At 44.9% G+C, this 54,192-nt stretch overlaps 3 protein-coding genes and 1 pseudogene across 3 annotated transcripts in view; 2 read left to right on the top strand and 2 right to left on the bottom strand.

Annotated features, from left to right (window-relative positions):
* The window catches only part of Lrit2 (leucine rich repeat, Ig-like and transmembrane domains 2), a 4,201-nt gene extending 1,438 nt beyond the window's left edge, over window positions 1-2,763 (bottom strand). The window contains 2 exon segments of the mRNA XM_008835599.1: window positions 1,576-2,357; window positions 2,654-2,763. Coding sequence (XP_008833821.1) covers window positions 1,576-2,357; window positions 2,654-2,763 — 892 coding nt within the window.
* A 6,711-nt stretch (window positions 2,764-9,474) lies between these two features.
* On the bottom strand, window positions 9,475-20,438 carry Lrit1 (leucine rich repeat, Ig-like and transmembrane domains 1). Its single transcript, XM_008835593.1, has 4 exons — window positions 20,317-20,438; window positions 16,552-17,018; window positions 11,940-12,245; window positions 9,475-10,451 (listed from the first exon to the last, which is right to left on the bottom strand). Exons 1-4 carry the CDS (start codon window positions 20,436-20,438, stop codon window positions 9,475-9,477), a joined length of 1,872 nt encoding a protein of 623 aa, XP_008833815.1.
* On the top strand, window positions 13,221-13,609 carry LOC103736138 (annotated as a pseudogene).
* A 2,072-nt stretch (window positions 20,439-22,510) lies between the features above and the next one.
* Rgr (retinal G protein coupled receptor) lies at window positions 22,511-35,650 on the top strand. The gene is given in 8 exon segments (XM_017798831.1): window positions 22,511-22,589; window positions 24,757-24,913; window positions 25,806-25,927; window positions 30,093-30,247; window positions 32,079-32,107; window positions 32,109-32,193; window positions 34,996-35,109; window positions 35,528-35,650. Coding segments are annotated over 8 exon segments (864 nt in total).
* The last annotated feature ends 18,542 nt before the right edge of the window (window positions 35,651-54,192 follow it).

Raw genomic sequence — 54,192 nt, 5'->3', positions numbered from 1 at the left:
AAGCAAGAAATACTTCCTATAAGTTCCTTCTAAAATTCTCACTTTTAGCCGGGTGTGGTGGCACACAACTTTAATTCCAGCACTTAGGGGCAGAGGCAGGTGGATCCCTGTGAGTTCAAGGCCAGCCTGGTTTCCATAGTGAGTTCTAGGACAGCTGGGGCTACAGGGAAACCTTGTCTCAAAAAAGACCAAAAAAAAATAATAATAATAAAAGATTTTAGGGTTACCTCTTCAGAGGGGGGAATGTTGAAGGGGAGGGAGTGGGCATGGATTTGATCAAAACACCTTATATACGTGTATGAAATTCTCAATAAAGTTTTTGTAAAAGTTAAAAAAAAAAAGGTAATCTTGCCGGGCGTGGTGGTTCATGCCTTTAATCCCAGCACTTGGGGGCGAAGGCAGGTGGATCTCTGTGAGTTCAAGGCCAGCCTGGTCTACATAGTGAGTCCCAGGACATCTGGGGCTACAGGAAGACCCTGTCTTAAAAACACCAAAAAACAAACAAGAATAAATAAATAATAAATAAATAAAAATAAAAAGTCAATCTCTGATTGCATTTCTTGGTTTCAAAAGAGGCTACAATGATAAATCCTGTCTTTCTCCTCCATTAGCATTTAACCTCCAGTCATCAAAGTAAGATCAAAATGAGGTAGGGAGGGAGTGAAAAATTCAGTTAGTTTTCTTTTAAACCATCTAAAGGTTTTTCATCATGTCTGACAACTGGTTACATTCTTAAATTTTCCTTTATTTCAAGTTGTCTTCTAGACAAAGGAAGATTTGGGGGAACAATGACTGTCCTTCTAGTTTCAACATATTCCTGGGGAGCCTACATCTGGCTTTGTAAAATGTTTGAAACCTATGGGGGTTTCCAGCTGAGGTGTGAAGACAGAACACAGAGTTCCAAGAAAGAAGAGGCAGGTTCAAATCCCAGTTCTGGGTCCCTGGAAGCCATTTTCTCCCTCGGGGCTCTAGTATAATTTTGATCTAATATTGTCTGATTAACACAATAGTAAGAAGTGAAAATTTAATCAACGTAAGAGACTTCTCAGCCTTATATGATAGTAAAAATTAGCTGGGGTCAGGAGGAACACTTGTGAACATAACATATCCCTGGCCCTTGACTCACTGAATTCAAATCTCCAGAGCAGGACCTTGGCAATCTTATTTCAAAGATGCACCCCAAGTGATACTGCTCAGGCAATTTTAGTAAGTAAATACTAGATACTCAGTAGAATAAGTTATAGCTGGAAATTCTAGAATTCTAAATTTCTTAATATAGCAGTTTTCATCTAGAAGGCTTCCAAATAAAGTATTTCCTCATATGTAATTCTATAACATTTACACACTATATTATATCATCATCTCCAACATATCTATTTACATATGAGGTCAGCATACAACCACTTTAAACAATGCTGATAAGGGGATACTGTCTTGAAATCCTTTCTGTTCTGGAAAGCTCATTAAGACATATGCCAGTCTCTTCTGCACCCACGCTTCGTGATAGGCATGATTTAGAACTTTCCTAATGAAAAAGTCATTACAGATCCCTACGCTGCTCCTGGATATGCTTACCATCAAATTTTCTCCACATGATCAGGGGATACATCCATGCAATGGTTTGTTAGGGACTGGCTTGTGCCAAGCATTTCAAGGTCACATTCTGTCCTGCCTGGATGGTGACATTGGCACTGGGGGTTGAGATATTTGGCTTCATGCAAGCACTGAGCTCAGTCTCGTGGAAAAGCTGTCCTGCCTTAGAGACATGGCTCTGGAATATCAGGTAGGAATTCACCAGGATGAATGGGGAGTTAATGGTCTTGATAAACTTAACAAACCCCCTTAGACGGCAGTCACATACCCAGGGACTGTCGTGCAGTGCCAACACCATGCTGATGAGAATCTCAGCTCCACAGCTATGCTGCTGGAGTTTCTGATAAACCGGCCAGTTCAAGAAGACACTCTTGGATACAACTGTCAGCCTATTGGAAGATAGGTCAAGGTAAGTCAGGTTGGCTAGGAACTGAAGAGCCAACTCAGGGAGTGCATCAATCTGGTTGTGTTTGAGATCCAAGACCCTTAGGAGAGGGGTGGCCTGGAACGCTGTCCACGGTACTGAATGGAGTTTGTTCCCCTCTAGTCTCAGCTCTCTCAGCTCTGGCACTTGCTCCAGGGCTCCTAGGTGGATCACAGTGACATTGTTAAAGTTGAGCCAAAGGTATTCCAAGGTGCTCATGTTGATGAAAGAACCCTGGGGAAGTTCAAAAAAAGGTGAGTTTTCAATTCTTACTTGCTTGAACTCTTCAGGAAGGTTCCCTGGAATCTTTCCCAAAGACACAGACATGCACTGCAGAGTCCTGTAGAAGAAAGCATAAACATTTTGAAACAAACATCAGAAAATCTGGAAGTTGTATTGAGTGGATCCTGTCTTTAGACACTGGAATTAGATGAAAAATATTAGCTTGAAATAAAGACTAATATCATTATCAAAATATTTTGTTCACTAAAGTCCAGCACCAACTGAAAATTAATCTCAAGGAGTTTCGGCTGATTTCCTGTCAACTCTAAGCCTGTGTCCCTCCATTTCATTCCTAATGAAAGCCCATCCTCCCTATCCCCTATCACCCTCTGGTATCCTGCCAACACAGAGCACCTGCCAAAACTCTCCTCTGAGCAGGTGCACCCTGGCAGACAGAAAGGCTGAGCTGCATATGTAACCCAAGAGACCAAAACTTGCAGGAAACATTAAAAAGCTAAAGCCATATTTATCTGTAGGAAATGCCTTGTATGTTTTCAATAGGTATAGTTTCAGCATTTTGAGTAGCAAATCCTATTATCAGTAATCTATGCTGATGTAGGTCAGCACAATAGGGGCAAAGTCCCTAGATGCTCTGAGCTCTGCAACAGCTCATGCAGAGCCCATGTAGAAGGAACTGTATCTCATAACAGAGGTGAGAAAGTCCACACTGTCTGGTTCTCGAGTCTAAAAAGAGACTCTGAATTTGTCCTGGTTCTACCTTCTCTCAGCCTCATACAAAAAATCCTGAGAAAGAAATAGGAAGGAGGCAGAGGCAGGAAGATCTCGGTGAGTTCAAGGCCAGCCTGGTCTACATAGTGAGTTCCAGGCCAGCTAGGGCTACTGGGAGATCTTGTCTCAAAAAAGACCAAAAAAAAAAAAAAAGAAAAAAAAAGAAATAGATTATATACCATGATTCTGAGCACCACAACTCATGGGACTCTGTCAGAATCCATCTAATCCCTCATAATTCGCCAGTGATCCCTGGAAACTGTAATTTCCAGCTACTTTCTTGAGGCAAAATCAGATGATGCACAGCAAAGTAATTCTATGGTCATTCCTATCATGTTCTCTCAGAAGGAGTTTAGTCATGCTTTAACTGCATTAGAACAGCTTCATCTGAAACTTTAATGACCAAAACCAAGAAACACCATGGTGCACTTTCAATACAGGATTTAAAAAATATAAAGCCAAGATTGGGGTCTGCTGTCCATTTTCCCAGTTCTGTGCTGTGTTTTTGTCTGCTTGAGTTTGCATGGGTCCTGTGCATGCTGACACCATTGCTGTAGGTTCATATGAGCAGGGTCCCAGTCTTAACTGAAGAAATACTGGTAACTGATTATTGCTGGGTAAGGAAGAGCTGATCTTCCTAAAGTGAGGGATTCTAGATAGGCCAGCTAAACCTCCATAGATGAACTTGCACTAAGGAATGTCTGGGGACACTAACTTGACACAATAGGCCTTAACACAAATTTCAGAATGTGTGAATTCCAGTGGAGGGGGGGCTGTGGAGGGTGCCAGTGGGGAAGGGTTATAAAGATGATTAAGACTGATTGAGATGTTCTGTATGAAATACACAAAAATAAAATTTAAATTATTGCAAATAAAAGATAAAAAATAAAATGTAAGTCACCTTTCACTTCATTGTTTCAGTTTACAAGTTCCAGAGGATAGATAGATAGATAGATAGATAGATAGATAGATAGATAGATAGTCACTGGACATGGTGGCACATACCTTTAATCCCAGAACTCTGGAGGCAGAGGCATGAGGATCCCTGTTGAGGTCCAGACTAGGTCTACGAAGAGAGTTCCAGCCAGTGCTACACCTGACTCAAAAAAGACAGAAAATAAAATCAAATAAAATAAAATAAAATAAAATAAAATAAAACCAAAGTTTTGGACCTGAAAAAAATAACTTAATGGAATATCTTTTCCTTGACTTTTCCAAAATACTACTTCACAACACACACACACACACAAAAAAATGCAAGACTTACGTTTCTAAACTATATGCGTACAAAATTATATATATGCTAAGATATATACCACTCTCTACCACTCTTCATGCATTCAGTATTTATTGTGTATCTGCTTAAAGTGCACACTTGCTAGACACCAGGAAAGGAGTACTGAGCAAAACTGTCATAGGGAAGGCCCTGTGCAGTCTTCTGTCTTTCTTATGCTTCTGAGTTTGAAGGTTTGGGAAATATATTTTAATCTCTGCAAGTCTCCATTTCTCCTCTGCATAGTGAGAATATGATTATTTCACAATGTTTCTATGAAATTTTCATATGTTTTAAAACAAAGCACCTAGCACACTGTAGATGTCTGAATATTCACCTCCCGTAGTGACAGTCTAGAAAAGAAGAAATAGCAACTTCCTTTTTAACTGGGGACACTTTCAGAAAATGCCCAGATTCTGTGGATCCTTGTAAGACTCATGATCTATATTATACGCTACAAAAGGCCTCAGTGGGAAAAAAAATCCTCTTAGTAGCTAACCATTGAGGGAGAAATGGGTCACCAGTTAAGCTGATTACACTTCAGACTTCCCCTCATACCAGATGCATTTGCTGGCATTCTCCAGCAATCCAACTCTGTATCTGGATCCATATTTGCCATTCTGTTCAAAGAACAAAACATGAGTGTGCTATGAGCACAAAGTCTGTGTGAGATGGGGAGACGTGCTGCCCCCATCACCTTTCAGGAGACAAAGAGTTAATACTTAGCTACAAAGAGTGCTTATAGGAGGCAAGGCCCTTCCCAAGCCTGTACCCAGGGACAGGCTGGGGATGTCATCAGTGCCCAGCCAGTGTAACCTCTTGGCCCCTACAATGATGAGAAATTTTCACTTCAGAGTCTTCTGCCAAGTTATCTAAGACTTCATTAAGCTTGTTTCGTAGGAATATGCAATTCAGTCAGTGGGTGTCTGAAAGCACTAGTCAATTCCTTTCTTTCCCTTTGCTCTAGACCATAAAATCCTAAAGGATCTTCTTCCTTCCTTATAATTTATTCTCTGAACATTCCATGCTAACCTTTTTGTAGAAATCCAGCCCTATTCACCTTTCTGGAAGTTGGTTTAGAGCTTATGAGACATGCCCACTGTCATATAATCTTGTGGATTATCCAGTCCACTCCTCTCTGCAACTGCTCCTCTTCTGACCACCATGTCCTCTGACTTCCTTATTTTGTCTAAGAGCATAGGAAGTGACTATGTTGGGAGTGGAGAGGGGACTAGGCTAATTAATGCTGGCTTGATTTGTGTCATTGTTCAGTTTAAATAACCCATGGCTAAGTGTAGTCCTTAAATTCACGAAACCCTGACAGCAAAGGGGACAGGGTCTAAGTATATTTCAGCCCTATCTCCCCTCCTGAAGGATGCTTTTAGGAATCTGGATCCTAGAGTTCTCAGAAGAGACAGTTTTCAAAGAATTACTCCAGATATAAATGGCTGCTGGGCTATAACTCCTGCCTTGTATTAATAGAATCTCAACAAAAGAATATCCTAGCTGGGCATGGTGGTGCACATCTTTAATCTCAGCAGTGAGGAGACAGAAGCAGGTAGATCTCTGTGAGTTATCCTGGTCTACATAGTGAGTTCCAGGAAGACAGCCAAAGATACATAGTGAGACCCTGTCTCAAAAAACAAAACAAAGAAATAAAAACAAAAAGAATATCCTACTTATTCAATTAGAAAATGTCACTCACTCCCCAATATTAGCAACTTTGAGACAGCCTAGAGTGGACAGAGAACTGTGTGAACTATGAGGAATCAGGCGGTCTCTTCCCCCTTTCTCTCAAGACAGAGCTCTTTCCTTTTCTGTTCATCTGCTGCCAACCACATCTGAGATGGTCCCTTGGCCACCATACTCTGCACTGTGTCTATGAGAGATACACAAAAGGCCACCTTTCCAAGCCCCCTCAAAATATGAAAGTCATGTAACCTGTGTTCTGGCTACTGAAATGTTAGCAGCAATGATGTTTGAAAGCCCCTGATGATTCTCCATTTTCTCATTTTCCTTCTTGAAGTAACTGCTGATATTCTAGATGGTGGAACTTCTATTAACCTGAGTCTTTGAGTGAGTGAAGTGGAACTCTTCCTTCATCATTTTCCACTCACTCAAGGAGAGTGCTAGAGTAGGAATAGGTCATTATGGGTTAAGACACTAAAATATGAGAATTGCTACCATAGCACAAGCCTGACCTATCCTACCTGCAATGCCCTCACAACTAAATAAAATATTCTCAAGTGCCTGTAAACTGATGTACATCTTCACTAGATTCAACTGTAGTCCTCTATCAAACTACTCATCGAGTCCCTTGATTAACAACCTAATTTCTAGCACATAATTCTATTTTTGCCCTTTTTTTGTACCCTGCAACTTAAACAGGCAACCAAAAGCAAGTGACTTTGAACATAACTTCTGCCTAGTCAGGAGGAATACAACCATACTGTTGTTGGGGAAAACAGTTTGCAATGCCATGAAACCATATAACCTGATTGACATTGATTTACAGCTTCTAAACTAGGCTTCCAGGAGGGCACACCACAGGCTCACCATAGCCTGAGTGGCAGCTGCCCTTCAGCACAGGAAGACAAGAAATTCTTTTTCTAGGCTACTCTGAGAACATTCCATTTTCAGGGACTGAGTCATACTAAAAGGTTAATATGTAAACCATGTACCATTTATATTTTTTGTGGCAATTTGTTTGTTTTAGTAACATAAATACTCTCAAGCACAATCCAGAACGACTCTTCCCTACAAGAGGAAGTCTGGGAGGATGAAACACATAAAGGACATCGAGAACATGGACATGTTGGAGACAATGATCATTCATACCGTGAAGATAGGCCCTAGTGAATCAGGGGAAAGTTTGATCTGCCTCCTCCTTCTCCTGTCTTCTCTTCCTCTTCCCCCTCCTCCCCTTTCTTCTCATCCTCCTCTTCCTCCTCTTCCCCCTCCTCCTTTCTCCTCTCCTCTTCCTCCTCTTCTTCTCCCTCACCCTCCTCTGTATCTCAATCAATATTGATATACTAACAAATTTTGGCTTTCATATTCCTGTTTTTTTTTTCAAGAAAGTTCAATAAAGCTGTCTGGATGTCTCCAGGTTGTCATCTGTTTTGTAAGCAACATTTTATTGGATCACATCCATGTCTATTAACTCACACATAGTCCATAGTTGCTTTACATTCCATTAGCAGTGACAGAACCTGTGACATCTATTACCTGGTTTTAAGATTTTATATTAATCCGTGATGCAAACAGGGAGGCATCATTGTCTAATTCTTTCCAATGGCAATGACTCATAAATTATAATCAATACAACCTCTGGTGGCGGGGAGATGGCAGAAAAACATCTAAGTTTGGTAACTCCATGATCATGTGCACCATGTGTTCATGTGTTCTTGGCACTCTGGTGCCAAGTTTCAATAGTTGCCAAAAATCCACTTCTCATAGTGAACCTGCTGTGGACTATACTGTGGAGATGAATACTGAATAAAGACACTCAGCCTCCAGAATGTTGTCAAAGATCTGGATTCCAAAAGACAGTCTGTCTCTTCTTTGTATAAGTTACATAACTCTCTGAGTGTCCCTTTTCTTAACTGTAAGACCAAATGGCCCTGCCTCCAGAGTGGACTGTTAGGAACACCAAGTGCAAGAAAATTGGAAGGAACATTTTGTGAGGTCTTTTGTAAATGGGAACAGGGATTTACATCTAGTCAACATTCATATGATGTGGAGTCTCTTGTGTGATACTAGTAAAATAACTTCCTTGGATCACTTCCTGCCTCTGAAGGTCCATAGTTGTTACCAAAGGGCATGATACTCATCAGTTCTGCAGACAAGGAACACACAGTGTCTTCTGCTAGGAACATTTACTTTCTCCTGTGCACAGAGACATCTCAGCAGTCTCCCAGCCTTAGGCAAAACTGAACAAGAATCCTCCTCTGAAGTAGCCTGCTGGGATCACAAGTGTCTGAGATACTCTCCAAAACCCAGACAAATTTCAGTAAGAATCACGAAGGCTGCTACATGGGGATGAGCTGGGTGTCAGACAATGCTGGATGTGATGGTGCCCTCTGTCAGAGAAGGTCTCATGCCCCTCTCCAGCCTGGCATACTGAGAGCAAATGAGCAGTGGTCTCTTAGGTACATCCAAACCTCTAAAATGTATTGAAAATACAATGATTATCTCTAGACAGAAGAGATATCACCCAGAGAATGAATGTTAGAATTCAATGAGGTCACAGCATGATGTAGGTGTGTGTGTGTGTTATGTGTGTGTGTATGTGTGTGTATGTGTGTGTGTATGTGTGTGTATGTGTATGTGTGTGTGTGTGTGTGCGTGTGTGTGTGTGTTTAAAAATATGGGAAATGTACAGAGACTATGTGTCTATTCTTTGGCATTAATGTAACCAAGATGCGGTGTAGAGGAGTATGAGGACTATAGCCTAGTGAAACCCAACCACACAATTTCTCCTTGCAAGCCCAAAGCTGCCCCGTCCTGTGGCAATACTGGAGTAGCCTGTAATGTGGTGAATTTGTTCAGCAAAAATTCCCTGTTCCATCATCACCTCCTGGGAGAAGTGTCCTTGCTTGCCCTGCTAAAGTTGAGTTTGGCAGTGAGATTTTCTTTGGCAGGTCTTATGGACAGAAGTGGCAGTGGGCCAATCTCACACTAAGAACTTTAAAGGCATCACATGACTTTGCTCATTCTCTTAGGTCATCTGAGACAAGTCTGTACCACACAACCACTGTTACTTTTCAGCTCCGGGCCCAAGTGGGACACACAGCAGAGCCTCCCCAGTCAATCTACAGACACATTACAGTGAAAATAAGGTCTATTGTGCAATACCACCAAGTGTTTGCTTTCATTTGTTATGCATCAGAAACTGACACAGGCAAAACACTTAACCCCTGTTTCTTCTCCAGGAAAACAGAGAGAGAAGGTGCCTGCTATCAGTGGTTGTTATGAGAGTTGGGTGAATTAATACCTAGAAAGTTCTTTGGACACTTGCTGATGTACAATAAGTGCTTAAGTGTTAGCTGTTGATGGATGTGTAGAAATAAGCAAATACCCAAGCAATCAGTGGCTAAGCGCACAGTTGGGTGTGAGAGTTCAGTGTGTGAGGTTGGAGGAGAGTGGCCAGGGAGGTCTAAGCAGGGACTCAGTCTCAGCAGAAATATTCATTGATGTGTCTGCCACCCCTGACCCCCAAGACCTGAGAGTCCAGGCTGGAACAGGCTGAGAGGAGCCTGTCAGCCTCACTGGGGCGGCTCGGTGAGAGTTCCTCTGAGCCATCCTCACTGTGGGCCAGCCTCTCCAAATTAACATATGCACTGGAAACCTCTGCAGAGCCCCCAGTGCCGAACTTTTGGCAGCACCTGCGGAGAGCACCACAGCAGACCAGCAGTGTTGGAGGCAGCGCAATGATGGCTGCCACGCTGATCACCACCATGTTGATGAGCCGCTGGGTGCCCTTGGCGTCCACCACCTCGTCGGTGGAGAAGATGATGCATTGTTCCTTCCTCGGCACCTTGCCCCGCAGGCAGACACATGCCACATACTTGGTCTTGGGAACAAGCCCCTCTATGGTGACACTAGTCTTCCCAGGCTGCACGATCATCCTTCGCATGTCATGGTGCCCAAAGACTGTGTAGAGGACACTGAAGGCAGCCATGTTCCCAGTTTGAGGGGTCTTCCACACCAAGGACACGCTGTGGTAACTATCCCCCACCACCTTGAGAGACCTCACTATCTGGGCCTCCTGGGGTTCTGATTGGTTCCTGGAGAGCTCTCCTGGGGCATCCATCTGCATGTGCTGGAAAGCCAGCTCCTCGTTCAGATTGGGCCATGAGGGCTTGGTGGACAAAGCTGCAGGCTCAGGAATATGGGGGACATGCCTAGCCACCAGCTTGTTGTTGTAAGCTGCAGCTTCTGCCCCCTCACTTTTCCTTACCCACAGGGCCCCTGGCATCCCACGGTATTGTGTAGAAGTCTGGGGCTCAGTGACAATTAGGGATATAAGACTCTCAGAGGCTCCCAGGAAGTTCTTGGCTTGGCAGATGTAGTCTCCAGAGTCAAAGAGAGACACTGCAGGAAGATCCAGCAGAATCCAGCTTGAGCCATCACTGGAGACTTCCTGGCGCACTAGGGAGAGAAGGGGCAGAAACAGAAAAATGAAAGCCCTGTCTGTGGAGTCTCCTGTCCAAACTCAAGGCCCACATTTCAGCCCCTGGGCTACACACACACACACACACACACACACACACACACCCTAGTGAATACTTGTCACCCTAAAAAAACACTGGCACTCACTTAACTCTCAAGTCCTTCAAAGCGAAGCTGGCTGGATCTTTCAAGACTCAGTACCTTTACTTGATAGCTATAAAATGCTGGCTTAGAGTAGCCAAGAGGGTCAAGACTATCCACGCTCCAGTGTGGGGAAACTGAACTCCAGACTGAAGCAGAGCCTAAGAATAAACCACCATCAAAATCTGAGATATTCAAAGATTGTCCTTCGATCTTGGAGGGTTACAGAGGTGACCAATCAGGGTGGCCAACAAGTGCATTCAGAGTATGTAGGTTCAGGGATAAGCATGAGGCAGAGGCCCAGCTGAATGTGCCCTACCCACCTCTGTCCACTCCTCCTGACACTTTAAACAGCATCTCCATCTTGTCTTGTTACAGACTGGAGCTTTCTCTACCACTTAGTTCATAAATTCATCCAAACACCCTGTTCTGGAGCCCAGTTAGGGAGACAGAATAAAGCCAGGAGAGATGTGAGGTTTCTCTGGCTAGGTGCTAAGAAATTATTTCTCCTCCACCCACTTTCTGCCTGTGGATGGTTGTGACTCCTGTCCCTGCTGCCATAACAGAGATGATTCATCTCTGCCCACACAACTCAGCAAGAATAATAGATATACACTGTGGTGCCAGCTAGACTTAATGGGATCCTGGCTTCTTCTGTGAGCTGTATGGTCCAGGATAAACACCTCCATTTATTTATATGCAAAATAAAGATAAATCAGGATGCTTTTTACAGTTTTGGTTTGGATTGGTTTGGCAGGTGGAGTAGAGCTTCTGATACAGGGTCCTGTGTAGCCAAGATTGACCTTGAACTCCTGATCCTCCTCCTTCTACCTCTCAAGTGCTCATGTTACAGGCCTGGACCACCTAAAAGGTTCGTGAGCTTTTTAAGGTTCAGTGACATTATGGGTATAATTTACTTCCCATAGTGATGGATCCATGTGAAGAGTCCAACAGATGGTAACCCTGTCATTAATTACTCCCAATGATGCTGGATTAATATTTTAAAATGAAGAAGTTGCTATAAATATTAAGTGCATTAAGAGTGTTTTCTCCCCAAAAAGTGCTTTATATTGCTTCCAGGATAAGTCCTGAGTTTCTAAAATAGTTGCTAGTGAGATATAACCACAGGTTGAAATCAACCATCATCACCAAAACCACTGTCACTATGCTCTTATATGACAGGATCCTCTCCAACACCATTCAGACAGATAGGAGTCTAGACTGGTTTACACCGCTTCCTTCTATTATTGTTCTCTCCTTATTTGGGAGGCTGACCCACCCACCTCAGTCCAGCACTTAATGCAGAATGCCCTGTTGCTCACACACCTGTACCATTGAATGGCCATCCATTGGCTCTCCTCCAGGTCATCTCAGGTCCTGGGACCCCAGTGGCTCCACAACGTAGCAATACTGTGCTGCCCAAAGGGGATATGATGCTGGTCACCCCTGGATGGAGCTCTGGACCCTGACACTTCCTCAGTTCCAGCTGACTGAAAGCCACTCCAGTCAGGCTGCGTGGACTGGCACACCTCAGTCTAGCCTCAATAAACACCAAGTTTGGGGCCCAGCCATCCAGGAGACGGACCAGGTCATAGAGTCGGCAGTCACACAGCCAGGGGTTGTCCTGCAGCCCTGCAGCAGTGAGAGAGAAAGCAAGAGATGAATTCATTAAGATGACCAGGCCCAGCTCCATTTCCCCTCTGGGATGATAAGGCAGGTCCTCAGCTCAGAGTCAGCAGAACTGAGCCTTCAGTCCTAGCTCCCTGCCTTGCTAGCTATAGGACCTTAAACCTGTTTTGGGTGTTCTTCTTGTTGAGGTTTTTTGTTTTTGTTTTTTGAGACATGGTCTTATTATGTAGCCCCAGTTGACCTGGTACTCACTGTATACACCAGGCTGGCCTTGACCTCACACAGATCTGCCCACCTCTGCCTCCCAAGTGCTGGGATTGAAGGCATGCATTGAAGGAATTCCCCAATTAAACTTTTTTTAAAAAATAGGACAAATTACTAATGTTTTACATGTGTGAGTGTTATGTCTCCATGTGCACCAGTGTCGTGCAGTGCTTGAAGAGGCCAGAAGAGGCTGTCAGATCCCTCAGAACTGGAGTTACAGATGATTGTTAGCTACCAGGTAGGTGCTGGGATTCAAACCTGGGTCCTCTGCAAGAGCAGCCTGTGCTCTTAACTGCTGAGCCATCTTTCCAGCCCCCTTAAACCTAGTTCTTAATTTTCAATGATAGCATTGCTTCCCCCTCATGGCTGCTTTCCTTATAAATAAAAATATACCCTTAAGCAACAAGCAGGCCATATAGCATATGAACAAAATACAAATACTGCAGCCATACTTGGACTAATCCTTTCAAGACACTGCCAGGAAGAACTTCTGTAATAATTTTAACATGCCAGAATTACTTCTGAAAATGTTTCTCTGACCCCTGGCCCCATTCTTCCCAGCATAAAAGGCGTTTTTAGCATTCACATCAAATAGCTACTTTGGGCAATGGTTCTCTTTTACATAGATTCAAATGGTGTAAAAAATGGGATAGGAGGCTAGAGACAAATCCTTTGATCCATCCCCAATCCTGTTTAATTTAAACATTTTAAAGAATGGAAGGCAGGTCATTGTGCCCACGCTATCAAAAACAAAGTGAGTTTCACCACATCACCCAAAAAAGATGAAACAATGGTTGAGCCTAAAATGGCCATGTTCAGTCCATTCACTGCCTGAACTGCACCCAGTGCATGCCTAAGGACAAGGCCATTAAGAAGTTCATTATTTTGAACATAGTAGACGTCGCTGCCATCAGGGACACTCTGAAGCAAGTGCCTTCGACATTTGGGTGCTGCATTACTGTGTGAGCTGGGCCATTCATAGCAAGGTGGTCAGGAATTGATCTCATAAAGCCAGGAAAGACCAAACACCCCCACTTCGATTTAGACCTGTTAGTGCTGCCCCACAGTCTCCACAAAGCTCATGTGAAGAGCTGGCTTCATAAGGGCAGAAGAGAAACCATCTTCTGGGAAAGATAAAACAAAATAGAAATTATACTTAAAAAAAAACTCATACAGATAAGGAGAACATGGGTCCTCATCTAAGGCACAATTCCTTTTTATTTATTTGTATTTATGAAAGGCAAATGGAAGCATGGAATGAGATGTTATTTTTATCCTCAAATATTACTACTACGTTTGATAGCAAGTCCAATAGCATACGATGTTTTATTCTTTTGCCTAGATATATTTGATACATTTACAGAGGGGATGTCAAAGGACTGCAGAGGGTGTGTTCAGATCTGATCAGGTTCCTTTGTGTACAACTGAGGGTGCCAGCTTTTTCTCCCACACCCTTACCCCATCCCACCAAAGTCTGGTGCCTTGTGGCACTTATTAAATGTGTTTCATGATACATCTTTCAGTCCAGGATTCATCACTGCCTCAGCTGTGGTGGTGAGCAGCCTAGTTCTCATATGTTACAAAAAGCCCCAAAAGAATTCATGCAAAAGGTATTTGGGCCATTTTAATGGGTTCCATGAGGGAATGAGTGTTTGTCTCTTTTGTTCACTGTTATACCCCCAGCATCGAGAATTAGAAGTTGTTTGTCTTAGTTACTAAGTGACTGTGATAAAACTTAGTTACTGGGCTGGAGAGATGGCTCAGCAGTTAAGAAGACCAGTTGTTCTTGCAGAAGACCTGGGTTCGTATCCCAGCACCCACAAGGCAGCTAATAACTGTCCGTAACTCCAATTCCAGGGGATCTGATGGCTTCTTCTGTCCTCTGCAGGCATTGCAAGACACGGGTGCACTTACCTACATGAAGGCAATACACTCATACCCACAAAATAAAAATAATAAATAAAATATTTTAAAATTAATAAAAAAACTTAAGTTACTAAGTGATAAAATACTGACCAAAACTACCTTGGGGAAGAAGTATTTTTATTCAATGTGTATGGGTGTATTGCTTGCATGTAGGTAGGTGTACCTGTGTCGTGCAGTACCCACGGAGGTCAGAAGAGGGTGTTGGATCCCCTGGAATTAAAGCCAAGGCAGGAACTCAGGGCAGGATCCTGGAGCACAGACCATAGAGGAATGTTGCTTACTGACTTGCTCCCCTGGCCTGTGTTCAGCCTGCTTTCTTTTTTAAAAAAAATATTTTATTTATTTTTATTCAATGTGTATGGGCATATTGCTTGCATGTAGGTAGGTGTACCTGTGTCGTGCAGTACCCTCGGAGGTCAGAAGAGGGTGTTGGATCCCCTGGAATAGGAGTTACAGATGGTTTTTAGCCACCATGTGGGTGCTGGGACTCGAACCCAGGTCCTCTGCAAAAGCAGCCAGTGCTCTTAACCACTAAGCCATCTCTCCAGCCCATCAGCCTGCTTTTTCATACAACACAGGACCATCTGCCCAGGGGTGACACCACCCACAGTGGCATGGGCCCCCCACATCACTCAGTGATCAAGAAAATGTCCCACAGACATGGCCACAGGGCAATCCAATGGAAGCAATTCCCCAATTGTGGTTCCTTCTACCCAGGACTGTCAAGCTGCAAAGCCATCCAGCACATCACTCAAAAATAATACTCGCTGAGGGTCTGAAGGAGATGGCTCAGTAGATAAAGTACTTGTCAGGCAAGCATACGGCCCACAGTTTGGATTCTCAGAACCTGCATAAAATCTAGTCAAGTATGGTTAACACTTGTAATCTTACCACTTGGGGAGAGGGGGTGGCAGAAGCAGGGGATCCCTGTGCTAAGCTGGCTGGTTAAACTAGCTGAATTGGTAAGCTGCAGACTCAGAAGGCAGCAGGAGATCCCGCCTCAGTTAAATAAAATGGAGAGTGATCAAGGAAGACACCTGACATCTACTTTAGGCTTCCATATACATGTACATGTGCACCTGCACAAATATGTGTGCTCACGCACATGCAAACACATGCACATCTTATACATATGCAACAAAACCCTACTGGGTGACCATATAAATGGGTGGCCTCACATCTAGTGGCAGAGAATGAGAATTATACCAGCAATTTAGAAACAATCCTAAAACTTTTTAATATGCATACTGTATGACCCAGAAATTTCACTCCTTGGCACATCTCCTTTAGAGACTTCAGCACACACACTTGAGAAGGCATTGCTGAGCATAGTCTCTGTGGCATCAGAGGTGTTAATGAGACAGTGGAAACAATCCAACAGCCTTTGAGGGGAAATGGCTGCTGTGCTGTGAAGTATTCTGCAGTAGGTCATAAATGGACTTGTCTCATCTAAATCATTTAGAAGATATCTGAGATATACTGTTGAATGAAAAAGCTTGTGTTGATTAATACATATAATATGATTTTTTAGTGAAACACATAACTTTGCTTTCTGTATGTATATATTTGTATGCACATGTAGGGGAACCTGCAAATAAGCATGGTAATGAGTAGTGGCCTTTTTGAGAGGGAGAAGGGATTAGGGTAGGAAAATGGACCATTAACTTCTGTGGTGATTTTAATGGCTATTCCAGTTTTGCTGCACCTGTTGGCCTCAGGACCAGGCAGGTTCCCTGAGCAGCAAAGGCTTACCTGGCTTACTTCATAAGCCTTTGGTTTATTTAGGAGCAGGGAGGGACAGAAGAGGCAGAGGGTCCAGCTGATATACTGTGCCAACTCATTCTACCCCCAGTTGGGAAACAGTCTCAGGGAGCTACTTGTTGGTTGTATAGCCAGGTAGCCAGGGACTTGTGTGTCTTTTTTTTCTTTTTTTCTTTTTTTTCTTTTTTTTTTCAATAAGGCTGGAATGTTTGCCTCGAGCTACTAAACCTGCCATTTCCCTCTTCCCTCAAGCGTAGGAGGTATGCTTTCCATTTTCCAGATACAGAACCAGACTGAAAGAGGCCCAAGATTCCAGGGTGCAGCAGGGTGGTTCCAGGTGAAGGACGCCATCTCTTACCTAGGACCAACCTGGAGCGGTGGCGGGAAAGGAAGGGCACAGACTTCAGGTGAGCCCAGGTGTGCAGCAGCTCTAAGGGGAGCCTCATCAGCTGGTTGCTGGAGAGGTCCAGGAAGGTGAGGTTCCCCAGGAAGTGAGCGGCCTCGGGTGGCAAAGCTGAGAGGCGATTGGCTTGCAGGTCCAGCAGCTGCAGCTGGGGAGCGTCCTTGAGTGCCGCCCAGGGGAAGGTGGCCAGGCGGTTCCCAGGCAGACGCAGCTCCCGCAGGCGACGCAGGCCCCGCAGCACGAGAGCACTCAGATCGCTGAGGGCGTTGTAGGGCAGCCACAGCTGCTCCAGGAGGCCTAGCAGCCTAAAGGCATCACCAGGCACCCTGCGGAGGGCGGTGCGCTCTAGGAGCAGCCTGGAGGTATCTGTAGGAATCGAAGCTGGGGGCAGGGTCATGTCGGGGTCGCTGCACACCACAGCCCTGGTCACAGAAATGGAAGATATTTGAGCAAAGTTCCTGCCAGGTCAGAGATCTCCCCACTTTCCTTATGAAGCCCCCGGATCTGCCTGCGTCACGGACCTCAGCTGCAGGATGTCTGAGCAGTTGGGCTCTGGAGACAGCGCCCCAGAACACAACCTGAGGTTTCTCCTGGTTTTGGAGAAGAACCTTTTGGTCTCCACGGACCTGAAAGACCTCAGGCCTAAACTATGGCCCATTACAGTCCACAACACCTGCAGTTGCACTAAGAAGGAGCAGTAGTAAAAAAAATTCTGTGACCATAGCATAGATGTTAAATTATACCTGCTTTTGTAATCACTTCGACTTTTGACTTTTCATTTAAAATATATACTTAACTAAATCATACACACACACATATACATACATACATACATACATACATACATACATACACACACATGAAATGTCTCCAGTGTGTAGTGACTCAGAGGGGCCATCAGGTGATCAAATGGGTGAGGGGGACTTGGACAGCCTCAAGGTTGGATTCTTATCTGGACTTTTCCTTTCTGGCTTTATGTCCTTAGATACATTATATAACCTGTCTTTCCCCCCATATTAAACTTCACTTCGCAGGGCAGTTATGGGGTTGAAATTAGATAACGCAGAAGTTCAGTACACTGCCTGTCACCCTCTAAGACTCCCGTGCTAGTGATCACTGCTGTCACAAATCCCTGCTTCTCCACACTATGGCTAGAGCAGACAAGTCTTGTCAGCTTCTTCTGCTCAAACAATGGCAGATGCCCAGTGCCTTGTTCTGTCATGTTCAAGTCTAACTCTAAGGCTAGAGAGATGACAGGAAGTCCTGCCCACAAGGAGCCAATTAGAGGCTGTTTCACAGCACGGATGGCAGTGTTGTACCCTCATGAGATAAGACGGAATGACGGAATGGAACAGAACAATTCCCAAAGAGAGAGCGGTGGGGGTGGGGGTGGGGGTGGGGGCCATGACCCAGTTGTGGGGAAGCACCAGTCTTACCTGGGGGGTTTCTCTCCTCACACTGGGTGGCAGAGGTGGGTCATACTTTACTCTCATAAAGAAGTTATTGTTTTCTGTAATGCTGTAATGCATTGCTCAGATCTTGCTTTCCTGGCATAAAACCTGCACTCTACCAGCTTAACTCACATATGTTAGTCTAAGCCAGATGGGTTTGGCTTGTTTTTTTCTTGTAAAATTGTCACAGATGACACAGATATTCCCACCTATTCATATTCCTCAGATAAGAGACAGAACTCCTGCTAAATGAGGGAAAATTCAGAAGAGAAAGTCAAGTCCCTGTCCCCTGTAGTTTATAATCTACCCCAGGAAGAAAGTATCAGAAGGTATGGGATGATAGCAAAGACGAAGTTCTGAATGTAGGTGAGGAAGGGAATTGACAGGAGAAATTAAAGGGCAGTAAGAGCCAACAACAAAAACTGACCCAAAGAGCAAAGGGAAACACCCATCCAGGTACCCACATTGTCTACTGCCAGCTCCCTGAAACAGCAATACCCACAGAGATATATACTGTGTTCAGAATACAATAGTATGAAGCAGGGAAGGGAGACTGGATGGCTTTCTGCAAGGCTCTGGCTAGGGTTGGGTCAGTGGAAGGCCTCTGACATACAAAAGGAGCCTTGATCTCAGTACACAGTCTATGTCCAAGGCCACTGGGGAGCCTGGCCCCCCTGCAGCCTTTCATGACCTCATTCCTGGACACTGCATGCAGATGGGCTGATTCATGCCATTCCTAGGACTGTCAGACAGATAAAACCAGCTGAAGGAGCTCTGGCCTCAGGGGAAGAAATGACCACTAGCTGACACAGTCCCTCTAGAAGCTTCTCTTAGAATTTCATTTCTACCCAAAGGCTAACTCTGCTACCTGGAATTCTTTCCTGCTCCCCATCCATGACAGAATTCTCAGAGTCTAGAAATGAAGTCAAAATTCATGGACTTTGGGACTGGTTCCATCACCAATGCTATGTGACTTTGAAGTATATGCTCTCTGAGGATGACGTCACTTTTGTCACCAGGGTGACAAAAAGCACCCTCTCAACACTACCCTTAGCTATGGGTAATTTCCCAGGGTGCTCAAGATCAATATGTCTTCTCTGTTGAAAGAAAAATTACCCTCCATGTAAATTAAAGCTTCAATACTTAAAGTCCAAAATGTAATGCGTTTTTCTTTTCCCCCTCTGAACATATAGGGTATCTTTTCTTGGTTCCTCTCCATTCTCTGCCACCATCATCCCCAATCAACCCAACACTGCCAGGCTCATTGGAAAGGGGTTGTTCTGATAATATTGTTTCCCTGATCAGAAATAATCAGTGTTTCTACAGTTCTCTTCTTTGTAAGACAAAGAAGACAGGAAGGATGGAATTCCAGAAGGTTGAAAAGTTGACAGGAAAGGCCTTGAGTGAGGGGTTGAAATCCTTGGACAAATTAGGAAACACAAAGTTTCCAGCTGAATAAGCTGAGGAAGTCAGAGAAAGGATGGCTCAAAGATGACTAAAGAGAGGAAGAAAATGATCTACATGGAGAAACCAAAGGTCCACCAGCCACAGTGGCTTTGGGAAAGCTCATGGAAGGAGAGAAAGAAAGCATGTGATGGTCAAGAGCTGGGCCAAGGATGGAGGCATTTTATTTGCAATGGAATGGGCACCTCTGGCCTTACAGAGTCCTCACAGAGAAAGGCCAAGACTGAGGCCCCTGGCTGTTGCCAGAAGAGACCCAAAGGAGCATATGATGAGACAGATATCAAATCATGGGTTGGGAGACAAGAACACCTGGATGATGTAGGTGGGCATCCTGTGGGTATCGGGCATGAGAATGGGAGAGACCTGGGAAAGAAGGGGCTGGGAGATACAGAAAGAAGATGAACTAGAAGGAAGCAAAGAGAGGAAGAGAATGAGGTAGGGAGGAAATGTCTGAACCTCCAGGTACTCACTGGGAACCTGGAGAAGACTCCAGAAGCACTTCTGGAATCTAGCCCACATCTATCCCTCACCACTATTTAAAGGTGCCTGCTACCTCCTGGATAAAGTAAACCCCATGCTTACTGACTATGACACAACAAAAACCACTCCCATAAGACCCTAGGCTTCAAGGACCCACAGTCTAAGGGTTCTTCATCCAGCATGCCTGTGTTTATCAGATGTCCCCAGGTAGGAGTAAGGGACTCATAAGCAAGTGGACACCTGCTGGGCATCCAACCCCTCCCAACTCTGCCTATCTAGTGGAGGTATGAAGACTGGGTGACCCACCCCACACATGGTGTCCTACCTGGCCTTTCTGCCATCACCCAGGATGTGGAGGTTGCAGCTGCACTGAGAGGGACAGAAGCCCCAGGTCTGGAAAGGGCCACCAAGAGTCAGGAGCCAGAGCATGCCTATGGCCACCCACATGACTCCCGGCTCCTCTTGGGCCCAGGCGAGGGCCTATGCCTGGACTGCTTCCTTCCACCAGTCCAGCAAGCCCAGCAGCTACCCACTTTCTCATCACTCCCAAACCCCCACCCAGCAGATAAACACAGACAGGCTGGGGATTAGAGAGGGCAGCCCTAGCCCCAGCACTCAGCAGCTTATTGTTTCTTGAATCACCCAGTCTTGAGGGGAGGGAGAGCTCCATAGCAACAGCACCAGGCCTAAAGTGGCTGGGGCACAGCAAGATAAGGCAGGTGGGCAGCTACCCAGAGGTAAGAGGCTACTGGACTAGATGGATAGGGCTCTCCACTTGCAAAGAACTCTATTCCAACCAAGCTATGGGCAACAGATCTGTCTCCTGGAGGCAGTGGGTTCAGATAAAATGGAAAAAGGACTCTGGCCTCCAGTAAGGGCCTTTGAAAATTCTCTCTAGGATGTTTTTCCTAGAAAAAAAAAAGAGTAAGGTAATGATGGCATTAGAAAGAGCCCAAGCTTCAAGCAAGGCTAGACATGTGGATTCAAATGTTACCTCTTCTATTTACAAAAGAAGTAAGGTTTCTCCACTTAGAGTGTTGATGAAAATTAACCCAAGGTTCTTCATCCCTGTCTAGGGGAACAGAACCCTCTCACAGACTGTAAATTCTGGTACTTACAGGCATTTGCTCACAAAAGAGCTGGAAAGATTCTGATGACTCAGGGAAACCGGAGAGATGTCTCCATATGCTTATGAACGTGGGTAAACATTTGCCTCCTCTCAATGTTCCATACACCCCCATTCTCAGAACCCTTAAAGTGTCAGTGGGCATTACCTTCTGGGCTTTACCACCCAACCTAAGGCAAGAGAAGTCACCACAGGAGGGCATGTGGGCTTTACCACAAGCCAGTGCACAGCTTGTACCAAGAACTCATGGGTAGGATAGAAGCCAAAGTTCTTAGTGGGTCATGAAGAACTTTCAAGAAGTCTATAGCCTGGGGCTGGAGAGATGGCTCAGTGGTTAAGAGCACTGGCTGCTCTTGCAGAGGACCAGGTTCAATTCCCAGCATCCACACAGTGGCTACCGTATCTCCAGTTCTGGGGGAATCTGATGCCTTCTTCTGACCTCTGTGGGCATTGCACGGCATGGGTATACTTACACACATGTAAGCAATACACACAAAATAAAAAGTAAAAAAAAAAAATTAAATGGAGTCTATAGCCCATATGTTCTAAGCCAGTGTCCTGGAAACTACTGTATGCTTGCACAGCTCAAAGGCTCTATGGGAGACAGGAAGTGAAGCCTTAAAGTCTATATCTGCAATGTATTCTAACCAGCACTTAAACAGGAAAGGGAATTGATCAGAGGTGCTATGTTGCAAAGGAGAAAATTGCAAAGGACCCAATGGTTCCAGTCGAAAGCACACAGATAATGAATAGCAGATTCAGAACCAGAATATGAGGCTCTAGTCCCAGTCAAAGTTCTTTCTATGACACCAGGTGACTTCCTAAACCTCATCCTTTCCCTAGTGCTTGCCAGCACATGCAGATGTGTCTGTGGTCTCTCTCTCTCTCTCTGTCTCTCTCTGTCTCTCTCTCTCTGTCTCTCTCTCTCTCTCTCTCTCTCTCTCTCTCTCTCTCTCTCTCTCTCCTCTCTCCTCTCTCCTCTCTCTCTCTCTCCTTGTCAACAACTGCACACAGATCTGGATCCTATCACATCCTCAGAGACAGCCCAAGCTGAAATCCTTCCTTCTACTCTCCTCCCTTGGTTATGCAACTCTTTCCCAATTTAGCCTTCAGCCACACACCATTTGGTTCCTGGACCTTAATCCTGCCTAGTGGACTGCATGAAGGGGGCAGGGCTCATTCCAGATTCACAAAGGCTGCACTGTCCAACTGCTGAATGAATTCCTTTTGTGTGAGCCAAGAGGAAGACTTAGAAGGGTGAGAAAGAAAGGAGTTCAGAGTCTATCCTGATAATCTCCATGTGCCAGCACATGGGATGAGCCTTTATAAAGGAAAGGCCTGGCTTCAGGGAGCTAGAAAAGAACTGAGTGGCTGGCAGGGAAGGAGTTCAAGGATGGCTGAATCGAGGGCCCTGCCTGCTAGCTTTGGGGAGCTGGAGGTGCTGACCGTAGGGACAGTGCTGCTGGTGGAAGGTGAGCCAAGCAAGATCTCGGGTGCAGCAGGGGTCCAGCAGTTCCTAGAACCCAGGCCACAACTGTAGGAGGGGCAGAAGATGGGGTATTGTGTCATCTTTCCTGCCTCTCCTCTGTCTGGACCCAGGGATTCTTTTCACAGAGGCTCTTGTGGGATGCAGGATGCTAGTTAGGAGCCAAGGGAAAGAAGCCAGGAAGGAGTCAGGGAAGGAGAGACTTGGACAGGAGATACCAGCCCTGCTAAGAATCTCATATAAGACCAGGCCCCCAGAAAGTTCTAGAGTCAGGCAGTTCTGCCACCTGCTTTGTACATGACTTGCGTTAAGTCATTTCAGCTCTTTGATTCTCAAAGTCTAGGCATTCCAAATGGATGGCTGTAGAGGTTAAATGGGGTCATTAGTATAAAATCATGGCCTAAATAGATACCTGAAGAATGTAAGTTCATGATCTCCTCAACCTTTGTTCAAGTCTACCGTTAACTTCCATCATGTCTATTCCCATAGCCAAAGGCATTTTCCCCACGAGAGCTACCCGGGCCCATGAGACACTTGCTTCAAGCCAGAATCCCCAGACACTCAGTGAGTACAGAGATAGAGATAGTGTCCACCCTCGAGCTGGGCTGATGGAGGATGCAGTCTCTGTTCAAAGCAGACCCAGAGGAGTAATCAACACATTGTCTCACCTTTTGAGAACTGACAGTAGAGAAGGAGTAACAGCCTAGGAGACTGGACATGGAAATCCTGGACACCATTGTGTACCCCCCCTTTTCTGGGAACCCTACAGTCTAGCTTCTCTTCCATGCTAGAACATGCCGTAAAATTTTACTTTATGTCTTTGCATATGCTAAAAAAAATTGGAATTTTCTTCTATGCACTGACTTCGAGGTAAATGCTCTCACAGTTTAAAGGAAAGAGTCTCCCTGTCCCTCATTTGCCTCACCTGTGGTAGTGAGAACAGACTGTAACTGGGGCGGGGGGCGGGGGGAGTGGAACCCCGGACTTCTGCAGACTAGGTAAATTCTCTACCTGTCCTTTACTTCCTGTCCTTTTTTTCATGTTTTACTTTTCAGGCAGGGTTTTGTAATCCTCCTGCCTCAGCTTTGTGAGTATCTGTGATTGCAAGCCTGTACCATCAGGCCTAGACACTGCTCTTCAGTTTTGATAAAGGAAGCTGAGCAACTATGCTGGATAGCATCTGCTGTTAACTTGACACATCTGGGAAGAGGGAAGGAAGGAATTGTCTCTATTGGATTCGCCTGTAGCATGTCTATGAGCCATTTTCTTGATTGTTGAGTGATGTGGGAGGGCTCAGCACAATGTGAGGGGTGCTACCCCTGGGAACAGGCCAGAGGAGCAATCCAGTAAGCGGTGCTCCTCCATGGTCTGTGCTTCAGCTCCTGCCTCCAGGTTCCTGCCCTCACTTCCCTCGGTGATGAATTGTGACCTGGGAGATGTAAGATAAAATAAACTCTTTCTTCCCCACGTTGGCTTCGTCAGTGCTTCTATCACAGCCATAGAAAGTAACTAGAAGAGTAACCAAGCTGAAATTCAAGGTCAGGACTTTCTGCTGCCGGAGAGTACCTCCTTTTGGTTCACCCCACTGCCTGGTACCCTGGGTCACTCCAGGCTCTATGTTGGTTCCTCTTCTGCAAGCCTCTCCCTGACATTGCCCCCAGAGCCCTTGGAGAAGGCATTTTGAAATCTGAAAGACCTGAATGATATCCCTAGCTCTACCACTTCCTAAGTGTGCACTTAAGGCATGTTACCTAGCATCTGAGTCTTCTTGGTGTTACATGGGGAGAAGTTTGAAAAAGAGGATCCATGCAAATTGCTTGTGAGGCTGCCTGGCACCTGCTCACTCAGCACCTGTCAGTTACTGTGACTGTCACATGAGCTTCTTGTTAGTCTGTCAGTAGGTAGATGGCAGGGTGAATCACAACTTTCAGTACCTGAGGGTCATCCCACCTAAGTAGCATTTGAAAAGCTGCACTGAAAGGTTGCTGAACAGGAACCCAGGAAGTTACTCAAGCTTCAGCCACCCCAGACTCTGCTTTCTTTTTAAATTTTTATATGTCACAGATGGTTGTTAGCCACCAGCTGGGTGCTAGAAACGGAACTCCCACATGGGCCTTGCCAGCCTCCATACCGGGTCTCACCCTTCTTTTTAGCTCTCGCTGGCCTCAGCCTCAATGGCTTGACCATCTTCTCTTTCTGCAAGACCCCAGAGCTGCGAACTCCCATCCACCTGCTGGTGCTGAGCTTGGCCCTGGCGGACAGTGGGATCAGCCTGAATGCCCTCATTGCAGCCATATCCAGCCTCTTCCGGTATCAACCCCTTTTCTTTCCCCGGGTCCTGGGGCCTTGCCTGGGGCTTCCTTGAGCTGTGGGCAGGCAGAACAGAGTCTAACTACAGAAAACTGTCCCAAAGGGTCAAGAGTAGACAAGCTGAACTAAGCTCTACTCAAGTTCCTGATTATTGCCGAAAAAACACAGCCAATTTCTGTAGCACAGGGGTCTCTCAGACCTGACCAATGATATGGTAAGATAGAAGGGTTCAGAGCATGAGCCCTCTACTCAGGTGGTCTAGCCTTGAATCCTTGCTCCATCATTTATGGTTCTAGGATGTTCCTGTAAAATGAATATTATGACCTACTTCATATGAGTGATTGGAAGCATTGATTTAGTTATTTGTAAATAAGTTGAACTGATATGTTTAGTAAGCACGAGATAAGTTTTGTGAAAGCAGAGAGAATTTTGACAGGAGTCTAGTACGTCCATATGTGTGCCCTCACCCCCGGCCACACACACACACCAGGAGCAATCTCTTTGGGGTCTGAATCAGTTAGGATTCTTCCTCTCATATTGAACAGGTTCTTGCTTGGCCCATGCAGCTGAGGATTGGGAGGCTTGGGGTCTGTCCTCTGGCTTTGCCTTGTCTATTGTGCTCAGTATTTTTCTTCTCTTGGCCTCAGCTTTCCTGCCTAAGTAAGCCCTCCTGTGTTGGAGACATATGATCATCCAAAAAGACCCTTTAGCCTGGTGGTGTTGAGAAAGTCACTGAGTCTGCAGGGTCTGCATCATGAGAAAACTCAGATAATAAGGTCTCCTTGTAGGAGTGGGGCTAACATCCAGGAACCATTCAGGTTTACTGGGCAGGTGTGGGAGCAGGGAGGGATGAAAGGAGGAATCACTATGCCCCGCCCAATGTCTCCCACAGGCGCTGGCCATATGGCTCAGAGGGCTGCCAGGCTCATGGTTTCCAGGGCTTTGCAACAGCATTGGCCAGCATCTGTGGCACCGCAGCTATCGCATGGGGGCGCTACCACCACTACTGCACACGTATGTCCCTGGAGCCCTGACTGTAGGGACACCCAAGGGATAAGAGATCTGGATGGGGTGGTCAGGATTCAGTTCAGTTCCGTGTTTTCCAGAGGGGAGTGTGGATAGGTGGCAGGGTACATGTGTGTAGCGCTGGGCATTCATTTCAGTAAAAGAGAGGGTGGGCAAGCATGCATGCAGGGAGCCTACCTGGAGATGCATGTTGGAAAGGCTGCCTCTGCCATTGTTTCAACCTTGTATCAGGATTCCTCTCTGAACTTCCATTTTCTCCTCTGAAAAATGATTTTAAAATTCAACCTCAGAGATTTGTTTTTGAAAATCAAATGAGATCATGGATATAGAAAATGCCCTGGCTATAGGGCACAGTTGAGGATCAGAGGAAAGAGGAGTGTGTGTGTGTGTGTGTGTGTGTGTGTGTGTGTCCCCATATCAGTGTGCTACCTGCCCTGTGATTGCTTGTTATTTTGTTTGTTTGGTTTTGTTTTGAGGCAGGGTCTCATGTATCCCAGACTGGCTTCAAACTCCCCGTGTATGCTAGGATTACAGGTGTAAACTACCATGCCTGATATTTGCAGTGTAGGGGCTCAAACCCAGTGCTTTTTGTATGCTAGGTAAGCACTCAACGAAATGAGCTACATCCCCATCCCGTTTGTTAATTTTTCCAACAAATGAATTACTTTAAACTTTTTAAACTGTGTTTAAGTTTTCTGGGTTCTGTTTTACTTTGTTTGGTGACAAGGTCTCGTGTAACCCAGGCTGGCCTCAAACTCCATATAGTCGGGATGATTTTGAACTCCTGATCATCCTGCATCCATTTCCCAAGTGCTGGGGATTACAGTTCTCTTAAAAATCTAATTTAGGGGCTGTTCTTGCAGAAGACCTGGCTTCAAATCCCAGCACCCACATGGCACCTAACAACTGTCCATAACTCTCGTTCCAGGGGATCTGACATCCTCTTCTGATCTCTGCAGGCAATGTATGACTCGAGTGCACTCATGTATATGCAGGCAATACATGCATACACATAAAAAATATTAAATAAAATGTTTTTTAAACCTAATTTAGAGGGATTGGAGATTTAGCTCAGTGGTAGAGCAGTTGCCTAACAATCTCAAGGCTCTGGGTTCCATCTTCAGTTCTGGAAAAAAAAATCTAAGGACTGGGGGATGTAGCTTGGTTGGTAGAGTGCTTAGTTAGCATCCACCTTTTAAGCCTTTTAAGTTCAGCCTCCAGTATCACTTAAACCTTATGTGGTAGCACATATGTATAATATCAGTACTTGGGAGAGAGAGGTAGGAGGGTCAGGAGCTCAAGGTCATCCTCAGCTACCTAGTGAATTCAAGACCAGCCTAAGAAACATGAAACTCTATCTCTAAAAACAAATAAACAAATCCCACAAAACTGCCTCCAGTATCACTTAAACCTTATGTGGTAGCACATATGTATAATATCAGCACTTGGGAGAGAGAGGTAGGAGGATCAGGAGCTCAAGGTCATCCTCAGCTACTTAGTGAATTCAAGACCAGCTTAAGAAACATGAAACTCTACCTCTAAAAACAAATAAACAAATCCCACAAAACTAGTTTAGTCTTAGTCTAAATGATATCTGCAAAATCATGGATTTACTGTTCTTACAATTTTATTTTTAAATTTTTATTTATTTCATTTTATTTATGTATATAAATGTTTTGCCTGCATGTATGTAAATGCACCATGTGCATGCAAAGCCTGTGGAGCCCAGAACAGGGCATCAAATCCCCTGGAACTGAGTCTTCTCTCCAGCCCCAATCCTTGCAGTTTTAATACACATTAAAATACCAGAGAGAGTCACATAAACATGCTGTGAGGAACCATGTCTCCACCAACCTACCCAGCAAACCTCCAGTTTGCAGCCTTAGAAACTGAGGCACAACAAGGTAAGCAACTTGCCCTGTGTTGAATAGAAAGTAGAGTCAGGGCTGGGATTGAGTATGGCCAGATATCCAAGAGGTCATTATTCCCCTTGTTAAATGAACCCTAAGTCTTGTGCTATGGATTTTTCCAACATGAATGTTGCTGTGGCATACCTGGCCCCCACATCCTAACTCCTCCTAGACATGGCTCTATTAGACTCTGCAGATCTGCCCTGACCACAAATACATGCACAACAGCCAGGTCATGGGCCCTCACAGGCCTCTCCTTTCACAAGCCTCTCTGTAGGCAAATTTTTACCTTAGTTCTTATTCTGAGAGGTTAGCCTCTTCTGCCAACATGGCCTTGGGGCACCTCTCTTACTGTTTCTATCCCAGTCACTGCACCAAAACTCCCCTGGACTATCACAGGTATGTGTGGCATGCACATGTGTACACACACACACACACACACACACACACACACACACCCTGGCGACCATCTTTTCCAATAGTTGCTGTTTCGGCAGTTAACTCTGACTTAACACCAAGTCCAGGTCCTCATAGCAAACCCTTTCTGCCCTGGAGCAGCAAAAACACAGGATGACAGGGTACAGGGAGGAGGAGGGCTGGGCTCATCTGCTCCTTAAGTTACTGGGTGGTTGTGGGTATTCTATCTTAGTTAAATTTTTCATGCAAAAAGGCTGTTGCCAATGGTGACAGCATGAACAAGTCCCACATAAGCTCAAGCCAGAAAAAATCCCAGCATAACCATAGGGAAGTTTTGTAAGAAGCCCCAGCCCTACCTGAGGAACTATTGGCAAATGATGGCTGCCAGGAAGGAGAGAGTCAGTCTCATTTAAGGGTAAGACTATTAGTAGGTTGACGAGGTTCCAGTGGATGAACACAGATGTGTCTCTTGGCCTCTCTCTCTCTCTCTCTCTCTCTCTCTCTCTCTCTATATATATCTCAAAGGAACAGAGCTTTGAGAGAGAGGGACTATCAAATATATCATATGAAATTCACAAAATTTCAATATAAAAATTAATAAAAAATAATTTTAAGAACAAACAAATAAATAATAACAAAGGCTGTTGCCACCCATGGGCCAAGGTGGATATTAGTTACTGTGCCCACAGTTGGGGTGTCTTAGTGGCCTGGGTTACTATAACAAAACATCAAAGAGCAGGCAGCTTAAACAGCAGAAGTTTATTTCTCACAAGTTTGAGATTAGAGTGCCATCATGTTCTGGTTCGTATGTTCACTCTTCTGCCTTTGTAGATGGTCACTGAGTTGCATCTTCATGTGGAGGAGAACAAGATGGTATCCCTCATGTTCCTTACAATAGGGCTGTGAGGGCTGTGGACCACAATGCAGCCTGGGAAAGTCCACACTAAAGGAGCACTAATCTCACCAGGGGCTCCCTCTTCATGATTAATTATCTCTCAAAGGCCTACCTTCAACTGTCATCATTTAGGGATTAGGGCCTCAGCATCTGAATTTGGGGATACAAACCTTCTGTCTATAGCAGGGAAACGTGTCCAAGAAAATCTATCTGAGGCCACATCCTTAGAAGCTGAGTATGGGGTGAGGGAGGTGGTAGACCTGCTCTTCTCTGCTGATGCAAGCCCATCCTGTCCAATGTACAAAGGAGATCAACAAATAAACCACAGACAGATGAGGACACCTGTGACAGGTGCTCTGAAGCCAGGTCCCAGAAGAGAATGAAAGGTTAAATGTGGCCATAGCAGACAGAGGCCTGGGCAGAGGGAATAGCACGAGTCAGTGGGGCTGGATCACACCTAAGATGCTGCCAGTACCTGGTTTCTGCCAATGGCACTGAGATAGAACCCTAGTCCCTGAGTTCTTAAAGAATATCCTTCAAGCATACATCCTGCTTCCAAACAAGTGCCTCCCTCCTTCCCTCACCTCCCCTGACTTGAGTCACTGCCCATGTCTCAACCTTAACCTTGACTTTGGGGGTCACCCTCTTCCTCCTCCTTTCTGTTCTCTGAAGATGGTATATCAGATGTGGAAGGATATCTTCACCACCCATGATCTCCTTTGTTCATCCAACAGTCCTTGAGAGGCAGAGAGCTTTTATGCCCATTATGGGGAAGAAAACTGAGGTACAGAGATACCCCCTGACTTGCCTGAGGCACCACACTCTTAAGAATCAGAGCTGGGTTTTAGGGACACTGTGAAACCAGAAGTCTATTCTTTTTCATGTGGTCAAGCTGTTTCCTCAAAATCTATTCTTCTTCTATCCCATGCAGGTAGCCAACTGGCATGGAACACAGCTGTTCCCCTGGTACTGTTTGTGTGGCTGTCATCTGTCTTCTGGGCAGCTCTGCCCCTGATGGGCTGGGGCCATTATGACTATGAGCCCCTGGGGACATGCTGTACCCTGGACTACTCTAAGGGTGACAGGTGAGGTGGGAATTGCAGCTTTGAAGCTCCCTTCCATAGGAATCTTGGCTTTAAGCCTTTGTGACAAGGCTGTCCCAACTGAAAACTCAACCAAAGTGCTGTCCACATTTGCTGGCAATCTCAGTTCCTTAATCATGAAATCCTCGCAGACTGGCACTGGGACTGGGGAAGACCCATTGTGGAGACTTGGCAAATGGAGTGAATGTTATAGAAATTGAAACCCAGCTTTAGGTATCCAAAGGAGCATCACACAGTGGGTTGTTGGCCTGTAGCCTTCATAACAATCATGGAGCTGCCCCACCCTTTCACCCTCTTGAGCACAGAGAGCTATCTGGACCCTGACTTCACTGACTTTGGAATAGATCCATGCCCTTAGATCAACAGATTCAAAACATGTAAGTGCTTTGCATTGGTAGGGACCACCTAGCATGGAGCTCAGTTCTAGGCATTCTGAGAATCTACTGTGGGCCAATCCCTAGCAAGACATTGTCTGAATGTGTGACAGTCTTCACAGCCAGGGAGCCTGTGTTCTAGTACCGCCCCTGGCTCTGGGGAGAACAAAGCTTAGGAAATCCTTCATGGATCACCCTGGGGGCTGGTTACATGGCTTCTAGCTCCCTCTTGCCTCTTGTTTCCAGCAGAGCCATATTGCACTGACGTTTTAGAGACAACACTGACTCCTGAAACACCTGCCCCTGCTAATAGGTTTTCCAGGTAAAGTCAACCTGAGAGGCAGAATCTTGTCCCAACGTCCTGCAGAACTCTCCCCAACAAGGGTCCTGTCCTTCTGGAAGCCTTTCCTCCTACCTCTCCTTAGTGGACAACTCCAACATGTCCTCTGGATAGTCTTCCCTTCATGAAGTGGGGCTCTGCCATCTGCTTCCTGGTGACTCCTGCCACCTACAGGCTCCTGGTCAGTCCTGCTACCGCCTCATGACCTGGACTGAGACCCTAGTTTCTTCTGTGGCCTTTTTAATGATTTTGTTTTGTTTTATTTTTGATGGTGATGGCGGTTGTTTTTAGAGACAGATTCTAACATTGTAGGCAGGCTGGCCTACAACTCACCATATAGTCCAGGCTGGCCTTGAACTTGGGGTAATGCTCCTGCTTTGACTTCTGAGGTATGAGCCACCAAACTTAGCCCCTTCAATAGCGTCTTCTTTTTATATATTTTATTATCTTTATTTTATGTGTATGGGTGTATTGCCTGCATGTCTGTAAGTGCACGCATGTGGTTCAGTGCCCACAGAGGTCAGAAGAGGGAGTCAGATCCCCTGGAACTGGAGTTATGAACAAGAATGGTTGTTAACCACTGTATGGGCACAGGGACCTGAACCCAGGTCCTCTGCAAGAACAGCCAGTGCTCTTAACTGCTGAGCCATCTCCCCATCCCCCATCCTTCAAAGATTCATTAAATGATGCAGTATCTAGTCTTTGTCATCCATAAATTCCTTTCAAATCCTTGTGCCTAGAGATTTCCTTGAACATTCTTTCCTCTTGGTCCACTGATACCTCCAGGATGTAGTGAACATATTTCCCAAACTGAAGCATCCCATTCTCCATGATTGGGAAATAAACAAGACAGCAAGGCTGAACACAGGAACTTAAAGAAGGCCCTTCATCATCTCAGCTCCTGACTCCCAGTGGCAAGCTTCAGGAAAACCTTGTGCTTCCATGACTGCTGAGGGGAGTCCAGCTGGGAGCTGGAGCAGTCATACTCTGAGTGCTTGTCTGCTGGGGCTGGTTCCCCAACTCTCACTGTCAAGCACCGAGTCTGGTGGACCTGGGTGGCTGGTCATTCTTGGGAGCTGACCCCTGTTCCTCTACGCCATGGCTTCCTCAGCTTCCTCTTCACCGCGGCTTTTCAACTTTCTCGTACCCCTGTTCATCACACTCACTTCATATCGGCTCATGGAGCAGAAATGTGGAAGGAGTGGTCATCTCCAGGTAAGGAACCAGTTTCTAGAACAGCAGAAATCTCTTGACCCTCTCAGAGACTCTGGAAGTACGCATGACATAGCAGGTGTCAATCAGGTTTTTTTTCTGTGCTTGCAATAATTAGGAGAAAATTCATCTTGCATACAGCATGGGATGTTAGGGCTCAAATCTCCAAATCAGATTTACCCAGACCCTACAACCCTCAGAGCCACCCACAGCACAGCACCCATGCTGTTACACCCCATCCTTCCCAGGGATTCGAAACGGCACGAAATTACAGGCCCTTCAAATGCTACTATTTAAATTGCTTTGAGATGTTTAATTTAACCACAGTCACAGACTATTGCCCTCAACATAAAATCACACCTACAAGCACATTTGTCTAAGAAAAACAATGCTTTAAAATAAGACCTCCTGGTCACTTCTGAATTTCTGCTTTAAAATTTCCTTGCCACAGTGTCCATTTCACTCTGCTACATGGACAATTAGCAAGTAGGTCATAACGAGCAGCAAAGCTTATTTTTTATAAAAGCAGATATTAGTATTATTTTATATATGTTTTCATTTCATCTTTGTGAACACTCTGAGGAAAGGAAGCTTTATTATTCCTGTGTTACTGACAGGGAACATACCAAAATCCATACACTGGTAAAAGCAGAGATGGAGCCAAACCCAGGTATGGGACGCTTCAACCCAAGTGCTCAATTATGGTACATAAAAGAAATATCCTTTTTATTAAGGCTTTTACTCTACTGTTTCATTTTTTTCCTATGAATTAGAAAAGGATGTTATAAATCAATATTAGCTGGAGACCCAGATAAAAGTTAAGGGCTACACTGGGTTGAGAATTCTGGCTCCTAGCTTGTAGGCAAGAATATCACACTCCGCCAGACTGTCCTCCACATTGTTCACCTCAATTTAAAACAATTTTTAATTACATTTATCGGGAGGCATATATGTGCATGACGTGCCATGTATGAGGAGGCCAGAGGACAACTTGTGGGAGTCAGTTCTCTCCTTCTACCATGTGGGTCTCGGGGATCAAACTCAGAGCATCGTTTGGCGGCAAGCTCATTTACCAACTGAGTCATCTCACCAGCCTTCACTCACTTCAATTTTTGTCTGCACGTGAAAAGTCTGCAGATTTGTTGGAGGTTCCGTCAGCCAGGGAGAAAGGCTACCACCCTGATTCTCTCATCTCTCCCATTACTGTTGAGCCATTCTTGGGGACAGAGATCTGAGCTAAGCTGAACGGCTTTTGGAGAGGACACTCTCTACCACTGAGATGCCAGTTTCCCTTCTGGCCTCAGCTTCTCCATGGCAGGCCTTCCATCAGTGTTAGGTATCTTTTTGCTCCAGAAGGGGACTATTCAAAAGAAAAAAATTGTATTCTGGTTTGCTATTTGTGTGTGCATGGCATATGCATGTGTGTACACGTGTGCATGCACCCATGGAGACCAGAAGTTGATATCTAGAGCCATCCTCTATCACTCTCCAACTTTTAAAAAATTGTTTATTTTAAAAGTGTATTAATGTTTTACCTGCATGTATGTAAGTGCACCACATGCATGCAGTGCCAGCAGAGGCCAGAAGACGGCATCAGGGCCCCTGGAACTGGAGTTACAGATCGTTATTAGCCACCATGTGGGTGCTGGGAACTGAACCCAGGTCCTCTGGAAGAGCAGCCACGGCTCTTAACCACTGAACCATCTTTCTAGCCCCTCTATCTTAGTTCTTGAGATGGTGTCTCTCACTGAACCTTGGCATCACTGATTGGCTAAACTGATCAATGAGCCTCGGAGATCCTCCTGTGTCTACCTTCCAGTGCTGGGGATGACAGGCATGTGTCATTATACCCAGCTTTTCAAGCAAGTGCTGGTGATATGAATTCAGATCTTCATGAGTACACAGCAGGCACCTGACCCACTGACCTATCTCACCAGTACCATTGTTCAACATATATTAAAAATCCAACATTGAAGAACTATGCCCTCAATTAAACATGCTTTGTTAAAGAGAGACATGTCAATGAGATGTTCGTCATCAAAATCTTAGTGTGTGAGGGTATGTAGGGAACAAGACCACTGCAAACGCATCCTGAGATTAGATCTTGCATTGTAAGCCTTCTTGTGACTCCTGGTGAGGCTTTAGCATAGCTCACCTTCCCTGCTAGTCCACTCCCTGATTGTACCTTATGCATAAAAACCTCTCAGTCCAGACAGACTGAGCTCATGGCCTAGGCACAGTTCAGCCTGGGGAACTTTGTGCCGAGAGTCACAGAGCCCAGAATTTTTCTGGAAGAGCAGAGAGTAGAAGGATGACAGACTGAGCTCATGGCCTAGGCACAGTTCAGCCTGGGGAACTTTGTGCCCAGAGTCACAGAGCCCAGAATTTTTCTGGAAGAGCAGAGAGTAGAAGGACGCTCATTATCCACCCTACCCCACCCTAGTCCCTGCCTCCAGGCAACTCAGGAATATCAGACTATTTTACAGACAAGGTAAAGTAACCTTAAATAACAGGCTCAGGCTTAAAGTCACACAGCCTTTCAAAGCAAAGAACCTATCTGGTGCTGATGTCCTCTGCTCTCTACTGGTCTTCCTAAACAAAGCCTGCTCTGTACTGGTACCCTACTTCTGCATGGTTGTGGCCACCTGGAATGAACTGATACTTCCTGTAATGGTTTTTCCCTAGGTGAACATCACTCTGCCAGGCCAGATGCTGCTGCTGGGCTGGGGTCCCTATGCCTCCTACTTCTGCATGGTTGTGGCCACCTGGAATGAACTGATACTTCCTGTAATCATTTTTCCCTAGGTGAACACCACTCTGCCAGGCCAGATGCTGCTGCTGGGCTGGGGTCCCTATGCCCTCCTGTACCTATATGCAGCCATCACAGATGTGAACTCCATCTCTCCCAAAATGCAAATGGTACAGACTCTTCCAAAGCCCAAAGAATCCTTCCATCTTCACATCTCCCTGCCTCACTGCATCTCTCCCTCTGACTTTTTGTTCACATTCTCTTAATATTCATAAGGCACAGAACATTTGTTTGTCTGACCCTTCATCCTCTGGGTCCCACTGGGATGATAGGAACAGCCAGCCATAAAGTAAAATCTGAGATCAGGGACTGAACTTGGTACCCAGGTGGGGAGCAGGTGTGTTTGGCCAGGGCTGGGAGGGGCTGTTCTATGGTACTCTACAAACCAGGTACAGTCCACCTGGAAAGGCTCAGAGGCTGCAGAATCAAGCCAAGGACAAATAATTGGCATTTGGGGGCACATAGAGGCATGAAGTGAGAGAAGCAGAGGTTTCAAAACATCTTTTGTCAACTTTTCTACCACAACAGGTGCCAGCCCTCATTGCCAAAACAGTGCCCACGATCAATGCCATTAACTATGCTCTGCACAATGGGATGGTCTACCGAGGAATCTGGCAGTGCCTATCACCACAGAGAAGCAAGCAGAACTGAGCCCAGTAAGAACCCTCAAGGGGTTGATCATACCCAGGCCCACTTCTGCCACCCTGGGATAAGCCCCAGGCCACGAAGATACTCCAGCATCCTGTCCAGCAGCCCCAGAAGCCAAGCCCCATGCCCTCATCCACCAGTCCCAATGGCCCTATTGAGTCTGACCTTAGGCTGGATCTAAGAGACCTTGGGATAGACACTGTCTCTAACCTATGCTACCTGAATCCTAAAGATATCACTATGGACTTACAGTGATGCTGTGTTGTTGAACAAGATAACTCATCAAGCCCATAAAATGTTCACAGAGCTATGGGTATAACCCTTGGCTATATCCTACAGGGTCCCAGTCTTCCAATAAAAGGAAACAAAGCCGTGAGGGTTGCTTACGGACTCTCATCTGAGGCTTCCAGCTTTCCAAACATACTTTTTTCATTGTAATGGCACCAGTGAGTACAAATTCTCTGCTTCCGTGTCCCTCTGGGGAGTTCCAGGGCTTGGTCTGCTAATTGCTTTTAAATGTTTGGGAATTGATTGCCAATATTTCAAAATCAAAGTAATTTATTTAAAAGTCTGATGTCAGAAGATGTGGACCCACAACACTGCCTTCTCCCTCTTCACTAACAGTTTTTAAAGCTCTGAATGACTCTGCCCTTTGCCCAGAACACATATGGTCCGGTTATAGCTTGTGTGTTCCCTGCAAAGCTTTGGTGCTTTTAGGTTTCTGGCACTAATGCAGGGGTACACATCTGCACTAGATGTACATCTGGACCTTCAATTGAGTCAGCAGTTCAGGGACAAAATATGATAGGTACGCAGTCCCTATGAGACCCTCTGCACTAGAGGGAAATAGAGATAATTGACAGGGTAATAGAAGACCATCCTGGAAATCTAATGGTGGAAGGAGCAGCTGGTCCAGGCACTATGAGACAAAATGAAGAAAGTGTATCCTGTGAATGAGCAAATAGACAAGTTGTTGGGAATGGGAGTAGGGTGGCCATGAGAGCAGCTTGTGGGCTTGGGCCTGCCTTGTGGTCCTTCAGATGCAATGAATCAGGCCATATATTTGTAACTCACAGGAAGCTTGCATAAAACAGCCCTATTTGGTCAATTTGCAAAACCAAGTGAGGTGGAGAAGGATAGGGGACTGCCTTTCCATAGTACTCTTTTCTAGATTATGGTCTGGGCCAGGTGTTACTGTACAGATAACACACCACCTGGCCACGCTCTAGTGCCCATATAAGATGCTTGTTCTAGGCTTTGGGTAGAGGACAGCAGGAAAATCTCAGTGCCTACACTGGGCTTGCATTTGGGCTGAGCAGGTGACCCAGAAAGTGGTGGTGTCCAAGCCCACAATGCTGCTCCATCCCCATCAATCCTCAGAATATCTTTTAGGGAGCCCATCCTCCACACCACCATAACAGATACCAACCTCCCAAAGAGAGATAGGGGACACTGTGACAAGACAAGGGAGAAGATGCTTCTGAAAAAGGGAAATTGATGAAGGCTGGAGGAGCCAGAAGACACAGCAAGAAGGGATCATGTCAGCTTTGTCCAAGTTACTGAGTTCTCAAGACAAAGAAAATAGACCAAAGACATCAGCACCCTTGTCTAGAGGAGAGGTGGGAAGGAAGACAGGCTGGCTAGGCTGTGGCCAGGGAATTCTTGAGCTTTGCTCCTAGTGATTTCTTAGAGAAGAAAGGGTGTGCTCAGGTATCTTCCCACTGGCCTAGGCTGATGGGAGATTGGAAAGGCTGGAGTAGCACCTTGTGGACATAACCAAAGCCTACCCAAAGCATCTATTCACACCCTGAATCCCCCACAGAATGACTTTAGAGTTTCATCGTCTTTAGGCACTTTCAAGATCTTTAGACCCTGTGGACAGACACTGCAGGGCTTCTCCTCTGCCCTGCCTCCCTCTGCCCCCAGTACCCTCACCTTGCCCTCCCATAAGGTAACTCAGCTGCCTCTGGGTCCAGAGAGATCCAGAAGATAGCTGAGTACCCCCGAGGCCTACCTTCCAGTTGGCCTTTGGCACTGCTCCTGAGTCACCCATCACTGGCATTTTGACAGGCTTGATTTTAGTTAGAGCACAGCCCACAAATACCTGCCACCTCCTCAGACTTTGCTCCGGCCCACTCTCCCATGTATTTCAAATTCCACTGATTGTCTACATTGAGCATTTACCACTCTTACAATCAGAAAAAGCATACACAAAGAAGATATTTTTGCCTTTATGGAGTGCTTATTTCCTGATTTGTAGCTTGGGGAAGAGATTTTCTCCCTATTCCTACTTAGGCCTCTGTTAAATAACTTATGATCCTTTCTTGGGAACTCCTAGTCTCTTTTTTCCATTTGCTCATGTGTCCCCTTGAGTCATCTAGCATCACGGTGCCCTGTTCCCCATATGTTCAGACACAGTGAGTTTGGAGGGGCACACCTGGCTCTCACCATGCATCACTGGCTTCACTGTGTTCTATCCAAGTTCCTGTACCCTCAAAGAACTGAGGCCACATCACACAAAGAGAACAAAGGCAAAGAGAGAAGCCCACATCCTAAGAAGTCAGAAAAGAAGGGCAAAAACCAGAGAGATTGTGTTGGCACCTCAGCCAACACTTGGGGGCATCATAAGTATCATGGGACACCTGCCTGAACTTTCTCTCCAGTCCCATTGGCCTCAATCAACCCTGTTCCACTCCCAGACTTCCGGAATGAATTTGGAAATTCCTAGGGGAAAGGTGAACTATGGGAACCAAGCAAGCCCCAGGCACCAGAAAACACCACCTCAAGCAATCACTTTCTCCTCTGTAAACCAGCAACCTCTTGGCCTTGTAAACAACCCTGTCTCTATCACTTAGCTCTCATTTATCTACTCAAGAAAAATACATCAGCTGGGTGTGGTGGTGCACACCTTTAATCCCAGCACTCAGGAGGCAGAGATCTCTCTGAGATGTAGACCAGCCTGTCCTACATAGCGAGTTCTAAGTCAGCAGTGACTACAGAGAGACCCTATCTCGAAAAGACAAAATAACCTCACAACCATATGTGCGTATACTGTATATACATATACATATATATACATATATATATATATATATATATCGGCAGCTGCTGTGTCAGACTTGATGCACGGTGAGATAAACCTGAGCCAAGATCCTTTCCAGTCATCCCAGGAAGATGTCCATTACACCCCGCCATGGCATTTGCAAGTAAAAAATGGATATTAACAGTGGTTCAATACCCATAAAGAAAAGCCATACAGTTTTGGGTTGAATATAGAGTCCTTTATTAGCTGGTAGTTGAGAGGGAGCTAACACTCTAAAGAGCTCTCAACCCTGAGGAGAAGCAGGGCATGCTTTATAAAGCTTAAAACTGTTCTTACATCATGCCGGAGGCAAAGTCAATAACCATAGTTACATCAGGTCATCATAGTTACACCAGACCAGGGACAGGTCAGTTAGCAAAGAGGTTTTCAGTTAACAAAAATTTTGCTTAGGAAGAACAAGTTTCTCAGAATTGTAAAAATAATGGGTCTGTGGAGATGCCAGCATTGCTGCATGGGAGGACGTGCTACCTGGATGTGCTCCCTGGTGAGTTTTAAGTTTCTCAGTACTGTAGAAAAAAATGTTCCCTCTGAATCATAGGTGCAGCCTACATGGGACATTCTGGCTGGCTGGCTGCAATAGGAGTGGCTGGGCAGAAATACAGGGTAAAGCAAAAGTCAGCTAGAACAGAATGGAGCCAGTTTTGTCATTCCAATGGCTCAGAAACCAAAGTAGAAAGAAGAACTGGGTCCATGCAAGTGCAATTCGGTATAACAACAAAATAATAGGGGTTTATAAGAATGATCTAGAAACTTCACTCGGAATCTTTTCAAGTCTGCTTTCTTCATTCTACATGAATGAATACATACCCCGAGTTTCTCTGCCACCCTGGTTTAATTCTGTGTTCCAACAGACTTGTCTTTTTGAATGTGAATGCATTTCTACTTTCAGCCCCATTCTGGATTTTCAAAGATTTCTGAGGTTTATCCCTAGTGGCCTCAGGCCAGGCTGGAAGTTTCTAAGACCCTATCAAAAATCTCTTCCTCAAATAAAATGTTTGATATAGATTCAATTTACACCTCTCTCTCTCTTTCTCTCTCTCTCTCTTCTCTCTCTCTCTTTCTCTCTCTCTCTCTCTCTCTCTCTCTCTCTCTCACACACACACACACACACACACACACACACACACACACACACTGCCATTCATATATGGAAGCCCTAGATGTAAAGTTGCCAAGGAGGTAAAGTTAAGTGAGAGAGGTACCCTGATGTCATTAAATAATGTGTCCTTATTAGAGGCAGAAGAGAGCCAGTGAGCTCTCCCACTCTCCCTTCCTCTCCCATGCATACAGTAAGCAAAGACCACACAGTGAAAGGCTGCCACCTGCTCCCCAAGGGGAAAGTGCTCACTAAACACCAAACCTGGAGGGACCTTGATCTCAAATTTTTAGCCTCTAGAACTATGAAAAAGACATCTGTCTGGGCTGGAAAGATGACTCAGAAGTTGAGAGCATTGGCTGTTTTCGCAAAGGGCCGGGGTTTGATTCCCAGAACCCACATCGTGGCTAACAATGGTCCATATCTCCAGTTTGAGGAGAATCCAGCACCCTCTTGTGACCTCCGAGGGCATTGCATGACATTCAGGCAATACACTCATACACACAAAATAAAAATAATAAATAAAATTTAAAAAAGATATATGTCTGTTGTATGAGCTCCCAAGCCTATGGAATTTTGCTATAGTAGTTCTAGAAAACTATTAGTTTTCTATCAAAGCTCATTTAAAACAGATAACAGTAGAGGAGAGCAAGAGCTATGGGTGAGATCCCGATAATATCCAGGACCACGTGCACTAATGATATCCAGTTTAAAAGGTATGAGCCAGCATGGTGTCACACACGTGATTTCAATATTTTCACACACAATACACAAATAAATTAGCAAGTTGTCTTCAAAGTAATGGATCCCGAAATTTTCATGGGACAGTTTTCCGGGGAAGAAAAGGGGATGTGCATTCAAGTGATTAGCAAAAGCAATAAATATCAATTACGTACAATTACAGTTTTTTCTTAAAGGTAAAAGAGATTCGGAAATTTTTCCACATGTATAATTATCATGTAAAATTGTTTAAATTCAGGGGGCTGGAGAGACGGCGCAGCAGTTAAAAGCACTAACTGCTCTTTGCAGAGGTCCCAGGTTTGACTCTCAGCATCCACATGATGGCTAACAATCATGAATTACTCCAGTTCCAGGGGACTCCAAAGCTGCCTTCTGCCCTCCACCGGCACTGTATGACGTGGGTGCACTTACATACGTGCAGGCATAACACTCATACACACAAAAATTAATTAATTGATTAAATTCAGTAGCAAGGAAATTGGTCTAATTTTCACACACACACACACACACACACACACACACACACACAATTTTGAGACAAGGTCTCATATAGCCTTGAACTCTCAATGTAGCCAAGATTACCTTGAACTTCCAATTCTCCTGCCACCATTCCCAGTTTATTCGGTGCTGGGGATCAAATCCAGTACTTTGTGCACACTTATGCAAGCACTCTACCAACTGAGCTACGTTCGCATCTCTCCTATATTTCTGTTGCCATGAAATTGATAGGACTTTTCTACTTTCCCTGTCACAGACGTAGTCGCTTTGCTCAAATACAAGCTCGCTCTCCTTCCCACAACTGCCAATTTCCTATATTTTCCATCAGAGTAAATGCCACCACTCTCTGTCTTGCCATGTGAGCTAATTAAAAGAGAAAGCAAAGCTCCCATATTCAGGAATTCGCCCTGGCTAGGTGAAGGTGTGCAGTGCTTATCTTATGCCACAAGATGGCAGTGCCGTCTCGGTGATGACTTAATCCTGGGCCACGTGCCCTGGTGGCACCTTTCTGAAAGCCTGAGTCCAAGGCCAGGCTGCTGGCTCTTCACTGAGCTTTCTTTTGCCTGCTCTAGGTACTGGAGCCTGACACTTGCTGTTTCTTAATAAGTGACCTTAGGAGTCCACCTCTCTCGAAAGAAATAGAGTTAATTAATACCATTTGGAAGTCCTGGAGACAGGCTCAGGCTTCACAAGACAGGTGTGGTCAGGTGTGAAACTCCAGTCTTCCCACACATCCAGGTCTGTGGGTAGGCGCTCTGGGTCTGGGCTTTGTCTTTGCCTAAATGGGAAGCTGGGGCAGTCCCTGGACTCCGCTGACCTTGGAGTCTCATCCCAAAAGAGGCCCCTTGTGCCGAGATTACAAGTGAGCATATACTGGGGTGTGGGGTTGGAGGGCACTCCAGGCACAGAGCCTGGAGAAGCAGCTGGTGCGACAGCACATGCTCCTGAGGTGCCATTTAGTAACAATGGGTAATGTTTCCAGAGAAACAAGTGTGTGTGTGGTGGGGCGGGGGGAAGCTTTGGATGAACGCCAAAGGCATCAACCCCAGATCTTCCCACTCCTCCTGGTTGTGGTCACCGGTTGCTTCCTTCATAAGCTGTTCCCTGGCTCCAGTGCCACACACCTGTTCTCTCTGCCCACCCGGCTCTCTTACAATGGCCTCTGTTGTCTCCCTGGGTAGCCTCTTTGGCTCAGCTGCCCTTCCCCTGGCAGCTGTTGATGGCAGCTTTGCCCTCTAGGTAGGCGGCATGGAAGCTTGGAAAGCACTTAGGTTCCAGTGTCAGGAAGACCTGAGCACCAAGCCAGGATTTGCCGCTGACTCAGCATGACCGGCTCTAGTTAGCCAAAATGTAGTCAGGCTCCTGAGCCTCCATCTAGACCCCTCTGTGAAACTTCTTATGGTACCCAGCTTTAGCAAAAACCCTGTCAAGTAGGTTTAGCAAGAATCCCCCATCCTAGCTATCGCTTGGATTATCTTCTACCATCCCCAGGCCATCTCACCACTGTCCTATCTTCAGCAGGAATCCTGCTGGTCAGTGATACAGTTCAGGTGTGAAATAACCCTAATGGTTCGAATGCTCATGTGAATGGGTCCCCAGCCTGTGTGCTATTGAGGTAGGTGGGAAATTCAAGAGTTGGGGCCTAGGGGCTGTAGAGAAGCTCGGCAGTTAAGAGTGCTGACTGCTCTTGCAGACACCCTGAGTTCAGTTCCCAGAACCATATGACAGCTAACAAAGACCCATAAGTCCAGTTCAGGGGATATGACATCCAAATCCTCAAAGCATAATTCTTCACATGGTATATATGTTTGAATCACCTGGGCCCTGGAGACTCAAAGAACAGACACATCAACCTCACCTGGAATCAGAAACACAGACTCTCTGGCCCACCCACACCTCCTAAATATCCAGGGGGACTGTGCCTCAAAACTTGAGTTGCACCACAGACCTGTGCAGGGTACGGATGCCTGGGTTCCTCTCACAGAGTCTGATACAGCAGGCTTTGTGGTTCAGTTTCCTTTATTCTTTGACAATTGTATACATGTATATAATGTAGTTTGAGCGTTTTCATCCCCCATTCCCCTCCCACAACTCCTTAACTCCTTCTTCCTCCCACAAGTTCCAGCCTACCTTCATGCCTTTTTGTTGTTGTTGTTGTTATTTGTTTTGTGACCCAGTGAGTTTAGTATTGTTTGAAACAACATGAGTGAAGGGGGTCTTCACTGGAGAATGGGCTACAAGCACTGAAGAAAATGACTCTACCTCCCCCATCAGCCATTAGCTGCCAAAGCTACTTACAGAGGGTGGTGCCTTAGGAGCCCCTCTCTTACCCAGGATGGAATGCTGACAGCCCAGTTTTGTGCAGCTCTTCTGTAGTTAACCACCACTAGATAAAGCAGTTATGAAGGACTAGCCTGGCTTGGGATTTCTCAAGGCTCCCTGGAGATTCTAATATGCAAATAAGATTGAAAATTATTGCTGTTGGGTGTTAAGAACCTTCCCACTTCATGAAGTGTGAGTTACTAAGATGCATTTTGAGTTATCTCGGAGGTTGTTTTGTGGTGTGTGTGTGTGTATGTGTCCTCTAGAAGTTATTTTCTTTGTTCACCCCTGTTTGACCTGTGGCTTGCACCCATCTTTCTCTTACTAATTTCTAAAGTTTCAAAGATCATAGATCAGGAGATGCCTCCGTCCAAGGTTTTCTGTTTTTATCACTGTGATATAATTTATACGATAACAGGGCCAGGTCTGTAATGGAGAGGCTGAGGCACAAAGAGGACACAAATACTGCTGCAGGTTGCACAGTGAGTGGGAAAGCATGGCTCCTGACACATGCCTCAGACTGCACGTCCAGAGTGGTAAAGAGCAGCACTTCACAAACTGTGAGGGGCACAGGCCTCAACCTTAGCCTAGGAACTATTGGCAACTGATTACTGCTGAGTGAGGGAAAGGAGAGCTTCTTTCTCTAGAAAGTCTCTAGATAGACTGACTTGACTCCAATGGATGAACTTGCACCGAAGGACATCTGGGTACATAATGCTTGACTGGAAAGGAGTTAACATATGACAGAATGCATGAAATTCAGTGGGAGAGGGGCTATGGAGAGTGCGTATGGGGGAGGAGGTCTAAATTTGATGAAGATCTATTATGTAAAATGCACAAACACTCAAATAAAAATATTTTGTGAAAAAATAAAGACATCACTTAAAAGCACTGGCTGCTCTTACAGAGAACCCAGGCTCAGTTCCCAGCACCCACATGGTGGCTAATAACCATCTGAAACTCCAGTTCCAGAGGGTCTGATGCCTTTTTCTGGCCTCCGAGGACACTGCACAACATGGGTGCCCTTATGTGCAGGCAAAACACTCATATACAAAACAAACAAACAAACAAAAATCCAGTAGGCTGGATATGGTGATACATACCTTTACTCCCAGAAGGAGGCAGAGGCAGGTGGATTTCTGTGAGTTTGAGGCCAGCCTGGTCTACATACACAGTGATTTCCAGGCCATCCAAGGCTACATAATGGAGGTGGTGAAATGGCTTGGCAGGTAAAGGAGCTTGCTGCCAATCCTAACAACTTGGGTTTAATTCCCAGGACCCATGTGGTAGAAAGAGAATTGACACCTACCTCCCACTTCCACACATGTGCAGTGGCCTGCTTCCCACCCCCTACAAAATAATTTTTTTAAAGAAGGAAAAAAAAAGTAAGAACCATTTACAGACTAACCCAAATGAAAGTGTGGTGGGAAGGTAGGCTTCAGGCTAGGTTTGCTCAGGAGTCTAGCCTTATATTTCAAAGATTCCCAGTAATGTCTCTTCTTTCTCTCACCCTCTATATGTGCATTTATCATTAATGCTGACTTCTGACTTCTTTACCAACTACAAGCTGACTTCAAGAGCAATATTCATACATGGTTATCAGTTGGCTCCATTCACATGCAGAAGAAGCAAGCACTTTTCCCAAGAGCCATGAAACAAAAATCTTGAACTCTCAACAGATTCCTGTTGCCAGAAAAATGGATCTGATAGTTGACCTAATAATCCTACTAACCCCAATTGCTTTTGGATTGATTATTTTAAGTGGGAGATACTGGGAACTATTGCACAGGGAAGATGAGATTCTCTGCATATGATCAATGTCAGTGAATTACGTTCCCTGAAGAAATATTGCAGACGATGAAGTGTTTAAGACTCAAATTCAGAACCAACTGTGGCAGCACACACACATGCAATCCCAGCACTTTGGTGGTAGAGGCAGAGGGATCAACAGTTCAAGGTTATCGTCTACTACATAGCAAGTTTGAGACCAGCTTGGGGGCTACATGATGCTGTCTCAAAAAACAAAACTAAAATGTTTCGAAAAAGAAAAGATTCAAATTCAGATTCCCTTTTGCACACGTCTCTGACAGATCAGGAATCAGGATGAGAGCGACACAGCGACAAGAGGCTGTGACTTTCCAAGCTAAATAGACCATGAACATCATCATTCTGCAACGAACGAGGGTCTTAATGAACAGGTGGACTGAAGAGGATTACAGTGAAAAATCATTTTCATATTTAGTCACCCCCAGAACAATCAAAGGGTAGAAGCCTGCAGGGGAGTCAGACAAAAAGTGGGCATGGGTACAGGTGAGACAGCAGCCCAGTTCACACCACAGTGTAAAACCCACTCTTGTCCCAGTCCCAGATCTAGTGCCCGAGCACTGTAGACCCAAACATCTATGGTCAGATATCCTGGAGGCAAGGTATCTACAAACAAGGACATCCTGTGACTCAAGTCTAAAGTATTTCCTCAGGTGCTGTGGGAGGCACTTTAGCAGGGATGTGGCAGGTGAGGTGGCTGGAACCTTGGACTCCCAGCCACAACAGACGCCTACTCTGGTGTTGTTACTCCCTTCCTGGCTTTGAGAGAGTCAGCAAAATTTTCAGGGCTGTATTTTCATTTATCTAATAATGGATTGGATTAGGTCAGTTGTTTTCAAATGTCAAAAAAAAAAAGGAAATGTTTTCTTTGAGAAAGACCAAACTAGAAAGTATAAATAAATTTCAGAAGTCCCAGCATAACTTACAGTATCAAGGTGAGGCACTAGGACAAACCTCCCCACCCAAGTCCCCATTCCTAACACTTTTATGACCTCTCAGCTTTGCATCACAAAATTCTGGGAGTTGCTCCCTGCCCAATAGTTTGTTCTTCATTGCTGTGACAAAATACTCTGACCAATACCAACTTGGGGAGGAAAGGGTTTGTTTGTCTTACATCTCAGAGGGTCACAGTTCATCAGTGAGCCCAAGGTCGGAACTCAGGGCAGGAACCTGGAGGCAGGAGCTGGAGCACAGGCCATGGAGGAATGCTGCTTACTGGCTTGCTCCCTTGGCCTCTGCTCAGCCTGCTTTCTATGCAACACAGGCCCACCTGCCCAGGGGTGGCACTACCCACAGTGGGCTGGGCCCTCCCGCATCACTCATCAAGAAGATGCCCTTCAGACATTTCCACAGGCCAGTCCAAAAGAGGCAATTCCCCGATTGAGGCTGCCTCAACCCAGGTGTGTCAAGTTGACAATAAAGCTATCCAGCACACTCCGCTTTGTAGTACTGAGACTGTCTCTCTTCCCCCAGCTCTGATGCCCCCAGCTCTGAGACTCTATCTCAAAATTTGAAAAAAGTAATGCTGTTATGATAGAGCTATCTACATACAAATGCACAAACATTTTTCAAGAATTCTCTAGGCTTTAGATGAAGTATCCTGCATTCTAAACAACTGTTTCGCCATATGTTCTCCTCCCCCTTCTTGGGAGACCCACGGGCCTGTAGGTCTGAGGTCCCAGGGCTGACAAACAGAGAGAATACCTTCTATTTGGGTTTTGCAGTTTATGACATCTAGGAATGGGTGACTTAAAAAGGCATGAATTCTCATAGGCTTATATTTAAAATGCCTGACATCAGCATGTCCAAGGTCTCCATCAGTTTTTCATGCTCTGTCTTGCCCTGTGGGTTGGCGCTAGGCTGTTGCCCGTGCTCAACATGATGGAGGGTCCTCCCCTTCATGCAGCTAAGATCAACTGATTGGGTGGGAGAGGTGATGGTCTTCCACCTGCTTGACTCCTTCTGCAGAGCATGGGAAGGAGGTGGTACATTAGCTTTCTGTCATCGTGGCCAGGCGGAGGAACTTCAGGTTACAACAACATAAACATTTTTTCAACTGCTCCCTTCATTGAAGATCTAGTCCCTTGTTCCTTCAGCAGTAGCCTGGTGCTTATGAAGAACATCACTTTGTTCTAGAAGGGAAGACTAAGGGAGATGAATGTTCACAGCTTATCAGAAGACAGAAGGGCATACATTGCCACTGGCTGTAAGTGCTGAAACAGGAGGTGATTCAAACTACCAGGGACCCAGCACAGGTGGAATCATCACCACTGAAAGCCTTCAGCTCTACAAAATCAGTGACAATACTGGCATTTAAAAGTTAGCAAAATCAAAGAGCTAGTGATGTAGCTTAGGGATAGAGTCCTTGTTTAGCAAGCACAATGCCCTGGGTTCAATTCCCAGTACCACAGAAACTGGGCATGGTGGAGCATACCTATAATCCCAGCATTCAGGAGTGGAGGCAAGATCATCAGGAGCTACACCACAAGTTCAAAGCCAGCCTGGGCTCCATGAGACTTTATCTCACTATCTCAAACAAACAACAGCAACAAAAAATATTTTGTATTAGCAAGATGGGTTCTGTCCCAGTAGTGTCACTTTTTAAAGTATTTTTCTTTATTTTTTAAGAATTTCATACATGAGTACTGTAGTTACACCATTTCCACCCCTCCCAGTCCCCCACTCTATCAATTTCTTCTCCTGTTCTTTGATTACGGTTGTTACATTATGGATACATACATTGGTGTCATTTCTTAAAAGGTTATTCTAAGTCAGTTTTGGTAATCACTCACAGCATCAGTTTTCTCTTACATGTAATGCAGAAAATAAAACTTAATTTCATGACATTGTGATCCAGTGTTATTCAGAGGATTAGATGTGTCAGCACATAAAAATCAGGTAAAAGCACATGCTATCAAGCCTGAAGACCCGAGTTCAATTCCCAGAACCTACAAGGTGGAAGGAGAGAATCATCTCCCAAAAATTGTCCTCTGACCACCACATGTGCTCTCTCTCTCCTCTCTCTCTCTCTCTCTCTCTCTCTCTCACTCACTCACACACACACACACACATACACATACAAATTCAATAAATAAATAAGTAAAAATGTAATAAAATTACATTTGTTTGTTTTGGGTTTTTTTTTTTGAGACAGGGTCTCTCTGTAGCCCCAACTGTCTTAGAACTCACTATGCAGACAAGGCTGGCCTCCATTTCACAGGTGTCTGCTGGCCTCTACCTCCTGAGTGCTTGGACTAAAGGCATATGCCACCATACCCATCTTATTTTGTTTTATTTTGAGACAGAGTATTGCTCTATAGCTCTAGATGGCCTGAAACTGACTATGTAGACCAGACTGGTTGCTAATTCACTAAAGTCCACCTGCCTCTGCCTCCTGAATTCTGGGATTAAAGGTGTGTGCCATCACATTGGGCAACAAAGTTTAAAGTTAGCAAAATCAGGACTGGAGATGGCTCAGTGGGTAAGTGAGCAAGTATTAAGGACCTGAGTTTGGATCCTAGAACCCACCTGAAAGTCAGATGCAGTAGTATATATCTATAATTCCAGCATTCCTATGTTGAGATAGAGAAATGAGAAGCAGAGACAGGAGAATCCTCAGAAATCTGTGGGCCTCCTAGCCCAGCTTAAGCAGCAGTGTGAACAATAAGAGCCTGTCCTCAGGCAAGGTGCAAGGCAAGGACCGACACTCTATTGTCTTCTAACCTCCCTCCATATGTGCACCACAGCATGTGTGTGCCACCCCCATATACATATCATTCATCATTACAGAGAGAGAGAGAGAGAGAGAGAGAGAGAGAGAGATCAGCATCTTGATAACTGCAGAAAATAACCAAGAGCTTACAACAATCTTCAAAGTGTTGATCCAAGAAAACTAATACACCTTAAGAAAAAAGAACTTCTGAGATATATAAAAAGGTAGAAAAATAAATGTTACAAACAGGAAAAAAAATGTCAGTAGAACAAATTTTCTTTTCTTTGAGAAGTCCCAGAAATTGTACTTACTAAGCAAAAACTATAAATCGATTATTTAAAAAAATTCAAAGAAGGAGGGGGCTGTGGTGGCACACAACTTTAGTCCCAGTACTTGGGAGGCAGAGGAAGGTGGATCTCTGTGAGCTCAAGGCCAGCCTGCTCGACATATTGAGTTCTAAGTCAGCTTGAGCTAGAAGGAGATCCTGCCTCAAGAAACCAAGAAATTTAAAAAAAAATAATATTCAAAGAGGGGCTGTAGAGGTGGCTCAGTGGTTAAGAACACTTACTACTCTTGCAGAAGACCTGGGTTCAGTTCCCAGCATCCACATGGTAGCTAATAATTATTTATAACACTAGTTCTAGGGGTTCAAATGCCCTCTTCTGGCCTCTGCAGTCATTGCATATATGTGGTGTACTTACATACATGTAGACAGAACACTCACACATATAAAATGTTAATAAATAAAATGATTCTTTTAATTCAGAGAACTAAAGGAAATCACCTAAACAAAAGTTTGCAACTAAGGTTCTAACAAGTGTAGAAGATCAATAAAGAGAAATTATAAAAAGAATTAAACAGAAATTCTGGAGTTAAAAAATAAGACTGCTGCTGGACAGGGTGGGCATGCACTTTTAATCCCAGCACTCCAGAGCCAGAGACAGGAGGATCTCTTTGAGATCCAGGACAGCCTGGTCTACACTGTGAGTTTAGGCCAGCTGGAGCCATGGGGAGACCCTGTCTCAAAAAATAAACATGAAATAAATAATAAATAAATAAATAAATAAATAAATAAATAAATAAATAAATAAATAAATAAGGGAGGGAGGGAGGGAAGGAAGGAGGATAAATGAATAAACCCAAAGTTTAGTTATTTGGGCATACCAACAATATTGACATAACTTTCCCTAGATGGGCCAAGGACAAAGAAGAGTTCAGAGGCCAATTACTAAAGTTAAGCATAAAGGGCATTGCTCTTGACCTATGGGAGGGAAGGGAAGAAGGGGTGCTGGGAGCTGATGTCTGGGGTAAAGGGCATTTCCTTGTGATCTGCGGCGAGGCTTCGTCATGCACTAGGCTTCACCATGACAGTGCCACAGAGGCAATGCTGAGGGAAGTCATGGCCCAAGATCCAGTAAGTTTCCCACTGATCTGAACAGGAGGCAGCAGACAGAACAGAAGAACGGCGGCCGAAGCACCCAAGGGCCCTGTGGACAAAATTGAAAACTAGTTGTGCTGGGAGGTGTACGCTCCAACTCCAGGTCACACAGCAGGAAATTTTGGATTCTTTCAAATAGGAGGTGGCCTCTCCTCTGGCTCTCTGTACTTAGTATCACTGGGGTTGGAGAAGCCAAAAACTCCAGGTCACACAGCAGGAAATTTTGGATTCTTTCAAATAGGAGGTGGTCTCTCCTCTGGCTCTCTGTACTTAGTATCACTGGGGTTGGAGAAACCAACACCCTTTCAGTTCTAGTATTTTTGAAGTGACAGTGAGACCTAAGTAATAAATGAAAGGGAGGGAGTGGATGACCTGAGGCTAGAGAAGCAGGCCCCAGACCACAGAAGGCCCTCCAGGCCAGGTTAAGGATTTGGGTCTTGGTGCTAAACCAAGTGGATGGCATAGAATCTACTGTATATTTTGGCATTCTAAGCCAAAGAGCAATCTTTGATAGGTAGTGCACACATAGAGACCAGTTAAATGCTATTTATATAAACCCAAGTGAAAGATGGAAAAATGGAGGTCGCTTTCTCTGTGATGGTGGCAGGGAAAGACGGTGATGAGGATTGGAAGAGAAGACCATGAGTTCAATCCTGCTTGGATGTGGTTGATGGATCTTTGTGACAGTCAAGTGGGATGTAGGCAAAGCAATTGAATATACAATCCTGGAGCTCAGAGAAAGCTGGATGGGGAAAGATGTGTAGCTATCAGCTACAGAGTTGAAAACCAAAGCTATGGTCTTGTATGGATATTTGAAAGAGAGGTTATAGATGGAAACAGAAAGGAATCTGGGCTGAGCCTTAAGGAATGCCAACATACTTACCAGCCAGGTGTGGGGGTTGGGGAGGATACCCAGACAAGGACTGAGGATCTGAAGTAGTGTGAGAACAGCCTGGAATGAGGATGTTTAGAAGTAAAGGGGAGAGGGTATTTCAAGAAGAGACAGAATGGTCAAGTAAGATACGGATTGAAAAATGCTCACTGGATTTAATGAATCGGTGGTCCTTGGTGGCCTGAACAAGAGCTGTTTCAGTGAGGGGATGAGAATGGAAGCCAGACTAGAAGCAAAGGTGATTTCTTTTCAAATAAGGTAAGATGGAGGACAGTGGGAAGTTCTGTGTGCTTTTGTTTAGCAGGGTGACACTAGGACGAGTTTAATTGGAGAGATTAGTTGAGAAGGAGCAGTTGAATACATGAGAAAGACAGCAACAATTAGCAGTGAAACATTCTGGGAGGAGAAAATAGACAGGACCCCACATGGGGCACTGGAGTGGGAGGGGCAGACATGGAGGAGCGTGTGGAGCTCATGGGAGAAGCTAGAAGAACACTCTCAAGAGGATTGATTTTCTTTTGAGATGAAGGAGATCTGCAGATAGCAAGATGTCAGACCAGAAAGCCAAGAAGAAAGGGATTTGAAATACTGGTTGGACTTCATTGAAGAGAATTGCAAATGGCATATAAGTATACAAAACACTATTAGGCATCTGGGAAATGCAATTTAAAACCACAATGGAAAAACTGCTTCCAGGGAAATGGGAATAGATGTACTTTTTATATTTATTCTGCTAAGTACAACTAAAAACTCCAGAGCTTTTATATATATAACATAAGAAGACTGAAAGGCAGAGACATGGGACTGCTTAGAGGCCTTGAACTGCATAATGACACAGTAGTGACTTCCTCAAGATTTATTTCGGACTCAGAGATCCCAAGTTTGGAAAGAAAAAAAATCCAGCATCCTGATCAAGATACTTGACATAAACCAGAAAAAAATCAGCCACAATAAGAGGCAGATGTCTTGAGTCCAGAAAACAGAAAGAAAGAAACTAATAAAGCAAGAACTTTTATATAAAAAATTCCCTGGGAGGCTAAGGATGTAGCTCAGTTAGTTTTTAGGGTGCTTACCTAGCACAGACAAAGCCTGAGTTTGATCCCCAGCACCACATAACCAGGCATAGTGTCACAGACCTGTGATTCCACCAATTGGGAGGTAGAAGCAGAAGGATCAGAAGTTCAAATACAAGGTCATCCTTGGCTATACAGCAAGTTTGAGGTCAGCCTAGGCTACATGAGATCCTGTCTCAGAAAAAGGATAAAAACTCCAACTACTCCAGCTGAACTTGGTGGAAGAGACTGTGGCCCTCATGCCCACTTACACTACCAAAGACTGAACAGGGAGTCTAGCCCTCTACTCTTCAGGCTGTGACAAAGCATTACCAGCCCTGCTGAGATGGTATCTGGCAAACTCAATTAGGAACTGAAGCTTTCATTCCCAACAACCAAGATTAAACCCTGAGACTGTCAGCAGATACCACAAGGGGAAATTGGCATTCCACCTCTCCCTGGCAGTACTAAGAGGCTTTGTCTTACCTCATGCGTCAACAGAGGCAGGATGGAGAACACAGACTTTCACTTGGAAGTAATGAGGAGGTGCCCTTGTCCCCTGCCTGAGCAGTGCCAAAGAAGGTCAGCTGAGACAGAAAATGCAGTGAGACCCAGAGACATATGTAAAAAATGTCCTGGACATAACTTAAAATTATACATCATATGATGAAACAAAAAGTACTCCAATGAATGAAGAGAGATAATCAATAGATGCTAAGGCTAAGGCAAGAAAAAGATGGATTCTCTGTTAAAGATTTTAAAGCAACCATGATTTTGTTTTGAGCAGGGTCTCATTCTGGAGCAGTTCGTGCTGGCCTCAAACTCATATCAATCTCTTGTCTCAGACTCCCTAGTGAAAGAATTAAGGGCATGAGTCCCCACCCCATTCCCGGATGAAATTTTTAAGATTTAAGGGTTAGCAAGATGGCTCAGCCAGTAAAGCAGTTTGCCACACAAGCCCAGTGACCTGAGTGTGATCTCTAGAACTGACATAAAGGTGGAAGGAGAGAACCAACTCCACAAAGTTGTCCTCTGACCTGAACACCCATGCATACGAGCACACAGCAGTAATAAATAAACACATTTTTAAAGCTTTAATAAGAAATTCTAAATACACCTAAACAGATGAAAAAGAGTCAGAAAAATGTATCAAAGAAAAACATCACATAAAAAGCAGAATTTTGAGAACAGAAAAATACAATAACCACCTAAAAGTGGGTGTTGCAGCATGAAGTTCAGTAGCAGGATGAAGAGGGTAGAGAACGTATTAATCAAAGGGAAGGAATACTAGGCACAGTAGACCTCAGGGCAGAGAAAATTACCAGAGACAGAATAGAAACTTGTGTAATGATAAAGTGTAAATCTTCCAAGAAGACATCACAATCCTAAATGTGTATACGCTCAGTAAGAAATCTGTAAAATATTTGAACAAACAAAAAAGAAAAAAAAAAGGAAACAGAAAGGAACACAGAGGAATATGCGATTACAGTTAGAAATTTTAATACCACCTTCTCAGCAATTGAAAACAACTAAACAGAACTCAACATCTTCAAGCACCAACATCTAATTACCAGTTATAGAACATACTATCCAACAACAAGACATTCTTTTCAAGTACCTGCAGAATGCACACATAGGTTAAGCATGTCTTAGGACATAGAACCAATTTAAAATAATTGAAATCATAGAATATGTTCAATAATCACAAATCAAGCCAGAATTAAATAACATAAATATAACAGGAAAAAAATCCCCCAAACACCTGGAACAAAAACAAAGCATTTCGCCTTTTCTTTCTGCCTTTCTTATTTATTTAAAATTTCTTATTATTGTATGAGTGTGTATTGCATTATATATATATATATAT

This window comes from Nannospalax galili, unplaced genomic scaffold (genome assembly GCF_000622305.1).
Source record: "Nannospalax galili isolate Female #2095 unplaced genomic scaffold, S.galili_v1.0 scaffold57, whole genome shotgun sequence".
NCBI lineage: Eukaryota > Metazoa > Chordata > Mammalia > Rodentia > Spalacidae > Nannospalax > Nannospalax galili.
The sequence above is the reverse complement of the archived record's forward strand: the minus strand, read 5'-3'. Positions and strand labels throughout refer to the sequence as shown.

Coding starts and splice junctions, on each gene's coding strand:
- Lrit1 (XM_008835593.1), bottom strand. CDS start 20,438: ATGTGGGTGGCCATAGGCATGCTCTGGCTCCTGACTCTTGGTGGCCCT. Junction 17,019..20,316: donor GGTGATGGCAGAAAGGCCAG/GTAGGACACCAT, acceptor TTCTGTGACCAG/GGCTGTGGTGTGCAGCGACC. Junction 10,452..11,939: donor ATGGCCATTCAATGGTACAG/GTGTGTGAGCAA, acceptor TTCTCTCCCTAG/TGCGCCAGGAAGTCTCCAGT.